We start from the raw sequence: 65,803 nt of genomic DNA on the forward strand, positions 1-65,803 counted from the left end.
GCGGAGAGATCATAGGATCAGAGAAAGAAAGCTGGACAGGGCCTCAGAAACCACCGAGTCCAACTACTTCATTTTACAACTGAAAACTGTGGAGGTTAAATAACTTGCCTATTGCCACTCAAGCAATAACAAGCAGAGTTAGGATTGATTCTAGCACACTTCTCCTGCTCCAGGCTATTTCTCCTGTATTTCATTCAACAGTTAGGAGGTTAGATGGTAAACTTGAAGAATCTGTGAATCAGGGGCAGCTAAGCTAGCTGGCTTGGTGGATGGAACACCAGACCTGGAGATTGGAAGTCCTAGATTCAAATCTAGCTGAAGACACTTCCTAGCTTTGTAACCCTGGGCAAGTCACTTAACCCTGATTGCCTAGCCTTAACTGCTCTTCTGCCTTGGAACTGATACTTAGTATTGATTCTAGGACAAAGGGTAAGGGTTTTTAAACAAAAGTCTATGAATCTGATTCTAAGAAAGTCTCTGGTGCCATATCATTTTCTATCTTTGGTGGAGAGTATGATGATGCCCATGGGAACTCCATGATGTTATTTCTAGACTCATATAAACATGATCTAACATGAATTGACCTCTCTCCAATTATCCTCAAATATGTCATCGTACATAAATTGCATTGCAGTAGGTGGGTTACATACCCTGTGCTAGGCAGAGAATTACATGACACATTTCCTTCCCTCCTGATCAAATTAACAGTGAGGCAGTACACCACACATTATACATATCACACAGGCAACCCCATGGAAATAGACTCAAACAAATATTGTAACTGGGTGTAGTCACTATGAAATATCAGGAAGGAAAAGTATAAGGTCGGCTCTTTCTCCTAGCAAAAACTAGCCATCACGGCTAGATTTGTTAAGCATTAGGTGCCTGCCATGTTTTAGGGATCAGACTAGACACTGAGGAAAATAAAGAAAGAAAGAGAGAGAGAGAGAGGGAGAGGGAGAGAGAGAGGGAGAAGGGGAGGGAGAGAGAGAGAGAGAGAGGGAGAGGGAGAGGGAGAGGGAGAGGGAGAAACAAAGAAACAAAGGAAGGAAAAGAAAGAAGGAATCTTTGTCCTAAAGAAGCCCAGTCTTTTAAAGAGAAACAATAGGAATTGTTATATTGAATCTCTGGGAGCTTGAAGTTCACTGTTGATTGACAGGTGAATCAGTTGGATGGAATATTCCCAGAGCGGCATGGGGACTCAGGAGAGAGCAGTTGAGAACCCTGACAGAGGTTCTGGGGTTTTTACCTGTCCCTGAGGCTGGAGATCAGTGGGGATCCTGGTCTTTGGGGAAAGAGAGACTTGCTAACTCAACCCTGCAAGCTCCTCCTGTGTTTCCTGTACCTTCATCAACTTGTATTAGACCACCATCTCTGTTTCTACTGCCCCTAGATATTAGGAAGTAATCATCTTAGTTGTCTAGGCTTCCCAGGGCCCAGGAGGGATCTGGGAAGTGGGCGGGAGAAGAAGAAGAGGGTGGACAAAAGGTGGAAATCTTAACTGATTAGGCTTAAGATCTACTGAAGAAGAAGCTGAAGATTTCACAGCAGTTTGCCTACTCCGGGTTAGCCCTGGCCAGGCTGTACCAGAGAGAAGATATCATCTTGATTCCTTCATTTGCCTGCAGTTAGAGATGTATTAGTATCAATTTAAAGTAGGGTCTCCTAATACCTCTTTCCCTTGCCATTATCCTTTTGCCAAATATATTTAAAGTTTTTAAAGTACCTTCCTTGAATTGATTATTCAGGGAGTCACGCTGTCAGATTACCAACGTTACCAAGCTGAAGAGCCCAATTTAATAATACCAATTAACCCCAGGTGGGTCCTGAAGGGATATCATCCATTGACCTAAAGGATCCTACCTGGGCAACTGTTATAGGAGAGAGAGGTGTTATCCTATCCTCTCTCTGTACTCCGTCTACCTATACATCTAAGAGATAGCAGATCTTCATTTTAATATAACAGAATATAGGAAGATAGGTACATATAGAACAGGGGTTGGCAACCTTTTTGGCCGTGAGATCCATAAACGCCACATTTTTTAAAATGTAATTTCGTGAGAGCCGTACAGTGCTCACAGTGCCGCTCCTGTAACAGCGCCTGAAAAAAAATTGACTTTATGGCTCCTGCAGAAAGAGCCATATCTGGCCCTCAAAAGAGCCAGATATGACTCAAGAGCCATAAGTTGCCGACCCCTGATATAGAATGTATAAAAAGTAACCAGGAAAATATTTACAAAGTACCTTTTGAGGGGGCATATGTATTCAGAATTTATACAAAGTAATTTCTGAGGGGATACATCAGTAAAATATATCAGTTATTTCTGGGGAGAGTAAACTAGCAACTAGATTGGATCAGGATAGGCCTGTTCCTATTGTGGGAGGTAGTCTTTGAAGTACTGAAAGAGGTAGAGCTTTTAAGCATAAGCAGGGAATTCCAGGCATGGAGAATAGCCTGTATAGTGACATAGAGATGAGAGATATTGTGTGAGGAATGGAGAGAAGGCCAGTTCAACTTGATCTAAGAGAGTGATAAAATCTACACATGAAAATTCATCAGAAATAGGAAATTGTTGGGGGCAGCTGGGTAGCTCAGTGGACTGAGAGCAAAGCCTAGAGACAGGAGGTCCTAGGTTCAAATCTGACCTCAGATACTTCCTAGCTGTGTGACCATGGGCAAGTCACTTGACCCCCATTGCCTACCCTTACCACTCTTCTGCCTTGGAGCCAATACACAGTATTGACTCCAAGATGAAAAAAAAATTAAATTAAAAAAAAAAAAGAAATAGGCAATTGTTGGGGGGGGCAGCTAGGTGATTCAGTGGATCGAGAGCCAGGCCCAGAGATTCGAGGTACTGGGTTCAAATCTTACCTCAGACACTTCTTAGCTATATGACCCTTGGCAAGTCACTTAAACCCCAATGCCTTGCCCTTACCACTCTTCTGCCTTAGAACCAACACACAGTATTTACTCTAAAATGGAAGGTAAAGGTTCCCAAAAAAGAAATAGAAAATTGTTTTAAACATTTTTTAAAAATTAATTATGGTAAACATCTGAGGGCTTTAAATTTTCCTCTTCCTGACTCACAGAAAGGTTGAAAGGAAAGTTGCTTTTTGTCCCTATCAGAGTAAGTAAGAATTTTTATACCTGGAGCAACTCCTGGAAATGGAGAGGTCACTAGTGTAGTGTAGTAGGCATGATTCTAAACTTGGAGTTCAAATGACTTGAGTTCAAATCCCCCTCAAATACTTACTAGCTATATGACGCTGGGCAGGTCACTTAACCTCTTTTGTGTCTATGAATGAAGGCTTACACTCAATACCTTCTAAAATTCTTCTAATGCTCAATCTAAGATCCTAAGACTTTATCTACTATGCATGGGATGAGAGGCATAATTCACCTTCACTTAAAGGGGAGCCTCATACCTCTGCTGAATGAGACAGGAAAGAAACAGGTCTAGCCTTTTGATAGTTTCCCATTTCAACCATTCACTTTTGCTAACTAGGTACAAAACTATTGTTTCCACCTTGCTGAAACAGTGCAGATGCTATGTGCACCGTTTGAACTCGATATGTTGGTCAAAACTCTAGTCATTCTACCCTTGTAGGCCATCCATGCATTCCCCTGCTCCACCCCAGCTATCAGGAAGGAAGCCCAGTAACAGGAAGAACCCCACCCAGCTAGTCCCAAGAATTAGGAGAGGAGCAGAGTTTGAAATGTTTTGTAAAGCTTTTAGACCAATATAAATTATAGGCACAAGCAAAAAATGCCTATAGGGGACTGGAGGGTAGGAGATCAGACTGTATTTCATTCACTCTGACCCAACCCAATACAAATAAACGAAAATCATTTGAGAATGAGAGATGGATCCTATCTGTAACACGGTAAGAGATCTTTCAAAAGCATCAGACGAGAGGAAATTCAGATGGCAGCATCTTGAGAGTGGGGACACACAAGCTTGGTGTGGCATTTAAGTATACAGAAGGGAACTCAGAAATACCTGCCATCTGCCCTTTGCTGGACTAAGGATTATGCCAGGGAAATAGCTTTTCTTTTGGAAAAAAGCCTAGCAACGCCACCTGCTGGGAAACTCCGAGAGCTAGAGGACAGTGGGTGAGAGGGAACACTTGCTGGAGCCCCATCCATTACATGACTAGACACAAGCTATACAAGTCTGATAGCTGTCAGTATTCTACACAGGCCACGAGGGTTCCCTTCCTGTTTTCTTTAAGCCCTAAGGCAGGGTACTTGTAAGTGGGATTGGTAGCAATACTGGATTATATCACAAAGTAAGTTTTCCAATTTTCCAGGTGGTGTGACCTGCCAGAAATAGGAGAAATTCTCCAGGCGTAACTAGGCCACTAGGCCTTTTAGGTTACATGAGAACATTATGATAATTCCATGTGATTCAGTCTACTTATCCAATAAGCATCTTCCCGATGCCCTTTGGGTCATCTGCAATTTCAGTTCCTCTGATATCCTGATGTTCCACGATGTATAGCCATTTAGTAGCTCCCAGAGAATGTTGCTATTTTTAAAAGACGGGCTTTTAGATACACCAAAATATTTACAACAACACTTTTTTGTAGGAGCAAACAAGTGAAAACAAAGCAGATGGCCATCAATTGGGAAAGAGCTAAACAAGTGGTGGTTCATGAATATAAGGGAATGTTACTGTATTATAAGATGTAGCTAGATGCTGATAAATAAACTACCTATTTCCACTGGGCTAGGACTAATTACTGTGATTTAGGGATAAGATCAGTCTGCCACTCTTCTTTAAAAAATTAAGAAATCGGGGCAGCTGGGTAGCTCAGTGGATTGAGAGCTAGGCCTAGAGACGGGAGGCCCTAGGTTCAGATCCAGCCTCAGACACTTCCCAGCTGTGTGACCCTGGGCAAGTCACTTGACCCCCATTGCCCACCACTTCCACCAAGGAACCAATACACAGAAGTTAAGGGTTAAAAAAAAATTAAGAAATGGGGGGCAGCTGGGTGGCTCAGTGGATTGAGAGCCAGGCCTAGAGATAGGAGGTCCTAGGTTCAAATCTGGCCTCAGACACTTCCTAGCTGTGTGACCCTGGGCAAATCACTTAACCCCCATAGCCTAGCCCTTACCACTCTTCTGCCTTGGAGCCAATACACAGTATTGACTCCAAAATGGAAGGTAAGGGCTTTAAAAAAAAATTAAGAAATGACCATTTGGAGAAGTTGATAGTTATTTTATTTCTTTTCTGACACCAGTTCTGAGCTTTAGTCTTATAAGTCATTCCTATAATGTGCTTGCCTCCCTCTCCCCAACTTCACTTCAAGTTCAGTAAGGTTGTGCTTTTCAAATTGTGAAATAAAAAGTCTTGTAACTACTATTTTAAAAAAAAATGATGGGGATGACTATATTTTGGATCACTAAATGGAAAGGAACATAATGGTGGTGGCTTTAATGGGGAAGATCACAAAGATTATTACTGAACTATTGCTGTTATTTTCACAAATTTAGGGAATTAAACTTTTTAATAGGCAGAAAAAATAAAAATAGTTATCGCTTTGAATAGTGCGAATTTTAATATATACAACCATTTTGTTAGGTTTCAAATAACTGATCTCAAATGAGGAAGGCCAGAGTTCAAATGTCATCTCAGTCACTATCTGGCACTAGACAAATTATTCAACTTCTTTCTTACTCAGAGTATTGAATATTTATATATCCAACTGTAAAATGGTGATTATCATGACCCTTATCTCCTAGGGTTATTATGAGGATAAAATGAGACACTTGAGATATTCGTAGAGCATTTAGCACAGTACCTGTTGTATAGTAGGTGCTTGATAAATGCTTGTTTCCTTTCTGCTTTCATTATTTGCACTAATTGAGACCTAGCCATATAATGAATATGATGAAAACAGAAGATTTATACATGGAAGACTTATAGAAACTGATGTAAAAGTATATGGAACTGGGAAAACAATAATTAAATGGCTACAACAATATTATTACAAAGGACCACAACAAAGCAATTGAAACTAATGCTTTGTAACTGTATACGTATAACCGATATCAAATTGCTTGCCTTCTTCTGGAGGGGATAGAGGAGGGAGAAAGGGAGAGAATTTTGAATTCAAAATTTTTTAAAATACTTTTTTTAATGTTTAAGAAGAATGAAAAATGATAATGGCCAAGGTACAAAGAAAAGCCACAAATAGATATTTCCCCCGTTTCATTGCAGGTGTGGGAAACAATGGGTTTTTTTCGTGGCAGAGAGCAGTCTGGGATCATTGAAAACACTAGATAACTCATTTGATTATGTCCAGCCTGCATTCTTATTTATGCTCAGTTTAAATTTCTGTCCATGATACATATGCTAATGGACTTGCTCAATGGGCTACCTATCCAGATGCAGGCTGTCATTCAGGCAACCTGCCCTTTTCATCACATTTGTTTTTCCTTCCTGGACAGTTAGGCTAACAAAAGGAGATGGGCAAGGGAGCCCTTAACTTGGGGATCCTGAAAACTTACCATTTTTAGCATGGTGGAAAGTAACTTGCTACAATATATATTTACCTTACTCCCTCCCTATCCCTTCCTCCACCAGTGCCTATTAGTTGGACTGGAAAGGAGCATGAGTCCAAATGGAGTCAGAGTTCAAGTAAAAAGAGAGACCTAGTTCTGTTGTCAACAAGTTTTTATACCTACAAAAAGCCTACAAGAAGGACTAAAATGGAGGATTATTTTGTCACCTCCCAAAGAGAACATATTTAGGAAAAATTAATACTCCTTTGCCTAATCAACCAAGAAAGTTCCCCTAAAGACTGGGTATCCAAGTCTGGGCTATTGACAATCTCAATGAACACATTCTATGCCCCTGGTGCAATATAGCAAGCTGGTTAGATTTAGTTATATTCCTTCCTTCAAGGTAATTTAGTAATTGGAAGCTGACACATTCATAGAAATTATCCACCTACCACTGGTTCTTTTCTCTGACAAAGTTTTATGACAATTTATAAATTTAGTTCCAGTGAAAAGAAACAGAGAAGCAGAGTTCAAAGAAAAATGAAGGGGACCTATATGGACAAAAATATTTATAGCAGCTCTTTTTGTGGTAGCAAAGATTTGGAAATTAAAGGGATGCTCATCAATTGAAGAATGACTGGACAAGTTGTGGTATGTGGTTCTGATGGAATAAGAAACGATGAGTGGAATGGTTTGAGAAAAACCTAGGAAGACCTATATGAATTCATACAAAGTGAAGCAAGTAGAACCAGGAGAACAGCATACATAGTAACAGGAATATTATAATGATAAGCAACTATGAAAGACCTAGCTTCTCTGATCAATTCAATGACCCACAACAATTCCAAAGGGCTCATGATAAAAAAAATGCCATCCATGTCCAGAAAGAGAACTGATGAACTCTTATTGCAGAGTGAAGTATTTTTCTTACTTATTTTGTGCAACATGGCTAATAAAACTATATGTTTTACATGATTTCACATATAAAATGGATATTACATTGTTTGCCTTCTCAATAAGTGGGAAAGGGATGGGAGGGAGAGAATTCAGAACTTAAATTTTTTAATGAACATTAAAAAATTTTTAACAAAAATTGTAAGTGTTAAGAAAAACAAAGAGAAATAGATAAGATGTAATCCACATATCGAGAATGTATAAATGCCTCATTTATGAAATGCAAGATTTCTGCTTGCTAATGGAACCAACACAGGATAGCTATAATTTGTCCTAATTTGTACTTCCTAAGCAGCCTCTAGTCTGTATATTTCCAGCTTCAGAGAGACCAAAAGAGCCTTTGAATCAGAAATGCATACCAAATGAGGCATTCTCCTGATAGGAAAATCCTAAAAGAACTGGATACTTTCTTAAGCACTCATGTTCAGTGTGGACTCATGGAAAAATCATTAGATTTGGAATCACAAGTCATTTTCAAATATGACTTTGTCGCTAACTATCCTAATGCCTGCAACAGCATCGGCTAACTTCTCTGGATCTCAGTTTCCTTATTTGTAAAATCGTGAGGATGATAATGAAATTGTTGTGAAAAAATAATCTTCATCTTATTTTGAGAATATGGTAATAACACTGAGTAGCATTTTCTAATAAACATACATGTGCATTTGTATATTTCTATATGTGTGTCTGTCTGCTTTAGTCACTGCATCACTTCATACAACTTCAGTCATGTTAGTTTCTTGTGGTACAAAAACAATCCACTACAGTAAAAAGCTGTCATCTTTCAGACATTTCACAATCATTAGGTCCACATTTTGTTTCTAGCTCTTTGTTGTCATATAACACTTCTATGAACATTTTATTAATATATTAATCACATGAGCCTTTTCTTGTTTTTGATGATTTGACAGAGCTATAATGCTAATAGTGGAATCTGAGTCAAAAAGTATCAGCTAATACAGTTATTTATTGCCTGGATATTAATAATGGAGGCCATGAAAATGGTCTTTTGAATGGTGTGATTTTTTTCCCATTTGTTGCCAAGATTCATGTCATTCTATGGATGGTCCTATCAGCATAATCTTAGATAGGCAATTGAATGAATTCACTGTAATAGATCCTGGCCAATCAAGGGAGAAAATGCCTGGGTAGGATTAGCTCAGTGGCAAAACTGAATACTCAAATGTTCATAATATCATAGATTTAGATATACCAAGGATCTTAGAAGCCATCAAGCCCAATCCTTACATTTTACAAATAAGGAAATTGAGGCCAAAAGAAATATTATGACCTGCTCTAGGTCACAAGGTTAGTAAGTATGTATGGTAGGATATAAACTCACATCTTACTCACTCCAAGCCCAATGCCCTATCCACTATACCAATGGTATCAAACTCAAATAGAAACAGAGGCCACTTAATTATACATAAAGATCCCCGTAGGCCTCATTTTGATTTAGTTTAAGAATATAATATCTGTGTTTTATTGCATTTTTATTTATTTTATTAAATATTTCCTAATTACATTTTTATCTCATTCAAATTGCACTCAGGATTGCTGTGAACTACATGTAGCCACATGTTTGATACCTCTTGAACTGCACAAAGGAAGACAAAGCCATGGCAACACGAGAGATACTGAGCGTCACAAAAGCAATTTATGGACTCAGAATGAACTTAGAGTATGCTATAGAGGCAATATGGCATAGAGACTTGGGTTTTAAACCTAATTCAGTACAAGTTGTGTGACCCTGATCAAGTCTCCTCATGTCTCAACCTCAGTTTCCTCATTTGTAAAACGAAAGAGTCTATGACTTCTTTTTTTTTTTTAACCCTTACCTTCCGTCTTGGAGTCACTACTGTGTAGTGGCTCCAAGGCAGAAGAATGGTAAGGGTAGGCAATGGGGGTTAAGTGACTTGCCCAGGGTCACACAGCTGGGAAGTGTCTGAAGCCAGATTTGAATCTAGGACCTCCTGTCTCTAGGCCTGATTCTCAATCCACTGAGCTATCCAGCTGCCCCCTAGAGTCTAGGACTTCTAAGATCTCTTCCAACTCTAAATCTATGACCTGAGGCTTTCTTTCTCTGTTTTTCCCCCCTAGGATTTCAGTTTGATCCAGATGCAGACCAAGAGGTCAAATTCATCCCTGTTCTCTATTTGTCCACTAGGTGACACTAAAGAAAAGTCATTGGCTCCCAGAACTAGATCCAGGCCTGGATCCAGTTGGACTTTACAAAACTTGAACAAGAATCCTTGTACCTCCTGCTGCAAACTACAACAACAAAATGATTAGGTACCGATGTATGACTGGCAGTGGCTTTGGAACAAAGATACAGCATTTTTTAGGTGATAGAAGCCTTAGGGGTCATCTAGCCCCATCCCTTCACTTTACTGAAGAGGAAATTGAAGGCCAGTGAATAGATGGAAATTTGCCATACTCACACCTCATGACAACTGCCTCATAAAACAAAATAAAAACAGAAACAGAAACAGCAAAACTAATTACATCTATCAGCAGATACACTGGTTTTTGCTGTTGTTATTGTTGTTGCTGAAACCATTACCTCTGTCTTAGAATCAACATCAGTATCAATTTTAAGGCAGAAGAATAGTAAGGGCTAGGCAATAGGGGTTAAGTGACTTACTCAATATTATTACACAGCTAGAAGTGTCTGAGGTCATTTTTGAACCCAAGACCACTCATAAATACACTATTAAGCAAGCTAGTCTCCCCTTTCTCAAGAGAAGAGAACTTCATGTTTTATTACCTGGGATCCATTTTGTTTGTGTCTCTAGCACCTAAAACAGTGTAGATTTCCATTCTTACTAAGTCCAGTGTAGACTATGTAGTCTTCCACTTTTACCAAATAGATACAACTTTTTTTTCATGTAGAAGTTGAAGTGGGAAGAAAAGAAACATAGGAAACAGTGGCTATCTTCAAATTTCATTATCTTGTGCAAATAGGTATCCAACATTTACTAAGCACCTATTTGTACGAGGTGCTGTATTTGGGCTAGAGACACAAAGACAAAATGAATCCCAGGTGATAAAACGTGGAACCTCCTTCTCTTGAGACAGGAGAAGCTATGTATGCTGAACAGTGTATCTGCTGATAGATGTGACTAGTTTTGCTCAGATTTTGTTTTGTTTTGTTTTCAAGACAAGAGTCATGAAGGGCAGGTATAGTAAATTTCCATCAGCTCACTGACCTTCAATTTCCTCACAGGTATATGAAAGAGCTGGGCTAGATGACCTCTAAGACTCCTACTTGCCAGTCATATCAGTACCTAATCGTTTTGTTGTTGTTGGCAGTATTTAAGCATTGGGTGTCTTGATAAGCTTTGTAAAGTTATTAGATCCACAAAGAACAGAAACAGTAATAATAGCTAAAATTTAGATAAAACTTTAAGGTTGCAAAGCGCTTCACATATATAATATCATAGTGATGGTATGCTATTGTGCTATAAGAAATGGAAAACAGGATGATTTCAGAAAAATCCAGAAAGACTTACATGAAATGATGCAAGATATAAGCAGAACCAGGAGAACATTGTAGACAGTGACAGCAATATTTCTTGAACAATTGGGAATGATCTAATTATTCTCGACAATACGTGAAACAAGATAAACTCAGAGATCTTCATGTTGAAAAATGTCATCTGCTGGGGGCAGCTGGGTGGCTCAGTGGATTGAGAGCCAGGCCTAGAGACGGGAGGTCCTGGGTTCAAATCTGGCCTCAGACACTTCCCAGCTGTGTAACCTTGGGCAAGTCACTTGACCCCCATTGCCTAGCCCTTACCACTCTTCTGCCTTGGAGCCAATACACAGTATTGACTCCAAGATGGAAGGTAAGGGTTTAAAAAAAATGCCATCTGCCCTATAAGATAGAAGTGGAGTATGACTGCAGACTGAAACATACTATATTTCATTTTATTTATTCTTTTTTTCAGATTGAGAACTCTTTCACAAAATGACTAATATGGGAAAATGTTGATATGATTACACATGTAAAATCTATATCAGTGGCAGTTGATGGCTCAGTGGATTGAGAGCCAGGCCTAGAGATGGGATGTCCTGGGTTCAAATCTGACCTCAGATACTTCCTAGCTGTGTGACCCTGGACAAGTCACTTGACCTCATTGCCTAGCCCTTACCACTCTTATGCCTTGAAATCAATACATAGTATTGATTCCAAGATGGAAGGTAAAGGAAGAAAGAAAGAACTTTAGGAAGGAAGGAAGGAAAGGAGGGAGGGAGGGAAGAAGGAAGAAAAAAAACGTATATCAGATTGCTTGCTGTCTCAGGGACAAGGAAGGTCAGAAAAAGGAAGAGAATTTAAAACTTAAAATTGTTTTAAATGAATCTTAAAAAATTGTTTTTACATGTAATAGGGGGATAAAACATTACCAAAAAGAAGTACTATTAGTATCCCTCTATCTTCAGCCGGTTTTCCTTTCCCATTTACCATAATATCAGGCCTGCTCAAGCAGCAAACCCCATTTCTCTAGTATCCTTGCCAAACTCTCCCAACCTTTTGCCTACTTCATCCCTAGCCCAAGTTCCAAGTAAGCCAGGATCCAAAACAATGTTAGCTCCAGCTCCCTTTCCTGGTCTCTCCATGGCCCACCCCACCCTGCATAACACTATGTTTGAAACCTCCTGCTAACAACTTGCCTCTGACAATCTGCCTGGCCATCTGTTCTCCTGCCTGGCTGTAGAATTCTTGCAGTGAGGCATAGTGGGGAGCAGTTAGGACCTGTGTCATACATACCAGGGGGACTCACTCTCAGGTATGTGCAGGATTCAATCTGTCCCTCTCAACAGTGGGGGTCTAGGACTAACAAAAGATTTTAGAAAACACATTGCAGGTTGGATAAAATTAGGCTGAAAGTCAAGTTCTAGTGTGTAGGACAGAACATTTCCCACTGCCTGGTCTAATCAAAGAATTGGCTACAGTCATGAAGTTCAAAGTACAGGTTTGTATAAGGTTTGCAAGGAGATATTGAATTCAATTCAACCCAACATGTATTAAGCAAGAGAAAGCATTGTATTAGATCCTGGGGGGTATACAAAAGCAAAAGCCAATAGATTCCTTGCCCTCAAGAAGCTTAATGAGAACAGAATATAAACTTCCTAAAAAGTCATTTCAAAAGGAAGAGAGCACAAAGAAGTAGGGCAGGGGCTCTTAACCTGGGGATCCAAGAACTTGTTTTTTTTATATTTTAATAATTATTTTAACAGAATTCATTTTCTTTGTAATCTTGTGTATTTTGTGTTTTTAAAAAACATTCTTCAGAATATGGAAATGTCTTGCATTAAAGGACTGATATAACCTATAACAGAACATTTTCTGGAGTGTAGAGAATGGGGAGGTAGGAGGAAGAAGAGAATCTAAACCGCAAAATGTCAGAAAACAATTATAAAAAAATGTTTCTATATGTAATTGAAAACTAAAAAGAAAAAGAAAGTTAAGTGAAAATATATTTATACATTTTAAAATATATATAAACCTTCTTTGGAGAAGGGGTTCTATAGGCTTTATCACTTTGCCAAAGGGATCCATGACTCAGAAAAGGTAAACAACCCTTCCTCTAAGTCTTGTTTTTGTTTCTGTTGTTTCCCAACCCTGGAATGACCTCTCACCTAGGCTTCACTGGCTCCTAATTCCTTTTTCTAGTCATTTTTTTTAGTCATGAGTCCAATTCTTCTTGGTAAAGAATAGTTGAGTGGTTTGCCATTTCCTTCTCCAACTTATTTTATAGATGATGAAACTAAGGCAAATAGTGTTAAATGACTTGCCCAGCTGGTAAGCATCTGAGGTCAGATTTTGAACTCATTGACTTCAGGCCGGGCATTCTATCCACTTTGACAACTACCTGCCTACTGAATTCCTATTCATCCTTAAAAATCCAGTTCAAGGACTAGCTAGGTGACTCAGTAGATAGAGAGGCAGGCCTAGAAATGAAAGGTCATGGGTTCAAATCTAGAATCAGACAGTTCCTAGCTGTGTGACCCTAGGCAAGTCGCTTAACCCCAACTGCCTAACCCTAATTGCTCTTCTACCTTGGAACTGATGATTAGTATTGAGACGAAGACAGAAGGTAAAGGTTTGTTTTTTTTTTTAATCCAATTCAAATGCTATCTTCTCAGTGAAGCCTTCTCTGATATGTCTTATAGGTAACAAATCTTCCCCCTCAGATATCAGTCACATTATACTTACTCTGAACCTCTATGATATATTTTTCATGTCATAGTATGTATTATTGTTATAAATTTGTTTCACACTCCTATTCACTAGAAGGATATATTTCCGGCTCTTCCCTCAGTACTTAGTACCATGGGCCCCATCTAATAGGCATTTAACAAATCTTTGTTATTGAATCCAGCCTTGACCCCAAAGAGGAAATCAGGATGCAGGAGATGAATGCCCACTGGCAAAGAAGAAAATGACCCAGAATTACTCTTCTACCCTGAGCCAGAGCTGGAGCAAAGAATGTGCTGGAGTCAGAGAGCTGAAATCCTGGGGGAACACTTAAGGGAAAGAGAAAAAGTTCAGTGACACAGCATTCAATCATCCAGTCCAGCTCCTGGATTCATGATACCCACTCCTCTTTAAAGCTGTTTCCCCCAGGCTTCTGCTCTCCAGTTTTCCCCCTCCTTCTGGGCTAGTTCTCTCTTCCTCTGCTCCCTGGGACTTCTCTCAGCCTTCCTTCCCCATAACTCTTTAGCATGGGAAAGGCTAGCTTATCAGTTAAAGTCTTTTTTTAAAGACTGACTTTGCCAGTCACAGGAGAAAGGGAGGGGGTGCTCTAGGAGATCTAAGAGAGATATGTTTGAGAGATGCTAAAACAGGCATTCATCCACAAAGTCTTGACTTTGTGTAAAGGGAACCTCTTCCTCCCAGGGTCATGAACTTTCTGCTCCTCCAAGCTAGCTCATTAGCATGATCTGGAACACTCCAGAGATTTTGATCAGTTCCTGAGATGTGACAAACCAGTGCACAGAGAAAGGAAATGACATGGAGAAAGAGGACTATAAAAAATGAGACCATAGAGGAAATCGGGTTTTTCTCTGGGGGTCTTTCTGCAATTCATTTCCTTCCCCTGCCCTTTACACAACTTTGAAGGGCAAAGACAAGACAATATTTCAAATAAATGAATTTTAATTTTTAATGGTACCTAAAGATTAGAAATACAAGGCACAATTTTCATTGTACTCATTGATATCATCATAAACACAATCAATACTGCGATATAGTGAGGTATACTATCAATCATAAAGCATTGTATAAAGGGTAGAGTGCTGGAACTGGAATCACAAAGAATTTCACTTTTGACACTTTCAACTGTGTGACTGAACAAGTTCAACTGAGCTGTCTCATTTTCCTCACCTATGAAAATGAAGGAATTGGTTTCAATTCCCTCTACTGTTTCTTACTGTTCTAAATATTCAGTCTGAGAGGAAATATTTGGGAATCCTCAGGAACACTCCAAAGATATATATCCCAGCAATCTGCTTTTTTTTGTTTGTTTTTTTCAGAAATGTCCTTTGCTGTTCAACCTGAATGGGAGTTGGTCTGATTTCTAAAGAGCCCCTCATTAAGGATTGAAGTTTATCTGGAACCAGAAGAGCATCAAGCCAAAAACCAAAACCCCTTTAAACATTCCATGAGCTGATGAGAATATCAAAAGGGCCCCAAAGCCCACACACTTTTCTTGAAGGATAAACTCTGAGCAACTATAAAGACATCTGGAGCAGGACAGGGAATCCTCTACAGGTAAATAGTATTTATGGCATATGGCTTTGAGTGAGGAAAGCTAGGTAAAACTCTATCCAAAAGTATCAACCTCATTTCCTAGCATTTCACTCACTAAAAGTCCTCCGAAAAAAGAAAATGCAAATACCACAAGAAAACCTCAAACCCTTATCAGCTAATGCAAGGTTACAATAAATTGACTTGCTAAGTGAGACTCACAAGATAAGGGTCCTAGAAGGAGGAGAAAGGAACAGATAGTGGAAGTAGAAGGCCTTCACCATTTTGCCTAGTTTGTTCTTCCCTAGGGTAGCTAGGCTGGAGAAAGAATTCCTTCCCAGGACCCATCATACCCCTAGAATATTAGAATGTGTCAGGTGTTGTCTCACAAGTCCACATTTATGCTAAAAGGGGCTGTAATACATTGGAACAATAAATATCCCAGATGAGGAAATATTGTTGCTCATGTGGCCTCATCCAGTTTTGACCATTTATTAAGATTCCAGAGAAATACATTTGTGTCTCAAGCTTTTTTGACTGAATATTGACAACAAATATTAATTGTATGCCCATTATGCAGCCTTGGTAAGTCACTATAGCTTCCTTGGTCTAATTAAAAGTTATCTCTGAGACTGTAGATTTCATTCATTGTTCCAACAATTTATTAAGTTCTAAATATGTGCCAATTATTGTGCTGAGAGCTTGGCGTTACAAATACAACCAAATGAGCTAGTCCTTACCCCAATTTTACATTCTAATGGGGGAAGAAGTTCATATGAGGGTGCTGCAAAGTGAGATGGATGGGAGAACAGAGTAATCTGGCAGTCGAGGGAAAAAAAAGGTTAATCCAGAGAAAATCCTGGATTCAAGAGTAAGGAATGCATGTAATGAATCCTTCTAAAGGAAGTCAGTCACCAATGAAAGAGGGAACAGGGTGAAAGTTTCCCACGTAGCAGTGAGAATACAACATAAACAAAAATGCTATAACTGAAATGCAAAACTTGGCTCTTCTAATTGCAAAACCAGTATTCTTTCCAAAGATGATTCTGTCTGAGCCTTGAGATTAAAAAAAAAAAAAAAAAAAAAAAAAAAAAAAGCTTGTTTTACTCACCTCACCAGGTGGTTGTGAGGAAACCCTTTTATAAAATGCAAAGCACTAGATAAATGTGAGCTGCTATTTTTAGGGACCAGTTCTATGAGACAGGTAGAACAAGGATTATTATCCTTCATTGTAAATGTCTTGGTTCTAGTCTCAAAGGCTTGAACCCAGATTCTCTGACTGCAAGAACAGAACTCTTTTCATTATATCATGTAAATGAAATAAGAGGAAAATGTCTTTTCAAAGTGTGATATAAACAAGCTATTATATTATTCCTTTTCCAGGAACTTTCCCTCCTTTGGAATACTTATTTGATGTTATCTATCGTCTTACCCAAGTTGTTCCTTTTCTCTGGGCCTCAGATTCCTCCTCAGTAAAAGGAAGCCAGTTACAGTCTCAGCTTCTTCATCTATAAAATGGTGATAATAATAGCACCTGCCTATATCCTGACTCTGCCATTTATTATATAACCACATAGAGTATATTATATATACTATGTAACCCTAAGCAAGACACAACTTCTAAGACTAATGCCTCATCTGCAAAATAGAGATATGAGCACCTATCTCCCAGGGTTGCTGTGAGGATCAAATGAGATAATGATTGTAAAGTATTTAGCACAGTACCTTGCCCCTAGTAAGTGCTACATCAATGTTGGTTATTGTTATTTGTAAGTAGTAGTGTCTGTAAAACGGGCATAATAGTTAGTACCTTCCTCCCAGGGTTGTTGTGGGCACAATATGAGATATTTGTAAAAAAATTAACATAGTTCCTGCCACATGGTGCTATGTAATTGTTAGCCATTATCTGTTAAATGTGGATAATAATAGCACCTAATTCCCAAAGTTGTAGTGAAGATCAAATGAGATATTTATAAAGTTCTTTGTACAATGCTTAGCATATAGTAAGTGCCATAGAAATGTTAGTTGTTATTATTATTATTATTACCTATAAAATGAGGATACTAAGGCCTACCTCTTGGGAATGTCAGGAGGATCAAATGAAATAATTAGTGCCTGGCACACTGCTATATTAATGTTAACTATTATTATCATCTTCATCATCACCATTAAGGGTTGGACTAGAAGATGGTCCCTTCCAGCTCCAAAGTTTGGATAGATTTCATCAGTACAAGGAATGCTACAAGAGGAGATTCCCTCCATTGACAGATCAACGCATGTTTTGTAACCTAGTCTTCAGAGTTCTCTGAATCACTAAGTGTTGTGACTGGCACACCGGTTGCACAGACACTATATGTCATAAGTTGGACTTGCTCCAGGTTTCCACGGCCATCGACTTCACCCAAGGACACGATATTAATTAAATATCCGGTTATTGCTCTAAGATTACAAGAGGTCCCTGTTGGAAAAAGCCAGCAGGGAAGCTGCAGAGTTGCACCACCAGGAGGCAGGCGCGTGAAGCCCGAGGTTCGCGCGGTTATCTGGAGCAGACAAAGGAGGCGGAGCCAGCTCCCCACCCCCACCCCCAAGGCCCCGAGGCCCCGGAGCGAACGGCGCGAGTAACATGTGGAGGCCTAGGCTGGAAGTGTTCTCGGGTCTCCTGGCCCAGGCGGTTCCGCGGAGGCCTTGTAGGGCCGAGCCACGCATGTTGCAAAAGTCGGTGCCGGGGCCTGGAACGGCTCTGCTCTGCAGCCTCCCTGCCCTCGCAACAGGGCCCGTAGCTGTAGCTTCCTGGTCTCCGGGACAGTTCGTGAGTGTGCAACCCCCCCGAAAGCATACAGAGGCTGCGGCCTCTGCAAGACTGGGCCTGGGAGCGGGAAAGGCGGGGCCTGAGGAGAAAGGGAGGGGCGGGACCTGGAGAGTGGAAGAGGCGGGCCTGAGGAATCGGGATGTGGGGGGAATCTGGAGAACGGAAGAGGCGGGACCTGGAGAGCGAGAGAGGCGGGGCCTGAGGAATCGGGATGTGGGAGGAACCTGGAGAACGGAAGGGGCGGGAACTGAGGAGCTAGAAGTGGAACTGGGGAGCGGAAAGGGGGAACTGGGTTATGGGATAGAGAGGCAGGACCTGGGGAATGGGAAGAGCGAACCTGGAAAACGGGAGGGGCGGGCGGGGAGCAGGAGAGGTGGTATCTGGGTCTGCACATGCGCATTCTTCAACGATTAGGGGGAGGGACAGAAGAGCCTGGAATTTGGCCACCTTTCCAATCTCCTCTCTAAAACTTAGTGATTGTAGACACACTTCTTTTTTACCACTTCTATTTTTTAACATTTTACTCCAACCATCTCTGCTTTGCAGTGCCTGTCCTGGAGTGCTTTGCCCTCCTCATCTCTGCCACTTGAAGTTTGGGTTGTATTAAGTGGCTTTTGTTTTTCTGTGTCTAACTGGATCTTGTGATGCAGTTAACATTTAAATAGCGCTTTAAGTTTCTCAAAAGAGTTTATAAATATCTCACATATTGAGATTATTATGTGTCAGGCGCTGTGTCATTGATCCTCACAATAAGTAATTGGGTAGGATGCTATTATTATCATTTTACAGAGTGGCTTGCCCAGGGTCACCCAGCTAATAAGTACTTGAGACAAGACTTCCTGACTTCAGATTCAGCACTCCTCTCTACTTGGCCACCCTAAGATGTAAACTTCTTGAGGGCAGGGATTATTTCATTTTTTTCCCTCTTGTTTCTCCAGAACCTGACACATATTGTATTTGTGCCCTTAATAAATTCTGGGTCATTGATTGGGCCTTAGCTTCCTCCTCTGTACAAAGAGAAGATTAAAATATATCATCTTTAAAGTCAGTCTCTTTTTATCGCTAATATGGCATTAGCATAACATTTTTCATTGGGTGATTATAAATTCATCAATTCAACTTCACTTCTCCTGGCTGAATTAAATATGTTTGTGTGATCATTTCCTTCTGGGTCTTATTTCACAGGATCCTTAATCATTACTACTCTGAAACCTCACTACTCAGTTTTGGGGAGTCTACTGAGATCTGGAATGAACTCTGGTTTTTTTTTTTCTATAAAATTTGACTTCCCACATATTTAAAGTTATTTGTCTTGTGATAGAGACCCTGGATCTCATCAGCATAGGAAATCACCCTATTAACTCGAATATAGACCATTCCCCCCCCCCCCATATGTACTTTTGAAAGTCACATTCCTGCTATATTCCTATATTCGAGCACTTCTAGCTTTGAAACCATAAGTTGTGTATTGTGTGTCTCAGCATGCCTTTTAGCATCTATTTAATAATCTATTTAATCTATTTAATAATCACTACATCATAAATGAAGTGAGAATTCATATTGTGATGCAACATTGTTCAAATGTTTTGGAAGTGGCTTGAGGAGAATGGTGAAAATAGATTTAGGCTAAATTGTTGCAACTTCATGTAGGGGTTATCTCGAGGTCTTTCACACACGTGTTGTGTTGTAGTGGTGATAGATAGAACACCAGCGCTTTTGGTTTCAGTAGCTCTTATGCCAAGGCTCTTGTATTTATAATTTCTGAATGGTTTACCTGTTATTTATTTAGGGTTGGCATTAAAACATCTTTAACTTATTTGCAGGACCTTGAAAAAAACTTCGAATATAAAATGCCTGCATTATTCATTAGTTAAGAGAAAGTTGTAATTTAAAAGGAGAAAATAAAATGGGTCTTTCCGAGTTACTCTTCAAAATACTTGAGATTGCACTATATTTGGGGTCGTATTAGATTTGGGCTAATACAGCCCTATTGGTGATTCTTGGTCCATTGATACAAAGTAGTAGCTTATCAGAATTAGAATGCTAAGTTACCTGGCAAACTGAACAGATAAATGGTTTTAATATAGTTATATAACTAGTATGTGCCAGTTGGGACTAGAAGCTGAGGTTTACTGGCCCTCTAACCATTATACCATGATGCCTCTACTTATAATATTTATGGGTTGATAAATAACTTTTTTGAGGCAACTAGGTGGTACAGTGTAGATAGAGCACCAGGCCTGGAGTCAATAAAACCTGAGTTCAAATCTAGCCTCAGACACTTGCTAGCTATGCGACCCTGGGAAAATCACTTAACCTCTGTTTACCTTAATCCACTGTAGAAAGAAATGGAAAGCTGCTCTAGTAATTTTGCCAAGAAACCCCTTTCTAGAGTTACAGAGACACAAATGAACAACAACAATAGAATAACTCCCAGGCTGGAGATGGTTATATGTTTGTTCTACCATCTTCCCTACCTTTCTTATTCCTCCCTTTCCCATCCCCAGGCCTTCTTTTGTGAGTTAAAAAAGAAAGAAAAGAAAACAAGAAAAATAAAGCATTTTAGTAAAACTTTCAACCAAAGATCTGCTGCTGTTGTCAGTGAAAGCACTTAGTAACTGTAAGTGTCTAACAAAGCGTCACACAGAGATGCTTAATAAATGTGCGTTGAATTAAGTATGTTTTTCTATAACTGCTGAGGATTTAAGTTTATTTCTATACTTTATCTCCCTCATTTTTATTAAATTAATAATAACTTGCATTTTTTTACATGTCACTTTAAAGTTTGCAAAACCTAGATATTCTATTATCCCATTTGATCCTCATGACAACTTTATGAGTTTATTTCACAGAGAAAGAAAATAAACCTCAGAAAGTTTAAAACAGGGGAAGAGGAAATGAGAGAAAGAAGCATTCATGTAACTTCTGCTGTGTGCCAGGCCCTGTGCTAAGTGCTTGACACATCTGATCTCATTTGATCCTCACAGGGTGCTAATTATTCCCACTCTAAAGTTGAGGAACTGAGGTACATAGAGGCTAAGTGACCTGTGAGGAGACTAAGGCACACAATGGTTAAAAGTGACTTGCCAGGGGGCAGCTGGGTAGCTCAGTGGATTGAGAGCCAGGCCTAGAGAAGGGAGGTCCTAGGTTCAAACCCGGCCTCAGACACTTCCCAGCTGTGTGACCCTGGGCAAGTCACTTGACCCCCATTGCCCACCCTTACCACTCTTCCACCTATAAGTCAATACACAGAAGTTAAGGGTTTAAAATTTAAAAAAAAAAAAAAAAAGTGACTTGCCAGGGTCACACAGTAAGTGTCTAAGGTCAGATTTGAATTCAGATCTTCCAGATGCCAGGCCCAGGGCTCTGTCCACTAAGCCACCAAGTTATCTTAGCTTGATCGTGGACCTTTTAAGTCTCAGAAGCAGTCTCTAAAACCACTTTTTTGTCACTTTACCATTTCTGAAAAGTATTTTGCATGTATTTATAGTGACTTTTTTTAAAGAAATATTAGGAAAAAATCTACGAGAAAATAAATAGATCCCTCTTTTTGTGTCATGAATTCCTCTGCCAATCTGTTGGTTTATGGAACCTCTCCTTAGAATAATGTTTAAAATGCACAAAATGGGGGAGGGGGGGGGAAGCTGGGTAGCTCAGTGGATTGAGAGCCAGGCCTAGAGACAGGAGGTCCTAGGTTGAAATGTGACCTCAGACACTTCCCAGCTGTGTGACTCTGGGGAAGTCACTTGACCCCCATTGCCTACTCTTACCACTCTTCTGCCTTGGAGCCAATACACAGTATTAACTCCAAGATGGAAAGTAAGGGTTTAATAAAATAAAATAAAATAAAATAAAATAAAATGCACAAAATATAGTATTACAAAAGAAACCAATTTTATTGAAATGCAGGTATCAAATTATTTTTTAAAACAAGTTCATAGATCCCAGAAATAGGCTAATAAAATCCTAGGATCTTAGCAAAACTGAAGCTTCTAGTGATCACAATATAACATTAAAGGTAGCCTGTGTTTCTATATTCTGCTTTAGTTTATAAAACATTTTCCTCTAAAAACACACTAAGGTAGTACTATGGGACAGCTAAATGGTGCAATGCATACATAGAGCACTAGATTTCAATATGAGGGTGACCTGAGTTCAAATCCCACCTCAGATACTTAGTAGCTATGTGACTTGGGCAAGTCATTTTCCTCTCAGCCTCAATTTCTTCATTGTACATAATATGTACAATCACAGAATTTTTGTGAGGATCAAGTGAGATAATTTATGTAAAGAGACTTATAAACCTTAAAACACTCTACACAAGCTATTTATTAATATTTGTATTTCCAAATAAGGAAACTGTCTCAGGTTAAGTGACATACCCAAGATCACTAGATTACTTGCCTTTTCTTTTTCATCATTGACAAGTGGTCATTTAACCTTCCCTTAAAGACCTCCATTAATGAGATACTTGATGCTTCCTGAAAGAACCTGTAGCTCTTATCACTAGTAAGTTTTCCCTTATATTGAGCTCTCAATGACTTTTACCTATTGGTTCTATTTCTGCCCTTTGGGGCCTAGGAGAACAAGTCTAATTCCTTTTCCACATAATATAACTGAATATTTGAAAAAATGCTAAATTCTCTCTTCTTTTCCAGGCTAAATATCTCTAATTCCTTCAGCCCATCCCCTCACCATCATGATCTTCTTCTTTTGGATCCAATCTAGCTTGTTAATTAATACCTTTCTCAAAATTTGATGATGTGTAGAATAAGAACTGCCAGTTCCATGAAGTTTTCTTTGATTCTCCTCCAGCTGGAACTAATCCTTTCAACTTCTTAAATTTTTAACTGTTTTACTATATTTTCATATTGTATCTTATATTATAATGGGGTATTTTTTTCATTCTTACTAAAGTTTATCCTTTTTGGTAATAGGGCACAGAAACTGGAGCTGTGACTTCAGTAGTATAAGGAACTCTTGGATGAGGAAATTCCCTCTTCTAATATATATTGACACTTTCTATTCAACTTCTCATCTTAGAAGGTTGTTTAGGATTAAGTGATTTGTTCAGCCACACAGCCATTATGGACCAGAACTGGGATTTAATCCCAGGTCGCCCTAGCTATGAGGCCAAGACTGTATCCACTATGTCAAGCTGCTTCTCTTTCCTCTTGGTAATAAGTTTAAAAAAAAAAAAAGAATAAATTTTATGTGAATATAATACTCTTTCCTCAGAAATATTATTCTATATTTCTTAATACTATTAACTTAATAAGTAGGATGGCAACAGTTCTGTAATAGTGTTTGGCGTGACTTAAATATATCCAGAAAAAAGAGTAATAATTATCTTTATCTTTTAGAATTCTCAGTTTCAAGGCTTCAGAGGCCAGATTCCAAAGGTCAAAAAGCAGAGCATTCATTTGATGAATTTGAGGAAATCAGGAACTTTGGGTGACAAAAAGTAAGTTACATTATCAGTGCTTCCCATTTGTGATCTCCAACTGATCTGGAGCACCAATTCAGTGGCATCACTATCATGAAGATAATATTCTTTAGAATTCCCCTGGACTGCACCCTGAACTGTGTCAGGGCATCAGTAAGAATAGCCAGACTTAGGGGATGTAGAGAGGGTAGAACCTGGCCCTGATCCAAAGTCCCATTTAAAGCAAGGCTGGAGTCACAAAGTGAACAAAAATTAAATTCAAAACAGTGAAACAATACAGTAGATTAAGAAAAGCCCAGGAAATAACTCCATAATAGGTACAAGTAGAACCTCAAAGAAAAAGAATGACATATTCACAATAACTCCAAGGAAGATGGAAGAGAAATGAGACAAGATATTTTTTAATGAAATTAGAGCACTTAAGAAAAAATTAGGAAGAGAGTAACCTACTTAGAAGAGTGAAAAATATGACCAAAGTAATAAACTCACAGAAAAAAATAGAATGAAGCAATCAGAGTTCAGTGATTCAGTGAGACAACATTAAATATAAGAACAAAGATTGAAAAACTAAAAGAACATGTGAGGTATCTAATTTCAAAAACAACTGACCTGGAAAACAGGTCAAGGAAAGATAATTTTAAAATCATTGGTTCTTTGTAATTAGGGATGGCTTTCTGGGAGAGGAGGGGAGAAAAGATCCTGGGAAATATAGGTGATATTAAATCAAAAGCTATCAAAAAAACCTTAATTTTTAAAATCAATATACAATCCCAAGAGAATTTTGTTTGATTATGATTTGATTAAAACTTTATTGGTATATTTTGTTCTGAACATCATCCTTTTTAACTAGAACCCTGCCCTGCTCTCTCCCCAATAAGCCATTCCTCCTAACAAAGAGAGAAGAAAAAAATTCAACAGAACTAATGAACACAACAGGATCTGACACCCTTAGAATCTGTCCTGCCTCCCTGCTAAACTAAGGTGCATTTTCTCATCTTTGAGCACAAATTTGGGGACATGGGTGTACATGTGTGTATATTTCAGATGCACAAATTTTCTTTAAGAAAATGCTTTCCTGAAAAGAGCAGAACTAGGTGACATTGTACAAAGAAAGCAAAACATTGTGGACCAATCCAATGTAATGGACTTTGCTATTAGTAGCACTGCAACAAGTCAGGACACTCCTAAAGGACTTATGGGAAAGAACACTAACCACATTGAGAGAAAGAACTATAGGAGTAGAAATGCAAAAGCAAAACATATGATATCACTTATCACATGTATATATGAGTATGTGATTTGGGGGTTTAGGCTTTAAACAATTGCTCTATAGCAAAAATTAATAATAAGGAAATAGGTATCAAGTGATAACATTTGTACAACGCAGTGGAATTGCTTGTCAGTTCTGGGATGGAGGAGGGAAAAGAGGAGGGAAAGAAAATGAATCATGTAAACATGGAAAAATATTTTAAAATAAATTAAAAAAAAAAGAAAATGCTTTTCTATACATTTAATAAATACTTGTAGATTAAGTGATCTGACCACATCATGTATTTGCTAATTTGCCCCAACATCCTTCTTTGGATTTTTAGTTTTAAGTTGAAAAAAGAAAATCTATTCTCTTAATATTTTGTTGTCTATTTGGGGCAGTTAAGTGACCCTGTGGATAGAGCACTGGGCCTGGAGTCAAGAAGACTCATCTTCCTCTGTTCAAAAGTATCTTTGGCATGAAAACCCCAAAGAGGTTACAAAGAGTTGAACATGACTAAAGCCACTGAAACAACTGAACAACAACATAAGGATTGGGAAGATTTTTATGATTTCTAAAGTCTCTTTCCCTCTCCTCCAGCTTCTAGAGTTATTTTGAAAATGAAAAGGATTGTGCCCATTTAGAATCGTAGTCTTAGAGTTTGAAGAAACCTCAAAGGGTATCGTATCCAACTCTTTCATAAAGCATAAGAGCCCAAATAATATCCCACCTTAAAAAGTTTTGGTTTTGTCCAAGCTTTCTTGGTCTTCAGGACTTTTGACTTCATAGAATCACAGAATTTTTGACTTCAGATATCATATAGTCAGGATGTATTATTAGGAGAGGGGAGGGAGATTTTAACATTTTCTTATTGTTTAAAAATTATGCTAACATTGAGTAAAGTAAGTTTTGCTAACTCTCTCCTGCTGTTTTCTGATTTTGCTACAGTTCACTGGATGAAACCACTTATGAAAAACTTGCAGAGGAAACACTGGACTCCTTAGCAGATTTCTTTGAAGATCTCGGAGACAAGCCTTTCACATCTAAGGATTACGATGTTTCTTTCGGGGTATTTCTATTATTACTTTAATTTTTCTGACCCATTGAAACATTGAGAGTAAGAAGCCTCCCTCAGTAGCTTCAATAAATAAGACATAAGATCATAGATTGTGAGCAGCAAGGGCCATTAAAGGTCATCCTGGGCCTCCCTCTTCTTTTTACATGTGAGTCCTAGAGAGGTCAGATGATTTGCTTAAGGTCACCCAAGAAGTAAGCAGCAGAACCAAATATTGTACCCAAACCCTCTGATCACAGATCTAGGGTTCTTTCTACCTGGGAGCCACTTCGCAGTGAATACTTTTATATAATTGGCCCAAGTCTGTAAAGAGAACAAACATCTCCCTGGGAAATTTTGTGAAAAATAACGAGAAGCCTTCTAAGAAGGCCTCAGCTAGGAACATTGGATTTTAGTGGGACTTCTTCTCATGTCACAGCCGGGGAATTATCAGTAGTCTGACAGTCCTCCTACTTGGCAGAATAGAAGTCAACAAGACTTTATTGAGTTTCTGTTAAGTGACAGAACTAAGACTCAGAGTCTGCCTGTTAAAAATAAAGGCTATGTGTGTGATTCAATCTAGCAAGCATTAATTAAGTGCCTTCTGTGTGCAAAGGAATATAAAACAACCACAAAAAAAGTCCCATCTGTTCCCTAGGAGCTTATATTTTACTAGAGTTTACAACAGATACACAGATAAATAAATACATGATTATTTGAAGAGGGAAAGAACAGGAAGAACCAGGAAGACTATGAGACTTCACGGAGGAGATGGCATATGAGCTGAGCCTCAGAGGTATCTCAGGTTTCTAAGAGATGGAGAGGAGGACACAATGCATTCCAGGTGTGTAGCATAGCCTCTTAACAAGCCCAGAGTCAGGAGACAGGATTTAAAATTTGAGGAACTTAGGGCAACTAGGTATCTTAGTAGATAGAGCACCAGGCCTAATGGAAGGTGGAAGTCAGGAGGTCCTGGGTTCAAATCTGGCCTCTGACACTTCCTACTTGTGTGACCCTAGGTAAGTCACCTCAACCCCAATTGCCTATCCCTTACCACTCTTCTACCTTGGAACTGATATTTAATATTGAAGGTAAGAGTTTAATAAGGAAAAAAAATTGATACTAAGTCAAAAGTTTAGGATTTCTTTTTTTAAAGAAAGAAATTTGGGAAAGGGTTCTTGCTATCTGTTGGCTTTTATAATTATTTTTTAGAACTAACTCAGTATTGTGCAAGTAGCCCAGTTTGTCTGGAATATAGGGAGAGTGCACAAAAGGAAGTATTTTTAAATGAGTCTAGAAATTCTTTCCCACCTCCTGATTGGCTAAGCAGCTCTTTTGAGTGCTTCTCCTGGCACCAGATGATGAATAAATGTTTTCAGAGTTATTCCTTTCCCATTCCAAGATTTATGTTTTGAAATTCCTTGTTAAATTTGTAAACCTTTATACTAAACCAGTCTTGGAAATAACTGCTTGACTAGGTGATAAAAAAAGAATCCTGATTTTATATATTTGTCTACCAGTCTCTATCCACAAAGAAGGGTGGACTTTTAAAAACAACAAACCAAACTTTTTTGAAGGATTCTTTTTTTTATTGGTTTTAAGTCTACACCAATGAAAAATACAATATAATAATAATGGGATAAACAGAGCAAAGCTATTTAAAAATGTAAAAACCATTAATTTGAGGGCCATGTAAAAACAGGCATAAGTCTAGACATCCTTAGTTTATTGACTTTTGGTATAGATTCTTTCTGCCAGTGCATCTCCCAATCCCTCTGTGCCTTAGTAAACCATCTTAGCCAGTAGCAATGGCAGAAAAAAATTCATCCTCTAATATCCAACTTGATAAGTCGTTTTTTTGTTTTGTTTCATTTTGTTTTGTTTAAACTTAATCAAGCTGATTCTTGAATAATAATATATCCCTGTTGCCAGGGTCCTAAGCAAAGTTTTTGGAGCTTGGTTGGACCTGACAACTTCTGTTCACTGGCATGACCTTCAGGAATTCAGGATCACCTCCATGCTATATAAAAACATTAGAGAAGAAATTAAAAAGTGAATTAATTAAAAAAAAACAGTTTGGCTGACCAACACCCTTAGGAGCTTTGAAGGAAGGAAGTCAGCAAATCGCTTCTAAATATTCAGGTTAGTTTCCAAAAGTCTTGATGTTGCAGGCTTGAACTATACAACTTCCTGGCACCCTATGTCATAATTCAAATGCACTTCCTCCATGAAGCCTTTCTTGATTTCTCACTTACAACCATAAGTGATCTCTCCCTCTTCAAACTGCCATATTATTTTTACTTTTCTATTATATTTCACATTCTATCTAGTATAGGAATTATATTGAAGCAGTATAACATAACAGCTATCATTTATATATATGGTGTTTTAATTTTTTACAAAGTGCTTTAGAAATATTATCTCATTTGCTCCTCACAACAACCCAGCAAGGTAGCACCTATTATCATTTTCCTGTTGAGGAAACTGAGGCAGTCAACTTCTAAGTGATGTCCCTAGGATCACACAGCAAGTAAGTGTCTTAGGGCAGATCTAGGCTCTATTCACTGTGGCACCACCTGCTTCATAGTGGATAGGGAGCCAGCTTTAGAATCAATGATATCTGGATTTAAGTCTCATCTCACATGTAATGAGTAGGCGGCCGACTCTGGGCAGATCACATCAACTCTTGGGGCTTCAAGGCAACTCTCTAAGAGAGGAGTACTTAACATGTTTTATGTCATGGACTTCATGTCTCTGTTGCAGAAAATAAAATACAAAAGACTGAAAATTAAACCAAATATATTAGAATATTGTTACCAAAATACCAAGGGAAAAAAATTCTCAGATCCCAGGGTAAGAACTCCTCTGACACTATAAGATACACATTTTCTGTCTGGCCTTTTCTTTTCTTTTTTTTTTTTACCCTTATATAAGGATGATATTAGAAATTAAGTCTTGTTATATTAGTTATTATATTATTGCCCATTCTTTTTACACTTACCTTCCACCTTAGAATCACTATCTAATATTGGTTCCAAGGCAGAAAAGTGGTAAGGGCTAGGCAATGGGATTAAAGTGAGTTGCCCAGGGTCACACAGCTGGGACTCTGAGATTTTCTACACTGATAAAATCACAGGTCTGTACCTGGAAAAGGAGCTCTTATTGAATGAAAAGGAAAACTTCCACCTCAACCTCCCCATATCCCCTAATTTTATTCCGCTCTCAGTCCCCTGCCTCATTTAGTAATATTCTCCCTGACTGTAATCCCTATGAGGTCATAAATTATTCCTTATCTAAAATTCCTATTTCCCCAAAACCTTGTATATTTCTCTGCACGTAGCAGGTGTTTAATAGATGTTTGTTGTTGTTAGAATAGCTCTATAGGATGCAGCGGATGTTTGTTTACATATGCTACTGAGTATTCTGAATTAAGATTTCTTGAATTGGATGGGGACAGCAACTTAGGTTTGAGTATTTATTAAATGGCCATGACAAACCACTAGGTGTCATACTTAGGAAAGAGTTCCTTCTAGCTTGTGACCTTTTTAATTATTGTTTAGCACTAACTCCCCATTGAGCAAGGAGAAAATCCCCTCTTAAGGTTAATTCTCTTGGCAGCAGTTAATTAATACCAGAAAGCAGGCATTTTGGTTTGAACTCTGGAATTATTTATGATAAGCATCTTTTTGAAGATGATCTCAGGTGTACAAACAATATTTAATGAGTACCTCCCCCTACTGTGTCTCTTCCCACCCCACACCCACCAGGAATTATGGTCTGAGCTGTGGGGAGCAGTATGGATACCAGTGAAATGATAGACATGGACAGCCATGCCCCCAAGAGCTTCATAGTCTAACTAAGGAGACTAACCACCACACAAAGGAAATAGTTTTATGATGGTTTTGCAGAAATACATTATTAAATATTAAATAATGGATATCCTTTGAGAATAATGGGTAAGGGTGTTAATTAACAGCTGGTATCAGCAATGGAAGATATCTTTGAAGACAAGAGTTTGGGGACAAGTTTTATGGATTCAGAGAAACCTCAGTTAGGTTTCTTTGGGAAATATAAAACTGGGAAATATTCCATACCTTATATATACCCATTTACATACATGTGGTCTACCCCATTAGAATATAAGCCCCTTGAGGGATTATTTTTGCATTTTCTTTGTAAATCCAGCCTTTAACATAGTGCCTGGCACATAGCAAGCCATTAATAAATGTTTATTCATTGGTTAATAGAATTGTAAATCTACAATTGAAAGAGAATTTAGGGATCGACTACTCTAACTGTATTTTATAGATGAGGAAATTAAAACCCTTGGTGGAAAAGTGACCTGTACAAGATGATACAGATAATGGGTGGCAAAGCTGGCATTTGAATATAGGTCCCATGTTTCCAAGTTCAGTGCTCTTTGCACTTTACCAAATTTCATCTCTTAAAATTTTTTTAAATTCTTAAATAAAATTTTTCTGAACTCCATAAACACCTTCCCAAAAGAAGAGTTTAATATATAGAGTAGAACAAGATTTTATATATATATATATGACACATATATATAAAACCATAATTCTATATTAGAGCTTGCTTATTTAAAAATATATAATAAATTCCATTTGTTACTTTCAGAGCAATCTTGCTTATATTATCTTCTGAATTTCTTTCTGTTCTCTTCCATGAATTTAAAAAAAATGCTTCAATGATCCTTGTTTGTTTCTTTTTTTATTTTCAACAACACTATTACTAGCTCCCCTCACCTCTCAACCCCAGTGTGGGGAAAAAAAGACAGAAACTTGGTAACAAAAAAAGCTTTGTCAAAGAACACAATTCCTGTCTTTTTCTTCTGGTGAACTCATACTAGAAGCTTTTATTTATTTGTTTATCATCTGTTCATTTTAACAAATATGTATAGTCAAACAAAATAAATTTCTGCATTGGTCATATCCAGAAATACTTGTCTCATTCTACACTCTGAATCCATTCCTTCTTTGTCGGGAGGTGAATAGTATACCTCATCATCAATCCTCTAAAATCCTGATTGGTCACTGCACTTTTGAGAATTCAGAGTTCTTTTTTTTTTTACAGTGTTGTTAATTATATAACTTATTCTCCTGGTTCTACTCACTTACCTTTCTATCATTTTATACAAGTCTTCTGGGTTTCTCTAAAATTATTTCATTAGTGATTATTGTATACTAGCGTTCCATTACATTCCTATACCATAATTTGTTTAGCCATACTCCCCCTTAGTTTCTAGTACTTTACACCTAGAAACATCTAGGTTGTGATCAGTGGATAGATTGATGGGCCTAGAGTCAAAAAGACTTGAGTTCAAATTTGACCTTAGACACAAATTGACTTTACCTCTATTTACCTCAGTTTCCTCACCTATAAAATAATAATACCCACCACCACCACCCCAAGATTGTTGTGACAATCAAGTGAGATAATATTTGTAAAGTGCTTGAAACAATGCCTAGCACATAGTAGGCACTAAGTAATAGTGATGATGATGATGATGATGATGATGATGATGATGATTGTTTGAAGAGCCTTCAATAATAGCAATAATCTTCCAGTGAAACTCACCTTCAGAATTTCATTATGGTTTGAGGTACCTTGATTTTCCAGAAGATAGCTTAGGAGAGCTAGAAGCTCTCCAATTCCTTACCTAGACTTAAAAAGCTTCAGAAATGGACCAAAGAACAGATGGTCATCTAACAACCTACTGTATTAGATTTAACTTCATTGCACATTTATTAAACTCCTACACTGCTCAGAACTACAAAATTTGGATAAAATACGTTCATTGCCATTTTGAAGTTTACAACATTTTAAGGGAATGTACCAACACAGTTAACTCTAATACACAGTAAATACATTGAAAAAGTGAAAAACAATGCTGCGTGAAGTTAGAAGGGGAAGAATGTTTAATAGAAGTGGTGTTTGAGTTGAGTTTCAATAGACAGGTGGCTAGAGGATGAAGGATACCCTTAAAGGTAGTGGTGACTTGCGTCTGCAAAGCCCCTGCATAGGTGATGTCTGGAAGACCCAACAGAATAATCCTTTTTGGTTGGTAAAACATGTCGAGAAGAATGAATGAAGTAAAGATAAAAAAGGTAGAGCCAAGTTATAGAGGACCTTGAATGTCATAAAAAGGAGTTTAACTTTGCTTGTTAGGCAGATGACAGCTACTAGAGATTTTCAAGCAAAGGAGAATATGAATTGGTTACAGTATGAAGTGTAGGTTAGAAGGAGAAGAGACTGAAGAAGCTAATTCCAGAACTTGTACCACTGGATGATTCATTTTTTTTCTACCTCAGCAGTTCATGAGAAATCTTTACTAAATCACATAGGTGTTATGATTTATCTCTTTAGTTACTGATGAGACCATCCATCTTTTGAAATATAAATATGGCTAATAATAAACTGAATGTCATAAATACTAAAGATTTGAAACATGACAGTTTTTATTGATAAGTCTTAGTTAGGTTGTCCTTGACCAAGCAAAGAATTATCAAAATAACGCAGGCTGAAATTAAAATTAACGCAGTTATCCAGATAGCTCAGTCAAAAACCTTGAACACATAAGTATTAGTAAGGAATCATAGTCAACTTCCAGTTTTCTGCACCAGATTATTTTACATGTGTCATTTCCTGCACTTGAACTATGAGACTCCTGATCAAAGGAAGGTATTACTTTTGCTAGTGTTTTCTCTCTAATCAATGTGAATAATTGAGTTTTGGCTAAAGCACTATAGAAGCCAGAAAATTTGTATACACTGAAAAAACCCTGAAATCCTTTGCTTAACCAACTTTCCCATGAGAGTTCTAACACTGACACACCCATATAGAATGTCACTGGACCTCTATTTTTCTTTCATTTTTTTCCCCCTCAGAGAAGGCCTAGCCTCATATAAGATCGGATAGTGAATGAATGTCTGCATGTTAGCATGGTCCTCTATTTACTAAGCTGGAATCTCACATCTTGTCTAAGTATTATTGATATATTCTTTGGAGACTGGAAGATGTTTGTAGCTATGTTTTTTTTGGCCCAGGCGATTGATGTGGGGCATACTGGCTCGTGTGTGACTGCTACAAATTACTTATTTATAACAATCATTCTTATTTCTGTGCCCACATAAACAATTCTTCTTCCATTTGGCTAGCATGTTGGACTAACATGCCTTGCTGGAGGTGTCCTTATAAGCAGCTCAAATATCAAGATGGCTTAATGAACTAAGTAAACTTCTTTTCTTTCCTTTTGACTTTTCAAATTACAAACAAACATATAATGGGAGCATTTATAATTATTCACTACAAATAGCAATACATTAGTGAACTGTAATTGAGAGTTGAATGCAAGGGATATATATCCATTAATGCATTGGTACTTGAACTTTTTTTCCTAATATCAATGTCAAAAAATTTCCCTGACTCCTTTCTCCACATTATAGGAGCTATATTAGTATTATCTGTTGCTTGATAAAATGCAAAATTAAGAAAAGCAGTTACTATAAAATCAGTTATGCTTTTAAGTGAATTTTTTTTAATCATGGCCCAAAAGATGGGAGCCACTGCTTTGTTGGTTTGCTTTTTTTGATAGCTACTCTCCCAGTGTTTATCTGACAGTCATTGTCAAAATTTCTTACTTTTCCCCAAATGTCCCTGGACCTAAAATCCATGGATTTAGAAGGACTTTAACCCAAAACTTATTGAAATACTTTTCCCCAAATGATAGGGAGAAATAGTTGAGCATCCTTTTAAAAAATTTGTGTCGATAACTTATATCACTTTCATTTATTAATATAATCTTTCTCCTCCCCTACCATCCTTTCCACAATGAATAAAATAGGAAGAAGAAAAAGCATTTTAGCAAAACTCAGCAACACATCACGCAACTTTCACATTATATTCCATACCCATTATGCACTTGTGCATAGAAGTACATTTTCTTATTTTTTTTCTCTTGAGCCAGTTGGTCTTTTCCCCCCTTAACCCTTTATTAAATTTTCAATTAATTAATTTATTAATATCAGTTTTTAATTTAATTTTTATTTATTTTTTATGCTTTTTTATATTTATTTTTATTGATACCAGTTATTGGACAGAAGAACACTGCTTATGTTGCCTTTCTATACCTAATAATTGTACTATCATTGCTACTATCTTTTTGTGTTCTTTAAATAGTTTCTTTTCATACCTGCATAAATTTTTATAAGAACTATTTATAACAGTTAAGTTGCCAGGGGGTCGGAAATACACCCAAAAAATGGATTAGAAGTGCTTTCTTCAAAGTCACGTTTGCTGTATACTGAATAAATCTCAGAAAATCTTTTCACTGCCAGTCTGACTAAAGGGAATTTTATTTTTCTAATCTTTTTCTCCCATGTCCTATACATCTTAAAGAGGCATAGGAAATATGTAAAAATAAAAAGCTCTACCATTAAAAGGGTATTTTAAATTTTACATTTGTATTTGGACAGCAAAGGTGAGCAAACAAGTCTGTTTCCCCTGTGTGACCTGAAGCATGAAACAGGTATCTTCTAAGCAGTAAAAAAAAAAAAAAAAAAGCTTTCTGGTGACATAAAAAGATCTGGGGTTAGAAAGGATTAGGTGGGGAGGAACCTAGACCTTAAGAACTACATGCCATCATCCTCCCTTTAAAAAAAAAAAAGTCAGTGATTAAGTGGATTGAACTTGTTTGATATTCCTTTTATGAATATATGTACATGATGAATCTTACATATCTAATTTTTTGTTTATAATATATGTATTTATGTGTGGGTGTAGATATACATTTTGAGAGTTTGTGGATATTGAATATATAACAACACTACTCTGGGTATATGACTAGGTAGTTAGAGAACTACATCTATTTTTTTATCTTGGGCAGAACTCTGAATCTGTTTCCTCATCAGTAAAAGTAGGGCTAATCATAGCTGCCCTGATTTGCATTTACATAGAATTGTTAGGAAGGACCAAGTGAGATAAAGAATAAGAAAGTGCTTTGAAAGCTGTGAGACAGTATTATTTCTAAACCTTAAATTAAGATTTTTGTGATATCTGTTGTGTTTGAATATGATTCCGAAGTGTTAAGAAACAGGGAATTTTAAAGTAATTATGACACGATATCGATTTTCAATCTCCCCCTCCAACACTAGAGTGGTGTTCTAACAATAAAGCTGGGCGGCGACCTGGGAACCTACGTGATCAACAAACAGACCCCCAACAAGCAGATCTGGTTGTCTTCTCCATCCAGGTATGTAAATTATCTTGTCTGGAAATATTTAAGTAGGCACAAAACTGAACTCTAACGTACCTAATAATTTCCCGTGATCCCCTCCTCTTCTCTCCCCCTCCCCATTATTAAGCAGCTTTAAAAGTGAATCTTCAGTAGCTGGGTGGCTCAGTAGACAGAGAGCCAGGCCTAGAGGCAGGAAGTCCTAGGTTCAAATTTGATCACAGACCCTTCCTAGCTGTGTAACCTTTGGCAGGTCACTTAACTGATTGCCTAGCTCTTTCTCTTCTGTCTTGGGTTGTTACTAAGATAGAAAATAAGAGTTTAAAAAAAAAAAAAAGAAGACCACACAGCTCTCAATTGCAGGATTTTCCCCACATATACAATACACTTTAGGTACCAAAACAAGTTGTACTTTGATCCCTGGATTTGTTTTGCAGTCTTCCCTTGGCTTCTTCAAACATCAAAACTGAAGGGTAGCAGAATTCCACTTATAGCATAGATTGGCAGGTTTGCCTGAAGTGCTCAAGAGTTTTTAAGGGCTGGGCAAAACAAAAGCTGTTTGAGGCACTGAGCACTTGCCCAGCGTTTCCATGGATGTATCCACACTGGGGAGGAATAAGATAAGAAGAGGCCCATAGTGTTATGTGAAGGGTTTTCCTGCATGTTTCCCTGAGGTCGTGTTTACTACATTAATTCTTGGATAGTTAGCAGAAGACAACCTGAATGATCTCTTCACCATTCTGGGTTCAATCACTCTTTATTACAAGTGAATTCTGTAGTGATCACACATTAGGCAAGCCATTGCTCCCCCTTCCTTCAGGCCCATAAGTGGTTTTTCACATTCATGTCATCCCTGGTGTTTGCCCAGATTTGGATGGAAAACCTATAGGGTTTTTTTTTCTAGGACTGATAACATAAATAGATAATGAGTTAAACTTAGCATTAAATAGGAGGAGAGCAGGTTGTATTACTTTCAGGAAATATCTGAGTTCCTTTAATGTCCCCAGGCTTCTAGAAACTAAGGCCCATCTTATTCATTTCTGTATCCTCCTGATTTTGTCAGAAGACTTTGAAACATGGCCCACAACAACCTTAGGAAATTTGAAAATTCATCTCTTACACCAAACAATGGAGAGGAGTATGTAAATCTTTGTCAGGCTGAGTTATAATAACAATAATGATAGCTAGAGGCAGCTGAGTGGCTCAGTGGATTGAGAGCCAGGCTTAGAGATAGGAGGTCATGGGTTCAAATCTAGCCTCAGACACTTCCCAGCTCTGTGACCCTGGGAAAGTCACTTAACCCCCCATTGCCTAGCCCTTACCACTCTTCTGCCTTGGAACCAATACACAGTATTGATTCTAAGACGGAAGGTGAGGGTTTTAAAAAAAAGTAAAAATAAAGGAATATATCCTCACAGTACCAGTGAAGCAGGGCATAGATATATGATCCACATGTGGACCAGTTAGTTTCATCTCAGGTCCTGGCCATGGTCCAAGTCCTTATTCACAGCAGGAACTGAGTGAGGAAATATGGATGGGTCGCTGCAAATTCATCCTCACTTCTAGAAAAAAAAGTCTCAGCCCACATGGGCTAGCCAGAATGTGTGTCAGTAGTTTCATCTCCATTTTTAGAGGAGGATACTAGTTGTCATGACAACCACCAAAAAAATATACAGCTATGTCTGGAGCCTGAAAAAGGCCAAGCAAGCCCATGTTTTATTTGGACACACTTGACAGTAACATGATGCTATACCAGCCTTGCTCAGAAGCATATTTCAGTGAGTAATAATAAATTTGCAGAAAACTGAAGTAGCTTTTTGCATCTGCCAATAGATGCCAAAAATTATGAAAGAAACTGCCAACAATCCACGTAGGGTAAATTACAAATACTACTTTTTCTTTAAAAAAATTTTTTTTGTTTGTTTTTTTTCCTCCTTTGATCAAAATTTATCTTTCAGATTCTTTGGTTTGGGTGAGAACTTTTGCAGGTGCTTCCTATGACAGGTTGATTTACCTATGGAAACACAATGGCCTTTTGTAGCACATTATCCCTGCTAACCAGGTCCTCTTTGTGATATTCTGGGGAATTAGCAAAAGAAAAGAAAAGAAAAAGTTGTGCAAATCTCAATAAACAGCACTGTTTAAAAGGCATGGATTTTGGAAATGTTCCAATCAAAGTGAAAGTGCTTGAGTGTTAATTACTATTTGCTTGGCCTTTATGTAGTGTGAGAATTGTTTTATTGAAGAAGTTATACCTATAGATTAATTATCATCACTTTTCATATAATTGTACAGTATGGTTTACCATCTATAGAGTTTGTCTTTATAGGTTCCATCAATAACCAAAAAAATTCATATATTCTAGTCATTATGAGTAGAGAGGTCCTGGTTATTCTCAAACCAGTTATCACAGAATAATTTGAACAAAGATAAACTTGTAAAAATAAATAAAAAGTGCTTCATGGTCAGGTCCATTCAGTAGATGTATATAGCATGATAGTTGTTCACTGATAGTGGGTTTTACCAAATTCTTCAGGAAAGAAGCTATAAAAAACAAACAAACAAAAAAGATTACATTATGATATGGAAAGTAAATGGAATACATAAAAAGATACCTACAACAATTTTCCTAAAGCATGAGCAGTTATAGCTAATCTAAAAATAGAATTCAAAGACAAAAAAATAGTACACATGACTTAAGAATAGGAAGTTGAAGACCTAAAGGTAAAGAGGCAACAGACTGAAAAAAAATTTCTTTTGGTCTAGACCTGTGATTTATCTTCACCAACACATGACTTTGAATGATCACTTTTTTGCAAATATTAATGATATGGAAATGGGTTTTGAACAATGGTACATGTAAAACCAGTGGAATTGCTCATCAGCTCCAGGAGGGGGGAGGTAGAAGGGGAGAGAAAGAAGATGAATCATATAACCATGGAAAAATATTCTAAATTGATTAATCAATAAAAAATTTAAAAATTTAAAGGAAAAAATAAAAAATATATCTTCACCAACACAAATCAGTAGTTCAGCTTTGAGAGAATTACTTGGGTCACCAAGAGGTTAGGAAACTTGCCTAGGGGAGAGGGAAAGAAGGGAGAGAATTTGAGAATCAAAATTAAAAATAAAAAAAAGTTTTAAAAAGTTAAAGATTGTTTTTACATGTAATTGGGGAAAAAATAAAAAGACCAAGTTCATACAGTAGGCATGACTAAGAGGCAGGATTTGAACCTCAATGTTATTGACCCTATTCATTACCCAAGCCAAACTGCCTTGCAGATGGGAAATACAAATGGTAATGAAACAGTTTCCTAAAAAGAAGCAGCAAAATAAGATAGTATACAGAAGAAAAGAGGATTCCTTAAATTTTACCTAAAGGGAATTCTTGAGAATGAATAGAACTAGGAGGAGCTAAATAGTTCAGTGGATAGAGAGCCACACCTGGAGATAGGAGGTCTTAGGTTCAAATGTGACCTTGACACTTCCTAGCTGTGTGACCCTGGATAAATCACTTAATTTCAATTGCCTAGCCTTTACTACTCTTTTGCCTTGTAACTAATACTTAGTATTGATTCTTAGACAGAAGGCAAGGGTTAAAAAAAATTAATGGAATTGTTTAACTAGAAAGAGAATAGGAATGTAGCAGAACTCCTTTACGATTCTAGTTGTTAGGAGAAAATGGATATTTGTATTATGGGCCCAAAGTGTGAATATTGGACTTTAACTCTGTGGAGTTATTTTAAAAGAGACATGATTTGATTTTACCAGCATGGACCACTACATATCTGTTGTTTGTGGACCAGCCTAGCCAAATTTGGAGAAGTTCATCACCAACATGGCCAAAGGTGATTCATTTTTTTGACCATAGCAATTCCCAAAGATTGTTGTAGAGCATTAGTACCTATAGAAGGACCCCCCCCCATGAACATACGTATCTTTGACATATTGAAGTAAACATGATTTGATTTATGATTTGTCTTCATTTGTACAATATTGAGTCATATTATAACATTTCTATTGTTATTTTTAAAAAGGATACTGATAATCTTTTGGTTTTATGTCACCTTTATTTCCCAATGTACACCTCTAATTGCTCACCAAGCACCACTCCTTTTGGCATGAAACAAAAAGAAAAAGGAAAAAAAGAAAAAGTTAAGCAAAACTAACACATCAACCAAATCCAACATTCTATTCAGTGTCCCACAGCCATCGTCATCCCCTCCTTACTCCTCTCCCTCAACCTCTGCAAGGGAGGAAGGAGGTAAAGTTCTCCTAATCTCTTTAGGGCCAACTTTGATCTATATAATTTCACAACATTCGGTTGATTGATAGATAGATAGATAGATAGATAGATAGATAGATAGATAGATAGATAGATAGATAGATAGATAGATAGATAGATAGATAGAGCTACTGATCTTACCATGTATGTCATAGACATTGTATATATTGTTTTCCTAGGTTCTAACTGTGTAAATTCTCCTGTTTTCTCATGCTTTTCTGTGCTCTTCATATTCATCATTTCTCATAGTACAATATTATAGTACAATAATATTCCTTTATATTCATGTATCCCACTTCATTCCCTAATTGTTGGGCATCTACTTTGTTTCTAGTTTCTAGCTGTTTGCTGCTGCAAAAAAAGGACTACTATAAATATTTTTGTGGCTTTCTTATCATTGACTTCCAAGTTACATTGCCGTTAGCTAAAGTATAGACATTTTAAGATGTCACTTTATTGGTCTAATGCCACACTGCTCTCCATAATGGTTCATGCCACTGCTCTTTTAGAACAGGAGTGTCCTGTCCTTTGTGGCTCGGCGGCCCAGCTTATCTTATCTTCTAGGAAGCTTCACATTTTTAGAACTCGACTTTGCCAGTGTCTGCCCCAAAGCCTGGGAAACCTCTTGCCAGACAGCCGGGCAGTGCTCTTATGTGCTTATTTCTTGATAAACAAGTCACTTTCAGTAAGTTTCAGCAGGCCCCAAGTCATAGTCCAGACAGGCACTCCCAGGGTAGTTGTACCAGGCTGTGTCCTCACTTCCCATGTTCCTCGCCAAGTCATGGGCTGCTTCAGGCCTGCCGCCCCCTCCTGCAGGAGCTCAGATCCGCCCCTCTGCACCAGCCCCTGCCTCTGTCCCTCGTCCCCTTTCATCTTGTGTTCCCCTCTTAGCTTTTAAAGAGCTCCCTATGATGTAGAGCGCCATTTACTACATGGATGATCTTAGCCAAAAAGGGCCTTGTTTTCCTCATCAATGAATGAGGAGGTTAGACTAAGGTCATACCCACTGACCTCAGACACTTCCTAGCTGTGTGACCCTGGGCAAGTCACTTCACCCCCATTGCCTGGCCCTTACCACTCTTCTGCCTTGAAACCAGTAATCACTATTGATTCTAAGATAGAAGGTAAGGATATTTTTTAAAGGGTCTTATTTAGCTCTTGCCTTCTACGATTTTCATACATTTCATAGAATTTGAAAGCTACCCAAAGGTGGCCACCTTCAAGTCAGGCAGCTAGATGGCACAATATAGAGACAGCTGGCCTTGGAGTCAGAAAGACCTGAGTTCAGATGTGGCCTCAAACACTTCTTAGATATGTGACCCTAGGTAAGTCATTTAACCTCTGCCTACCTCAGTTTCCTTATCTGTGAAATAAGGTTAATAATAGCACTTCCCTCCTACAGTTGTGAGGATCAAATAAGATAAAATTTGTAAATTGCTTAGTATGTATCATGTTTAGCATACAGTAGGTGCTTGATAAATGCTTTTTCCCTTCCCACTTAACCGTTGCCTGCCTCAGTTTCATAGCACTTATTTCCCAGCATCGTAATGATAAAAGGAAACATTTGTAAAGCACTTTGTAAATCCAAAGCACTTTATGAATACAGCTATTATCATTAAATATATTATATAAGCAAAAGTGTGTAGCACTACATAGTGCCACACTCTTTTTCATCCTCAGTGATTTTAAAAGATTACGAATAATATCCATAGAATTATTTTTTTAAATGGTCAATAAAGGGAAGTTTCCCAGAAAACGTCTAGGTCACTGACTTAACTGTCAGAGAACCAGGTTCCTGGGTCCAAAGGTGACCCACTCCAGGTGAAAGGAGAAGAGTCCATAAAAAGTACTCACAGGGGCAGCTGGGTGCTTTGGTAGATTCATTGTCAGGCTTAGAGATAGGAGATCCTGGCTTCAAATCTAACCGCAGACACTACTTAGCTGTGTGACCCTTGGCGAGTCATTTAACTCCACTTACCTAGTCCTTACCATTCTTCTGCTCTAGAACTGATATTTAGTATTAATTCTAAGACAGAAAATAAGAGGTTTAAAAAAAAAAAGTATTTACAAATTACAAGGGAACAAAGTAGGATCCTAGTCTAGACCATACATAACCTTTGAACTGGAAGGGAACCTTAGAAGTCATCCAGTCCAACTTCTTCATTTGAGGTGAGGAAAGTAGTATCTCTTCTTTCTCAGGGCTTCCTAAATCCTTTTTTTAAATCACTCCCTTTTGGTCCTAAACAGGGGAGAGCTGATCTGTAGACAACAAGCTTTTATTCAGTAGGCAAGGAAATATTTCCAAAATACATTTTTATTGATATCTTTTATTTTTACATTGCCTGAATATTTCCTATATTCCCCTCTTCCAGAGAGGCACCCCTTATAAAAAAAAAACATTTTTTTAAAGAAAAAGAGGAAGAGAAAAAATTCAGCAAAACCATTCAATCCCTGAAAAAATCTTAACTATATTCAATGTTCCACCACTATGGATGACCACTCATCCACCCACCATCACCAGCACCTCTGCAGAGGAGTGGGTAGAGGTGTTTTTTCTCTTATATAATCTTTAAGGTAAAGTTTGTTTTTTTAAATCTGCAGCATTCATTTTGAATTAATTGTTTTGTGGTAGCTACTCTTTCCATTTATGTTTTGTAGTCTTTATATGTAGTGTTTTCATGTCTCTGCTTCCTCTCATTTCACACTACTCTAGCTATGCTTCTCTGAATTGATCATGTTCATTGTTTCTTACAACACAATAATCCTCTATTACATTTGTTTAGCCATTCCTCAATCAGTGGGGGCAAGGAAATACTGATCTCATTCCACCCTACCCTCCAAAAAAGATCATAAAGGGTCCAGTGCCCCAAATGTGGGGATGACTAAATATTATAGCATCACTATACACAAACTAGGGACCTATGCTTAAATGAAAGGGAGATGAATGGGAAATTTGGATCATGACGAGAGAGCCAAATAATTTCCTGTAAGTGGTGATCATAGTGGCAACAGGAAGGTTTATTTTCCTTCTCTTCTTTTTTTCTTTTATTTGATGCCTATGTGGCTGTTTTCAGGCACTAAGGAGAAACTGTGTTTAATCTCTAGTTGAGGCCACTCACTCTGCCATCATGCTAGAACTTCTCAGTGAAATAGGGTGCCAAAAAATTACTGTCTATAGAGGCAAATTCAGAACCCAACTTGTAGTGTGAGTCATTATTTTTCCAGTCTGCCCTTTAAATCTAATATCATTATGTTCATGCCAAGCATTCTTGGCAACTGCTAATAAAATATTACCTCTAAAATAAGATCCTCATGAGTGATTCTAAATGTCATCTTTTGCTCCAGATGTGAAAAAGAAAACACATAGCAAAGTAATTGGAGCAGATAATCCTAACTACAAACAGCCTGATCATGGGAATGGGAATATCTCCATAGTTCACAGTTAGATTTATCTTTATTTACATGTAATTCCTTATATTGTTCATTCTCTGAAGAATATTCATTGAAATGTTAAGTTGCCATCTCTCCTCCCTCCTTTCCATTACTAATCCTGCAGACTTCCCTTCCACATTCCGGAAGCCTCTCAGATGCATTGTTACTTCCCATTTACTATTCAGTTCCCAGAACAGTATAGTAAACAAATCTGAGGTGAAAGGGATGAAATGGTAGTGATTTTCCCCTCTATCTTTAACTATTTTATTCCTCTTCTCATTTTTCTTTCAAGTGAAAAGGCCAGAAACACTCATCCTGGTAGCAGTTTTACTCAATATATGAACTCTGTAGCCAATCTGTAGAGTGTGGTCTCATCTCTTTCAGTATATGGTAGTACTAAGTAGAAGAAGGTAATACTGATTATCTGGTTTAATAAAAAGAGAACTGAATTTGGAGTCAGAAGACCTCAGTTCATATCCAGTTTTTGCCCCTTTATTTTGACTTCATCTCCCTAAGCCTCATCTTCTCATCTGTAAAATACCCTTGATGAAGGTGGGGAAATCTGAACTATATGGTTTCTAAGGTCTCTCAGCTCTAAAACTGAGGTAACATAGTAGTTTTGCCTCCTTTCTTCCATACCTACCCAATTCCTGTTTGGAAAAGTAAGGATCTCTTGATCTCTGAATTCACACATCACAACTTACCTATTTCATCTTCAATTTAGAAAAAAAAAAAGGAGTATTTTCAACTTACTCTCCAAATTAAAAAATATTTATATATTTTAGATTATGTTTTTAAAACAATGTTTTTTTAAATGTTTTTAAAAAATGTTTTAAAAATAAAATGTTTTAAAAAGTGACATGGTCGGGGGCAACTGGGTAGCTCAGTGGATTGAGAGCCAGGCCTAGAGATGGGAGGTCCTAGGTTCAAATCTGGCCTCAGACAATTCCCAGCTGTGTGACCCTGGGCAAGTCACTTGACCCCCATTGCCCACCCTTACCACTCTTCCACCAAGGAACCAATACACAGAAGTTAAGGGTTTAAAAAAAAAAGTGACATGGTCCAACAGCCAAGGTGGAGTAAGAAACATTTTGAGCTTGTCTAAACCAATTTCCAAATAACCACAAAAGAAAAAATGACTCAAAACAAATTTTGAAGTGAAAGAACAAACAGAAGATAGAGTGAAGTGGCGTTCAGCCAAAGAAAATGTAGAAGGGAAATAAGAAGGACTTGTCTTACTGGATTAAGAGATGAGAGTGGTGAAATCAGTATCATGAGGATCAGCCCAGTGCAAACACATTCTGAGGAGCTTGAGGAGTGACCCAGTGCAAGTACCCTAAGGGAACCCTCAACAGAAGAAATACCCAAATACTAGGGACAGCTGGCAACTGAGGGGTGGAATGCAAATAAATCCACTGCATGTGGCCCCTAAGGAACCCAAAGACAGTACTGCTTCCACCCCAGAATTGGAGCTGAGCCTTATCATATAGGCAAGATCACAAAAAAGCACCCGAAAATAAGTAAATGACAAAGAAAAGGCCTGACCCCAGCAAGCTATTGTAACAAAAAGGAAGACCAAAATGTAAGCTCCAAACAAGCAAGCAATGCCAAAACAGAAATGTGTAAACCCTTAAAGGCAAATGTGAAAGGACATCAGGCCCAAAATGAACTTCTGAAAGACCTCTAAAAGAAGATAAAAAAAAAACTAAGAGACTAAGAAGAAAAATTAGAAAACAAAATATTTAAAAAAAAAGTCAACAGCTTAGAGCAAAAACTCACTAAAGAAAATAGCTCCTAAAATAGGAAATACAAATCTCAAACTGAAAAATAATTGTAAAAAAGGAGTACAATGCCTCAAAGAAGAAAATAGCCTCCTAAAAAATTAGAATTGGACAAATGGAAGCTGAGTACATAAGGCAGGAGGAAACAATAAAGCAAATTTAAAAGAATGAAAAAGTAAAATCTAAAATCTCTCAATGGAAAAAAAAAAACTGGCCTGAAAAATAGATTCAGTAGAGATAGCTTAAGAATCATTTCACTACCTAAAAACCAAGATCAAAAAGAGAGCCTGGACACCATATTGCAAGAAATTTTCAAGGAGAACTGCCCTGATATTCTCAAAGTAGGGGAGAAAGTAGAAATTAAAAGAATCCACTGATCATCACTTGAAACAGATCCCAAATTTAACAGTCCCAGGATTATTATAGCCAAGTTCTAGAACTACAAGACCAAGGAGAAAATACCACAAGCAGTCTGGAAAAAATAATTGAAGTATCATAAAGCCACAACTAGGATTATATAGGACCTCCAGCTTCTACATTAAAGGACTAAAAGGTATGGAATATGATATACTGCAAGGCAAAGGATCTAGGACTACAACAAAGGATCATTTACCCAGCAAAGCTGGGCATAATACTCCAGGGGAGAACATGGATATTTAATGAAATAGAAGTCTTCCAGGAATTTCTAATGAAATAACCAGAGCTGAAAAGAAAATTCAGTGATCAAATTTGACACTCAAGAGAAGCATAAAAAGGTAGGAAGAATAAAAAAAAAGCTCAAGTAACTCAATGGGATTAAACTGATCACATTCCTACATTGGAAAGATTTAACTTGTGTACTTAAGATATCTGTGATACAAAAGATACTTAAGGTAATCAAGGGAAACAATGGGGCTAGACTGATTGAATTACTGCATAAGGTGATAACTAATATACTTAAGATATCTATGATACTTGAAGTACCTAATGTTCCTAAATTACTTAGGATATTTAAGGTACAGAAGGTACTTAAGAACTTTTATCACTATTAAGGAGGTGAATAGGAGCTTACATAGAGAGCAGGTTGTAAGTTGAATGTGATAGGATTATTTTTAAAAATCAAGATATAAGAAATAGGAACACTGGGAAAAGAGAAAAGGAAAGAAAATTGGGGGTAAATTATATCACCTGAGGAAGCATGTAAAAATCAAGACGGGAAGATGGCAGGGCAACACTTGAACCTGACTCATCAGAATTGGCAGAAAATGGAAAAAACATCCATGTGCAGTTAGCTAGAGAAACTCATTTTGCCCTATGGGGAAGTAAGAGAGGGAAGGGGAATAAGAAAAAGGGAAAACAGACAAAAGGGAGGTTGAATTTGAGGAGGCAATCAGAAACAAAAATATTTGTGAACAAGGAAAGGTTGAAAGGAGAGGAAGAAAAGGATAAACAGAGGAAAAATAAGATGGAGGGGAAACACAGTAATCCTAACTGTGAAAGTGAATGGAATGAGCTCATCCATAAAATAGAAGAGGATAGCAAGGTGGACTAAAAGCCAGAATTTCACAATATGTGTTATGTGGAGATGGAAAGCATGGAATCCCTGCAAAGATACAGGGACAGCCTCACCCAGAATTCCAGGGGACCTCCCTGGAGAACTTTGGGTGAGGGGGCGATTGAGAGGAATTGGCAGTTGCTTTCTGGAGGTTGAAGTGAGCAGACACTCTGCTTACTACTCCAGACTTGGGGTTCACCTGAATGGCCATTGTGGCATAAGCCAGTGTGGTTTCTACACAAGGGTTAGCCTGTTTAATAGGGTTGATCTTTATCAACTTCACTGCAACAAATATTTGTGATTAGATAGTAAAAATATTCATTAATAGCAAGAGAGCCAGTTTTAGTTAAGTGCCCTTCACCCCCTCCTATGGGGAAGGGCAGCTTCAACCTAACAGCTCAGGGTCACCTTTCCTTATCCTATAACCTTCATTAACCTCTTTAATTTTCCTGGATACTTCTTAATATAAGCTATACCTTCAAATCTGTGCCTGGAAATTATTGGGGGAATACTCACAACTCAACTCTGTTCATCTAATTTGAATCCTGTATGCTGCCAGTTTTAAGAAGATCATCTCTGTCCTCATCAGTTAGATAGCTAGCTTCTACTTATTCTTCTATCAGACCTGTGAGGAATATAAATTAAAGAAAGGGAACATCATTAGGGTTCAGCCATAACAGAAACTTACCAGGAGAATCTTAGCCAGTCTCCATCTTCCAACTGAAAAACAGCTACTGTTTAGGGGGGAGGGGTTTGAGATCCAGGAATATCTAACCCCCTCCTTTTCTCACTGAAGCCTATCCATCTGTGGCTCTTGACTTGAAGGTCTACTTGGCCCGACACATTTATCTGCTTCTCCAAAATATCTGTTATTATCATCATAACATATGCTATCTATAAAAAACATATTTAAAGCAGGAAAACACACACAGAGAAAAAGTAAGAGACTAGAGCAGATTCTACTGTTCTTCAGCCAAAGTTAAGAAAATGGGTAGTGATTATGAAATCAAACTGATTGTAATGGAATACTATTGTGCCATAAGAAATGACAAGATGATCACAAAAATACCTAGAAAGACTTATATGAAGTGATGTGAAGGGAGCAGAACAATGTTGTACAATTGTGCAATAGCAATAAAGTGCAGATGATCAACTGTGAATGACTTAACTTATCAGCAATGCAGGGATCCAAAACAACTCCAAGAGACCCATGACAAAAAAGGCTATCCACTGCTGTAGAAGGAACCGACAAAGTCTCTGAATGCAGATTGAAGCATGCCATTTTTCGCTTCATTTCCTCTGAATTTTTCTCATATAAGTGAAATGTATCTTCTTTTACAATATGATGGGTATGGAAATATGTATTGTATAATACCACATGTACAACCTATATCATGTTACCTGCTATGTTGGGGTAATAGAAGGAATGGGAAGGAAAGAATATGGATCATAAAATGTCAGATAACTATTATTGAAAATTATACCTACACATAATCTAGAAAAATTTTAAATTTTAAAAAACAAGCAACATGGCCCAATGAATCGTGAATAGAGGGCCAGCTTCTGTCATAAAGACCTGAATTCAAGTCACACTTCTGACATAACCACAACAACAACAATAATAATAATAGTAATAATAAAGCATTTATATAGCACTTACTATGTACCAGGCAGCATGCTAAGCATTTTACAAATATCTCATTTGATCCTCACAACAACTTCAAAAGGTTTATTCTTCATCCATTTTAGTCATGTCTGATTTTGTGACTCCCATTTGGAGTTTTCTTGGAGAGGATACTAAAGTGGTTTGCCATTTCCTTCTCCAGCTCATTTTATTGATGTGGAAACTGAGGCAATCATGGTTAAGTGACTTGTCTGGGCTCACATAGCTAGTAAGGGTCCGAGGCTGGATTTAAACCCGGGTCTTCCTGAATCCATGTCTGGCACTCTATCCACTGCACCACCTTGCTGCCTCATATAGACACATACTGGGCAAACTACATAGGAAGTCACAAAGAAGCTGCTGTTCTGCATTGATTAAAGAGAATTTACTCACTTAAAGAGTTTCAGCACTACTGAAATTAAAGATCCAGACCAAAACCAAAATCTACTAAATAATTAGTAATCATTTGTTAACTCTGTTATGTACAGTCACTGTGTATATCTCCTGACTGCAAGTGTTTTTACTGGCTCTCCCCAACACATATGACTTATTATAATTATGTAATAAATTATAATAAATATACTTATTCAAGAGAAACAAATTCTTACATTAGCTATGTCCAAAAATCTATCTCATTCTTTTTTTTCCCCTTTCCTCAAACGCCTCCCCCAACCCCAAGAAGTTACCTGGTTATAAAATGTGAGTTCCCTGAGGACAGAAAAGGGGTTTTGCCTTTTATTTTATTCTCGTTGATTAGCACTGTACCTTGCACATTTTAAGCTCTTATTAAATGCTCATTGGTTGAATGGGTCACCAAAGGCCTCCTGTATTTCTTCAGCTCTGTGGGGCCAGTCACTTTATAAGGAAGCGTTATCTCTCTAATCCCTTTGGAAGTTCATTGATTTCTGGGCATCTCTGTGAATGTGAGCCCTTGCTTCTCACTCCATATTCTCTACACGAACGTATCATGTAATTGTTTTGTCTTCTAGTGGTCCCAAACGCTACGACTGGACAGGGAAGAATTGGGTATATGTTCATGATGGAGTGTCCCTCCACGAACTGCTGGAAATGGAGTTTTCTCAAACCTTGAAAACTCAATTAGACTTGTCTTCCCTGGTCTATTCTGGAAAAGACACTTGACGTAATCTAATTTTCAAAGACACTGAGAACTATAGACGAAGAGTACCTCCTCCGCACATGAATTTGTTTTTGTCCTTTTGTGTTTTCCCCACGATTAGCTTCATTGTATGTGATAGTTATATGAAAATAATATATATTTCTAACCTCTAATCTGACTCTGGATTTCTTGAAATTATTTGGTTGTATTTCTATTCAATCTCACTTTCTTAAGCCCTACAACATAAAAGAATTATGAATGTTTTTGAAAGCAAAAACTCAAGGGAAAAATGAACTGGATTCACTCTAGTTACTATGAAGGATGTCTTATAAAAATAACAAAGTGACAGATTGTCAACCTCACCAAGCTATATCAGAATGAAACTCATCAGGGGGCGTCTGGGTAGCTCAGTGGATTGAGAGTCAGTCCTAGAGACGGGAGGTCCTAGGTTCAAATCAGACCTCAGACACTTCCCAGCTGTGTGACCCTGGGCAAGTCACTTGACCCCTATTGCCCACCCTTACCACTCTTCCATCTAGGAGCCAATACACAGAAGTTAAGGGTTTAAAAAAAATTTTTTTTTAAAAAGGATGAAACTCATCATTGGGTAGAACATAATTGATCCACACCCCATCGAAAGAATAAAACAATATTTTTGAAACCATTTAGTGATTCAGCATCAGTGGCAGAGAGGAAATTCTCAAAAAAAAAAAAAAAAAGACAACTTCCTTTGGTTCTTGTGTGTTCTTGACTATGAAACCCATCCTCCTGGAGGATAGAGGAGAAACAGCTGGGCAGCCTGCTTATTATTCTTTGTTCCTACTAAAGTAGCAAAAAATGATAGAAACCACTTTGGGGTAATTATATAATAATTACTGTTACTTTGGTGTATGATACTGTCCACATATTGGGAATTTTTTTTTTAAACCCTTGTACTTCGGTATATTGTCTCATAGGTGGAAGATTGGTAAGGGTGGGCAATGGGGGTCAAGTGACTTGCCTAGGGTCACACAGCTGGGAAGTGGCTGAGGCCGGGTTTGAACCTAGGACCTCCTGTCTCTAGGCCTGACACTCACTCCACTGAGCTACCCAGCTGCCCCCACATATTGGGAATTTTAATGAAACTTCTATTACTGAATTGGACATGGTTGAATTCTATTCTTCACAGAAAATATTTTTCTCTTAAAAGAAAAAAATACAGAGTGCTTTTAGATGTTCATTCAGTAAAAGAAGACACGCTATCTTTACTACTGCTGTGCATAGGCTCTGTGCAAATAAAATGTAATTAAGGCTACTGTGGTGTTTACACTAACTGCATATACCAGTATCCAAGGGAAATCTTAAAACCAAGAAATAGAAATAAATGGTATTTGGAATATGTTTTGGAAATATTTTTTAAGTTGCCCCTCAGGGAATTTTCTTTTATTATTGGTTGTAGTTAAACATCTTAAATACAGTAAAAGGTCAGTGCCAATGATAGAATTAATAAAAATCATATTTTTAATGATCAATTTAATGACAACTTACTTAGTTGGAAATCAGGTGTCTAGCAATCCTACCTATTTAGAACACAGAAAACAAGTGGAAAAAAAAAAAAGTAAAACAAAGCCCAACCTCTACAGAAACAAAATAGAGAGCACTTTACCCATAGAAAAGCTTCTTAGATCCTCATTCTGATCTTATTTACTTCTACTTTACAAAGAGGCTTTTCAGACAAGAATGACTATCTCACTTTTAAGCCTAAGATAATTAGGAAGGAGAACTGCCAGTTAGGTTTATCAATGGCAGTAAAAATTTCATTGCAAAAAAAAAAAAAAAAAGGGCAGCAAATCTATAAAAAAGCAGATACAGTTAAAAAAAAACAATATGAAGTCATTTATATTAACGATATGTAACCTTATACACAATAGATAAAGTAGATGGTACTTTTTTTTAAAGCCTTTACCTTCTGTCTTAGAATCATAAGTATCCATTCCAAGGCAGAAGAAAAGTAAGGGTTATTCAATTGAAGTCAAGTGACTTGCCCAGGGTCGCATAGCTAGGAAGTGTCAGAGGTCAGTTTTGAACCCAGGACCTCCCATCTTCAGACATGACTCTCTATCTACTGAGCTACCTACCTGCCCCAATGATACATTTTTTTAAATACCATCATATAAAAGTCCTAAAATAAGCATTTTTGTCTCTATAGGACATTTTGGGACACCAAGAAAACACAGTAGATAGAGTACTGAGCCTGGCATTAGGAAAACTCATCTTCCTGAATTCAAACCTGATCTCAGACACTTACTAATTGTATGATTCTGAGCTAGTCACATAGTCCCATTTGCCTCAGTTTCTTCATCTGTAAAATAACCTGGAGAAGGAATTGGCAAACTACCCCAGTATCTTTGCCAAGAAAACCCAAAGTAGAGGGCAGCTGGGTGGCTCAGTGGATTGAGAGCTAGGTCTAGAGACAGGAAGTCCTAGGTTCAAATTTAGCCTCAGACACTTCCCAGCTGTGTGACCCTGGGCAAGTCACTTAACCCCCATTGCCTACCCTTACCACTCTTCCACCAAGGAACCAATACACAGTATTGATTCTAAGATGGAAGGTAAAAAAATTCTCCTTTTTTTTTTCCTGAAAAAGAAAAATAGGGTCACAAAGAATCAGACACAACTGAAATGACTAAACAATAATTCATTTGTCAAGAAAACTCATCTATCCCAGTTCTGCTGCTTAATAGCTGTGTAACCTTGAGTGAGTTATTTAACCTCACTGAGCTTCAGCTTCCTCATCTATGAAATGAGAGAATCGATGATCTCTAAGATCTCTTCCAGCTCAGTCCTTTTTCTTCCTCCCCCATATGTGTGTGTGTATGTGTGTATATATATATATATAAGCATTTATAGATAGTTGTTTCACATAGGAACATATGATTCCTTCCCCAGAAGTTCCAGACAGCCACGGCTATAATTGTGTACCCCCTTCCTCCCAAAAGACTCACACAAAAGTGCACGCACACACACGCACACACAAAGTCTATACATACACACATGTGAATAGTAAAAGTTACATAGAAGATATATATTCTACGAAACTTTCACAATTGCTCTTTTTGGGAATAAATCATGCTGTTCAATAATACAAGCTGTAAAGAAAATAGGAGCCCAAGAAGGACAGGAATAGAATAAAGATCTTTCTACATCGCAGGAATGTGCAGTTTAAAAGCTTTCCTGATTTCTGTCCTGTATCTTTAAATAAGGAAACATTTCATGAATGTGTTCCATGTAGAAAATTCCATCTTCAGTTTCATTCCATTCTCAGCCGTCTTCTTGGCGCCTGATCATGTGAGTGGCCTGGAGTACCTTTCAGGCTCTGCTCTGCACCATGTCCAAAGTGAACCTCAGCACAAGCCACGGTCCTCTTGATTGGCAGATGCCACCCGCTAGCCTAGAACACGGGAAAGACGGTGGGGGGGGAAGCGGCACTCTGGCTAATAAAAGGGGCTCCTAAAAGCAACTAGGTATATAGAGAGTAGGACCTGGAATTGTGGAGACCTCAGTTCCTATTTGGCCTCAGATGCTAGCAGAGTGACCTTGGATAAGTCGCTTAAACCCCATTTGCCTGGTTCCTCATCAAATGGTTCCTCATCAAATTAAATCTATCGTTCAAAATGAGGGTAATCAAGAGTCCTTACTTCTCAGCGTCCTTGTGACAATCAGATGCGATAACAATTGTAAAGCCCTTAGCACAGGGTCTGGCACAGAGTAAACTCTAAAAATGTTAGCTGTGAATAAGAGCAGTGGATAGAATGTTGGGCTTGGAATCAGGAAGACCCAAGTACAAAACCTGCTTTCGATGCTTCTTAGCTCTGTGACCTTGGGCAAACTGCTTAACACATCTGTTTCAGTTTTCTTGTCTGTAAAATAGGAATGATAATATCTCCTACTTGGAAGGGTTGTTGTGAAGATCAAACACCATCACATTGAAAGTGCATTGAAGGGGCAGCTGGGTAGCTCAGTAGATTGATTGTCAGGCCTAGAGACAGGAGGTCCTAGGTTCAAATCCGGCTTCAGACACTTCCCATCTGTGTGACCCTGGGCAAGTCACTTGACCCCCATTGCCCACCCTTACCACTCTTCCACCTAGGAACCAATACACAGAAGTTAAGGGTTAAAAAAAAAAAGAAGAAAAAAAGAAAGTGCATTGAAAACATTAAATTGTTCTATAAATGCCAGCTAGAATTGTTAAACCCATAAATGTACAGGTAAGTTCATTTGTGAGAAGAGAAACCTGTGATGGGGAAGGAAGGGAGGGAGATCCTGTGTTAACAGACTAGCCTTAACCTAGGACAAAAGAAACTTAGGCAATGGCTTTCGTATTGTTAGAGGCAAAAAACCTTTTCTTTTGATCCTCCAATAAAGCCAGCTACATACAAAGGAAAGAGGTTAAAGTTCAAGTTTATGTGCAGAAGAAAAACATGATTGATCATGAGGTTCAATGGGGATACGATTGGGGTTTTGGTGTTAAAAGATCACTATATTGCAAATATGAATAATATGGAAATAGTAGAACTGCTTGTTGGCTTTGGGAGAGGGGAGGGAAGAGGGATGGGAAAAATCATGAATCATGGAATTATGGAAAAATATTCTCAATAAATATATTAATTTTTTCTAAAAAGTACAAGTTTATAGAATCCCCAAATTTTAGAAGAAACCTCAGGGATTCATCCATAAAAAGAATTCACACTATAAATTAGATAACCAAGAATGGCAGAAATGTCCACATGAGAGCCCCCTTCAAACACTTGTAGGTAGCCATACAACCTCTAGGTGCCACTTCCCTCCCTTTCACCCATCTGGCTAAATATGCCCGGGATGCTCAGTCCCTCTTATTAAGGAAATGAATGACTCTCCTTATCTCTACCGTTAAAAAAGCTTTTCCTGAATGTCAAAGATCTCTGCTGCCTTGATCTCCACCTACTGGTATTTATTGACTGTCTTCATGGTATGGACTAATGTTCTCTCACTGCAGACAGAGGCATGAAATCCTTGTTATTTATTGGTTGTGTCTGATTCTTTATGAACCCGTTTGGGGTTTTCTCAGCAAAAATACCGAAGTGGTTTGCCATTTCCTCCTCCAGCTCATTTTACAGGTGAGGAGACTGAGGCAAGCAGCATTGGGTGACTTGCCCAGGGTCACACAGCTAGTATCTGAGCCCATATTTGTACTCAGGGCTTCCTGATTCCAGACCCAGCACTTAATCTACTGCACCAACCTAACTGCCCCATTAAAACACCTACAATGTGCCTGGAAATCCTTTGTTTTGCATAACTGGCTACGTCTCTGTGACAACTATATAATTCTTTATTATTTGGCCTGACTAAATAGATCCTTTGGTATATGTGAGACTGAGTTTATTGAAATTCTGATGTCTGATAAACATTCTGAATCAAAGTTCAGAAGTTTAGAGTTGTTCCACTTCACCAAGATCACTAAAAAGCATGAAGGATTTAGATGTGACTTAATTGAAGAGTTATTTATATAAACACTAGTCTTTAACAAAGATTTTCCTTTATTGTGAAAAACAGAAACAAATTACTCTGACTCTATTCAGCTGTTAATGTTAGGGTGACACCGAATAAGTGTATTATTAGTGATCCACAGAATTCGTGTTCTTCAGTGACATGTCATGCCTTCTCCCCATCCATAAAACCAGATCTTCAACCTGAAGTTCATTATCCCTTTGAGACCTCAGTTTCATCATCTGTAAAAAAAAGGAATTTATTAGATGATCTTATTCCTTCTAGCTCCCAATTCCTTTAATCCTTCCTAAATGTATTGCATTAGACTACAATTATATATATGTATACATATATATATATGTGTGTGTGTGTGTGTGTGTGTGTGTGTGTGTGTGTGTGTATGTGTAGAAGGTCATTGGATTAGAACACTTCCCGTGATAGTTGTGTAGCTATTGTTCTCTATGCATGCTTTAGGAGGTTTAGGGATGGGTCTATTTAAAAATAAATAATAATAATAACATGAAAGGATGATTGAAACACTTTTAGAATCTTTTTCTGTGTTACCTAATGTCCAGAAAAGCAAAATAACAGTGTTTAGAACAAGTAAATTATAGGACCAATGCAAGTAGCTATTTAAATTGGTGAGCTAACTCTTATAAATTGGTTTTGTTCCAGCCCTCCTAATTATACGGTTTATGATTTTGTCTGTGAAGTTGTTAATTTTATTATTTTGCCTCAGGCTCCTTGGGGGAAAAGAGAAGCAAAAGAAGCTACTCACACCCTTGACAAATTTAAGTGAAAAGTAATGGCCTAACATTTTAAAATTAATAAATGGTAAATGGTATGGGCCTTTTTTTGCCTACTGCTCAGAGAGGTAGATCAAGGTGCTGAGCTGGGAAGAGAGGAGGATAAATTCTAACTGGTACACATTGGCACATACTGACTGCGTGACCCTGAACAAGTGACAGCCTCTTAGTGCTCCCTAGAATCTCTCTAAGACCATAAAATTGTCAAGAAGACTCATATTGAGGGCAGTTGGGTAGCTCAGTGGATTGAGAGCCAGGCCTAGAAACAGGAGGTTCTGGGTTCATATGTGGCCTCAGACACTTTCTAGCTATGTGACCCTTAACCCCTGTTGCTTAGCCCTTACCATTCTTCTGCCTTGGAACTAATACACAGTATTGATTCTAAAATGGAAGGTAAGGGAGAAGGAGAAGGAGAAGGTGAGGAAGAAGGAAGAAGACAACACAGATCTGCATTGATAGAGATAATCCCTTTTCCTGTGGCTCTTTACACTGATGAAATCATAATTCCAATCACAAATCACAAAAACCTAATTTGAGGTTCTATAAAGTTCAACCTGCTGGGCAGCTAGATGGCACAGTTGATAGAACGAGCACTGGACTTGAGATCAAGAAGACTCATCTTCATGAGTTCAAGTCCAGCCTCAGATACTATCTGTGTGATCCTGAGTAAGTCAGTTAATCCTATTTGCCTCACTTTCCTCATCTGTAAAATAAGCTGGAGAAGGAAATTGCAAACATTCTAGTATCTTTGCCAAGAAAACTCCCCAAAAGGGAGTCACAAAGAGTAGGACATGACTGAAATGACTGAATATATACAAAGCTTGACCCCAGGCCTCCCATGTCTCATTGTGGTGGGATGATGACCTTGGGTTCTTAAGAGCTATAACAGAAGAGCATATAACCCCTTTTAAGTCCTATGAAGCTGGAAAGGCTTCAAAGATAAGTCTGTTATCCTATAAGCAGTCCATCTAAATTGAGAAAGACTCACCTGCATAGAATTGGTCAATCGGTTGTAAGTTTTTTTCCATTAAAGCAATTCCCAAGGAATATTTTACCAAGGTATAGAGAAGTTGCCATCTGCATTTGTAGGACTATGCTCATTAACAAAAATCACAGATTCCTAAATGTTGGAAATATGAGCTCAGATCCTCCAGAAAATGACAATGTCAGGAGCAATCTTGATTTTGGTGAGATTCATTGTATACCAGATCTTTTTATTTTTCATTTCATTTATATTGTTTGCTTTTGCCATCAGCTTCATTTTCTAATAAATCCCTGCCCCATCCCAACTCAGAGTGGTGTCACTTATAACAAAAAATTAGAAAGGAAAAAATAGCTCTGCAGAATTAGTTGATCCATCAAGTCCAACAGCATATGAGAACATTTCACTTCCATAGTACCCCACCTCATGCATCAGATTTTATAATCCAAGTTCATGAATTAATATCCATTACTTAGTGGCTGATAATCCAACTCCAAAAAGTCAGCTTTCCTAAGAAAACTTCCTCTCATCTATGAGTCCTAAGCACATCCATTAGAGATATTGTAATTGTCCTGGAAAGACCAATAATGTCCCACCTCACTAGATTTTAAAGCCATCAAGGACTTTAGAAGTAAATCCAGGCCCTTCATTTTACAAGTGAGGAAACTGAGATTCAGGGAAGTGAAATGGTTTGCTCAAAGCATTAAATGGCAGATGGAACTCAGCCTTTAGGTCTTTTGAATCCAAATCCAGTGTTCTCTCTAATACATTAAGCCACCCCAAAATGGCCTAATCTGAGATGATGGCGTACACTGAGATCATTATGAGCTTCCAATACAGTATTAAAATGGGAATTGTGGTATAATTTACAATCCCTTAGGCAAGTCATTACTGCCATCCAAGTTGTAATTAAATGACCTTTTCAAAAAGCATCAATTAAACATTAAAACAAAATATACAGAATAGAGCAAGAGTGTTATGTAAAGGATGGCAGCATGGAATCCCTGCAAAATACAGGGTCAGCCTCACCCAGAATTCCAGGGGACCCCCCCTGGAGAACTTTGGGTGGGGCTGACCCTGTATTTAGCAGGGATTCCATGCTGCCATCCTTTACATAACAAGAGGAAGCCAGAAAGGCATAGACAAACAGGGCTATGCTGATGTTATTGTGTTAAATATATATATTAAAAAAATTAAACTATGTAACAGTTTCATATTCAATCCTTTTTTTTGTCCTTTGTATATTGAAATGTTAACGTATATCAGTGTTTGTTACGGTCATAACAAAAATTTTAAATAAAACATTAAATTCTTTTGTAGAAATTGTATGTTGTCATTATTGCAATACTGTATATTATATAGATTCTAGATTTTCATATACACACATGGGTATATACGTACATGTGTGTATGTGTGTGATTATAAAATGCTGGGGGTTTTAGAAAAATATTTCCCAAGACGAGTTAGGAAAGGGTTCTTAATCTGGGGATCCAAAAATTGAGTTTGTTTGTTTTTTAAAATCCTTGCCTTCTTGGTATAGGGTGTGAGATGTTGATCTAAACCTAACCTCTCCCATATTGTTTTCCAATTTTCCCAGGAGTTTTTGTCAAATAGTGGATTTTTGTCCCAAAAGTTGGGCTCGAATGGGTGAAAGACTTGAATATAAAGAAGGAAACTGTAAGTAAATTAGGTGAACACAGAATAGTATACTTGTCAGATCTCTGGGAAAGGAAAGATTTTAAAACCAAGCAAGAGTTAGAGAAAATTACAAAATGTAAAATAAATAATTTTGATTATATTAAATTAAAAAGGTTTTGTACAAAGAAAAACAATGCAACCAAAATCAGAAGGGAAACAACAAACTGGGAAAAAATCTTTATAACAAAAAATTCTGACATAGGTCTAATTACTCAAATATACAAGGAGCTAAATCAATTGTATAAAAAATCAAGCCATTCCCCAATTGATAAATGGGCAAGGGACATGAATAGGCAATTTTCAAATAAAGAAATAAAAAGTATCAATAAGCTCATGAGAAAGTGTTCCAAATCTCTAATAATTAGAGAAATGCAAATCAAAACAACTCTGAGGTATCACCTCACACCTAGCAGATTAGCTAAAATGAAAAAAGGGGAGAGTAATGAATGCTGGAGGGGATGTGGCAAAATTGGGACATTAATGCATTGCTGGTGAAGTTGTGAATTGATCCAGCCATTCTGGCTGGCAATTTGGAATCATGCTCAAAGGGCTATAAAAGAATGCCTGCCCTTTGATCCAGCCATACCATTGATGGGATTGTACCCCAAAGAGATCATAGATAAACAGACTTGCACAAAAATATTTATAGCTGCACTCTGTGGTGGCAAAAAACTGGAAAGCAAGGGTATGCCCTTCAATTGGGGAATGGCTGAACAAATTGTGGTATACACTGGTGACTGAATACTATTGTGCTCAAAGGAATAATAAACTGGAGGAATTCCATGTGAACTGGAAAGACCTCCAGGAAATGTTGCAGAGTGAAAGGAGCAGAGCCAGAAGAACATTGTACACAGAGACTGATATATTGTGGTAAAATCAAATGTAATGGACGTCTGTACTAGCAGCAATGCAATGACCCAGGACAATTCTGAGGGATTTATGGTAAAGATGCTACCCACATTCAGAGGAAGAACTATAGGAGAGGAAACATAGAAGAAAAACAACTGCTTGAACACTTGGGTTGATGAGGACATGATTGGGGATGTAGACACGAAAGGACCACACCAATGTAACTATCAATAATATGTAAATAAGTCTTGACTGACCATACATGTTAAAACCAGTGGAAATGCGAGTTAGCTACAGGGAGGTAGGTGGGAGGGTGGGGGTGGCTTGAGGGAGTGAAGGGTAAAGTAAAAACATGAATTATGTAACCATGGAAAATTTTTCTAAAAGTAAAAAATTATAAAAAAAAAAATCCTTGCCTTCTGTCTTAGTATCATTTCTAAGACAGAAGAGTAGCAAGGACTAGGCAATTGGGATTAAGTGGCTTGCCCTGAATCACACAGCTAGAAAGTGTCTGAGGTCAGATTTGAACCCAGGACCTCCCATTTCAAAGCCTGGCATGCTATTCAATGGCTGCCCTGCTGATAAATGTTTAAACAGCCTACTAGTGGGTGAGGGGTGGGGTGGGGAATTATACACAAAACACTTAAATTTAATCTGATTATTAACATTTTCTCCATCACTTTCCTAAGTCTAGACAATCTGTGGAGCAATAAATCAAGCTCTGATTTGTAATAGTTGCCTGATTTCCAATACATATATTAAAATTTGAGCAATCATCTGTCCTGAGCAGGAGCTGACTCTAGCACACTCCTGATTCTTCTCATGTTTCAACCAACCTAATTCAAAATGCTTCTCTCCTTGCATAGACTATTGAAACAACAAGTTAAAAAACAGATTTCCAGCCTATCCCCTCTCTAATCCATCCTCTATACTACTATCCCATAATCTTCATAATATGCCATGGTTAATCATAATACTTTACTCAGAACTCCAGTGACTCCCGGTCACCTACTAAATAAAATATAAACTTCTGATCCTGCCATTCAAAGTCCCTCCAACATGATCAACCTGCTTGTCAATCCTTATCTTCTACTACTTTTTTTTTTCCACATATTCCACTTTCCAGTGAAACTATACTGTTCTGTTCCTTATTCTCATTCTTTTCTCTTCCATATCCTACTTTGGCTCAATCCATCTGCCATTCCTGAAATTCAGTAGTCCCCTTATATGGCACTAAATATATTCCCTCACCTTCTCTCCTTACATCCTTAGTGCTGAAACTGTAGAATCCTCCGATTGCATGAAAGGAGACTGTCTACCTTCTAGTACGATTGCCAAGAAAGCACTTTTGAAATTAGTAATTTAAAAAAAGTTGTAAAGAGGGAGCAGAAAATGCATAGGGGAAAAAAAAGGGGGACCACTCATCACTCATATTTATTATAAAACATCACTAGGGGGCAGCTGGGTGGTTCACTGGATTGAGAGTCAGGCCTAGAGACTGGAGGTCTTCGGTTCAAATCTAGCCTCAGACACTTCCTAGCTGTGTGACCCTGGGCAAGTCACTTAACCCCCATTGCCAAGCCTTTACCACTCTTCTGCCTTGGAGCCAATACACAGTATTGACTCCAAGATGGAAGGTAAGGGGGGAAAAAAATCACTGTTTCTTCTTCACTTTGGTTGCTGGGGCATTGTCTATAGCTTTGGGCATTGGACTAGTTTTCCCAGAATATCTTCTCGAATAAACACTGTCATTCCAGGAAAAAGAATTAATCAATCATTTGCCCCATTGCTCCCTCTTTCCAGGGACTTCCCAGTCCTTCTCTGGATACCATACACACCCCCATATTTATTGTCTTCCCTCAGATGGCACAGTGGATAAAGTGCTAGATTTGAACTCAGGAAGAGTCATCTTCCTGAACTCAAATCTGGTCTGATATTTACTAAGCTGTATGACCTTGGGCACATCTTTTCACTCTGTGGCCTCAGTTTCCTCATCTCTAAAATAAGCTGGAAAAGGAAATGGCAAAGCACTCCTGTCTCTTTGCCAAGAAAACCCCAAAAGGGATCACAAAGAATTAGACAGGATTGAAAAGACTGAACAACCAGGAAGGCAGGGATTTTTTTTTTTTTTTTTTTTTGGTATTTGTGTGCTTCTAACTAGCCAAATATTTGACTGAAAGTGAGCATTTAATAGATTCACTTACTTAGTGACCAAAATAGATATCTAAGAAATAAGATAGCTGGAAGAACCAATAGATATACTTTTTTTTTTTATCTCCCTCCAAAAAAAAGTCATATTTGAAGTATGTGGCCTTTGTCAGACCTGGCTGATGGGAATCTGACCCAAGGCAAATGAGGCAGAGAGTTGAGTAATGCAGCAAAGCTTTATTGTGGGAAAGGAAGGGGTGGGGGAGGAAGGGAGAGAAAAGGGGGAGCCCACAAACCTGCACATGGAATGGTATGTCTACCTAGGTGGAGAAGGGGGCAATTTTTTATAGGGTGGTGATCTAGGATGAGGTAACCTGGATTATCTCTCTTGGACAAAGTTGGGGTACTTGGGTGAAGCTCACTGGATGGCCCTGAGAGGGTTGACTTTGGGGGTGGGAGCTTTTGGTTCCCAGGCTTGTATAATCCTTACTATGGTACAGACAGTATTAGCCCAGAACATCAATCCATCATGGATTTGTCACGTCACAGCATGGGAAGTAACGGTGTCCTATGAAGTGGAACTACTTGCTTTGTTCTGGAGTTCCAGCAGATGCAGGGGAAGAGGGGCTTTGGGCTCAGGGTCTCTCAGCCTTTATATCGTAAATCACTTCTGGAGAAATAAATCACATCTCAACGCCACCACCATCACCTTTGAATCTTCCCTAGTGACCAAGAAGAAATATAAAACAAATCATCTTGGGCAGCAACTACATCTGACAAATCTAGAAGTCTTGGTACCTTTTGTTGCATATCTCTGCTGATTTGTCTATTATCAGGGAGGGAAAAAACTGCTTTAATGGGGGGCAGACTAGATAAAGAGCATCCTACCTGCAGTTGGGAGGCCCTGGGTTTAAATCTGGCCTTAGACACTTCCTAGCCGTATGGCCCTGGGCAAGTCACTTAACCCTAATTACCTATCCCTTACAGCTCTTCTGTTTTAGAATTGATATTAAGACAAAAGGTATGGGTTTTTTAAAAAACTGCTTAATGCTAGTAGATTCATCTGTAGCTAAGCAAATAGCATTCTGCCACCTTCCTCCTGCAGAGGAAATACAGATGTTTACGTATTCCCCAAATTTTCAAAATGGAAGTCACTACAAAAGCTAGCAAGTCCAGAATCAGAACTTCACAAATTAGGAAAATGAGACTCAGAGAAGGCTTGAGATCCCAGAAATTGAAAGGGCCTTCGAAATAATCTAATCCAAGATCCGAATTTTGCAGATGAGATAACTGAGGACCAAAGAGAACTGAATTTCCCAAAGACCAAAACCCCTCCACTAAGCACTACAGCCCATTAATAAAATTATTATTATTGTTATTATTATCATTATCATTATTATTGTGTTGGTGATTGTTATTGATAATACTGGTAACAATAATAAAAATAATAATCTCTCAGTTATATATCGCTTTGATGTTTCCAAAGCATTTTACATACATTATCTCATCATCTCCCCATGACCATCCTGTAAGGTAGGTGCTCATATTAACCCCATTATACAGATGAGAAAAATCGTGCATAGAGGTAATGACTTGTCCAGGGTACAATGACTAATAAGTTCTTCAAACCTATGTACCAATCAGGACTTCCCTCTACCTAATCCCATGGAGGCTTGGAGACAATCAAGAACTGGTTTAGCAATTCAAGCTCTTTATTGCTCAAATACAGCCTTAGAGGTTGCAGGACAGGCCTGGTGAGGTCTATTCTGAGTCCAAGTTTCCTCCTACCATGAAGATCTTCCAGATTACTCTATTATGGCTTCCTCCCTCCCTCCCTCTCCCAACCACCAGTTCATTATAATTACCTTTGCCTTTTGTTTCTTTTCCTTGATATGTAGATCATCTTCTAGTTTTGCTGAAGGAAAATTGCTTGCTTGAAAGACAGCCAAAGCAATTCTGAATAATGGGTTCAATACTACAGCCTTTGTACAGATGTTTTATACCTTATATTTGGGGAATCCCCAAATCATGTTTTCAGGGTTGAAATAATCCATTTCAGATCTCATTGACATCTGATTTTAATAGCTGATTTTTACACAAAAGAAAGTGCATCTTGTCAGCTTAGTCCCTCCTATTTAGTTTTATTTTTATTTAATTTTCTAATTATTATTATTTTTTATTTCTTTATTATTTTATTTAATTTTTCATTTAAATTTAAGAAAAAATTGAATATAACAATCATCGACAAATAGACAGCTGTCAGAAACTATTTCCACTGTAATTGAAAAAAAATTAAAACAAACAAAAAAAAACAACAACAAATAGGTAGCATTGCATAATAGATAGGCCTCCAGACCTGAATTCAGGAAGCTCTGTATTCAAAGCTTGCTTTAAATATTTACTAGTCATCTGATTCTGAGGAAGTGCTTAACTGTGTGCCTCAGTTTCCTCATCTGTGACAATGAAATAGTTGGGTACAATGACTTTTTGTTTGCTCCCAGCTCTAAATTATCTATGGATTATAATATCTTAAAATAAACACTTAAATATAAAAAGAACAAAGGAGAGAACTAGATATACAGACAGAAGTTGCTTTTTAAGTATATATTAAATTAAACAAAGTATTAACAAAATCGCCCCTTGAACTGTTTTTTTTTTTACATTTTATTGCTCCTTTTTCCTCTTTTTTTTTTTTGCATCTCTATCACCATCCATTTATTCACAGCCATCCTCTCCCCATGAGGTATAAGTAAAGGCAAACAAAAATATCAATAGAAGGATGCTTCCTTCAAGCTCTTTTCAATTAAGCATAAGCATTAGCTTGACTCATAATGGAACCCCTATCATGGAATCATGGAATCTGGAAATTGTCCTTATAGCAGTTTGTTACTGAATCAAATTATTCTCCTGTTTTAACATAGAAGAAGTAGTCGATGCATCATCAAGGCTCCACTCTTACCTTAGGCAGGAAGCTTTTCCCAGGACTTCCTTCTACCTCTGGCCTCCCCACTAAGATGACCCCTTTGCATGTCCTTTCACCCATTAGAATGCAAATTTCTTGAGGGTAAGGGCTACTTTTTTGTCTTTCAAAGTGCTTGGCACAGTTCCTGGCCCAGAGTATAATTGTTTAATAAATGTTTAATGACTAATTGAAAGAGATTCTTAAATTTCTCCTGCTCAAGTTGTTTGCCAAATACACCAAATGTTGTTGCCAAATTGCAAGACAGAATTTAAGGTTTAATCTGTATTAGTAACATTTTCTCCATCACTTTCTTAGGTCTTTTTGTTGTCATTGAATCATTTTTAAATTGTATCTGACTCTTCTTGACCCCATTTGGGATTTTCTTGCCAAAGATACTAAAATGATTTGCCAGCTCATTTTACAGATGAGGAAACTGAGGTAAACAGGTTTAAATGATTTGCCTAGGATCTCATAGCTAGTTTTGGATGCTGCAGTAACCCCAGCTGATTAGGAAATTCTCCACAAAAATGTGAACAACGGGCAGTGACTTTTCTTTTTAAAATAGCTTTCAGTGAAAGCAGATCTGAAATAGAAGTTCCAACTTTTTTTCCCCTAAAGCTTCATCCCATGCAGAGGAAATCTGCTTTGCTGGAGAAGATTACATCCTGTCACTTGTTTTTTGTTTTTTTTTAAGAGGGAATTAAAAATAAAACCAGTAGTCAAGGTTAGGCCAAAAGCAGCCTCCCTCTGCTCCCCCGCCTACCCATTCTTTTCCAGTTAGACTGGACTACAGGACAGGTTCAACACACAGATTGTCACTACTCGAGAGCTAAGGGGAGGAGTTCCATTTGGCTTGTGCACTTGTGTGACCTGCTTTACAATCCCCTTTGTACAACAATGTCTGGAATATTAGGGGAAATGAAGAAAAACATAATATAATACAGCATGAAGAACTTAGGAAAGGGGCAGTTAGGCGGCTCAGTGGGAGGTCCTAGGTTCAAATTTAGCCTCAGATACTTCCTAGCTGGATGACCCTGGGCAAGTCACTTAAACCTCATTGCCTAGCCTTTATCACTCTTCTGCCTTGGAACCAACACAGTATTGATTCTAAAATGGAAAGTAAGGGTTGTAAAAGAAAAACTTAGGAAAGCAAGACCCAAACAATTCATTAGCTGTAAGGTAGCTAGGAAACCATAGATGAATCACAGAAGATAGAGAGTGGACCTGTGACTTCAGTGACATAGGGAATTCCCAGGTGAGGGAACTCCCTCTTCCAATGCAGGTCATCACCTTCTTTGTAATTTGTAGTCTTGGCTGCTTAGAGCACTGAGAGGTTATGATATAATATAAAAGAGACATATTGACTTTGTGTGGAGTCAGAAATTAGTTATTCTCAAATTATTAAAAGCTATTAATATCTAAAGGTTGATGTTCCCCCCCCCCCCCACCTCCCCATTCTTACCAAAGCTTTGCAGCTTTAAGGGAGCCTGTCTGGGAATTGCCCCAAGTACCCTTTTGTCCTAGAAGACTCTCAGACCCTATCTTTGTAGCCCCTCCTAGAGAATCCAGTCTCAAACTACTCCCCTCTGTATCTGTCTCCAACTTCTGGTCATTTCTTTAAAATATTGATTTATTTGGATGTATTCATTATGAAACTATTCTCCAGTTTCTTGAAGATGTTAATGAGCTTGAATATGTTCATTGGAAAGTCAACATAAAACTATTCAACATTCTGTCTCCAACCATTATAAAAATGTTAATAATCCCTTCTGGGAGACCTGATTACATCAGGATTCTCCAAAAAGTTAAGGATTTTTTTTTCTGTGAATTGTTGGGCATTTGTCTTGGGTCACAATTTGAGGCAATGCCCCACATTTTCTCAGTAATCCCTTGGGGGCACCTGTTTGGTGTCTTCAACCTGAGACAGTGCCCTTGCCCCCATCTCTCTCTCTCTCTCTCTCTCTCTCTCTCTCTCTCTCTCTCTCTCTCTCCCTCTTTATCCTCTCTCTCCCCCTTTA

General features: G+C 37.9%; 1 protein-coding gene across 1 annotated transcript; it reads left to right on the forward strand.

Annotated features, from left to right (window-relative positions):
- Positions 1-17,832: 17,832 nt before the first annotated feature.
- Positions 17,833-49,008, forward strand: FXN (frataxin). The gene is made up of 5 exons (XM_044659367.1): positions 17,833-18,024; positions 23,388-23,488; positions 25,668-25,788; positions 34,944-35,041; positions 48,708-49,008. Exons 1-5 carry the CDS (start codon positions 17,839-17,841, stop codon positions 48,856-48,858), a joined length of 657 nt encoding a protein of 218 aa, XP_044515302.1. The 5' UTR covers positions 17,833-17,838; the 3' UTR covers positions 48,859-49,008.
- Positions 49,009-65,803: the final 16,795 nt, after the last annotated feature.

The sequence above is a fragment of the Gracilinanus agilis genome, chromosome 1, assembly GCF_016433145.1.
Source record: "Gracilinanus agilis isolate LMUSP501 chromosome 1, AgileGrace, whole genome shotgun sequence".
Taxonomy (NCBI): domain Eukaryota; kingdom Metazoa; phylum Chordata; class Mammalia; order Didelphimorphia; family Didelphidae; genus Gracilinanus; species Gracilinanus agilis.

Bases quoted from the DNA above. Each gene is read 5' to 3' on its own strand.
- FXN (XM_044659367.1), top strand. From the start codon at position 17,839: ATGTGGAGGCCTAGGCTGGAAGTGTTCTCGGGTCTCCTGGCCCAGGCG. The intron at 23,489-25,667 runs GTAAGTTACATT...ATTTTGCTACAG, and splicing joins GGAACTTTGGGTGACAAAAA to TTCACTGGATGAAACCACTT. The intron at 25,789-34,943 runs GTATTTCTATTA...CTCCAACACTAG, and splicing joins ATTACGATGTTTCTTTCGGG to AGTGGTGTTCTAACAATAAA.